General features: G+C 39.0%; 2 long non-coding RNA genes across 2 annotated transcripts; one reads left to right on the forward strand and one right to left on the reverse strand.

Annotated features, from left to right (window-relative positions):
- Positions 1–7,006: 7,006 nt before the first annotated feature.
- LOC105379151 (uncharacterized) lies at positions 7,007–28,830 on the forward strand. The gene is made up of 3 exons (XR_948719.3): positions 7,007–7,101; positions 24,532–24,728; positions 28,374–28,830. It is a non-coding gene; the product is annotated as an uncharacterized LOC105379151 (long non-coding RNA).
- A 14,375-nt stretch (positions 28,831–43,205) lies between these two features.
- On the reverse strand, positions 43,206–46,307 carry LOC101927357 (uncharacterized). Its single transcript, NR_134281.1, has 2 exons — positions 44,148–46,307; positions 43,206–43,636 (listed from the first exon to the last, which is right to left on the reverse strand). It is a non-coding gene; the product is annotated as an uncharacterized LOC101927357 (long non-coding RNA).
- Positions 46,308–72,089: the final 25,782 nt, after the last annotated feature.

Genomic DNA, 72,089 nt, shown 5'->3' on the forward strand with positions numbered 1-72,089 from the left:
TTGCATATTAAATGCTGTCCTATTAAAGACATATCAAATACTGTGTAACCTATAACTCCATATCTAAATTATAGTACATTGTAATCTGATATCACTAAAGATTAACCTTTTGTTTAGGGATATTTATTTTAAAAGGCATGCTTTTAAAATAAGTGATCAGTTTTCACAGTGGTCCACAGTAGTCTTATAGAATATTCTTTTGGGCCGGGCGTGGTGGCTCACGCCTGTAATCCCAACACTTTGGGAGACCGAGGCGGACAGCGATCATGAGGACAGTAGTTCAAGACCAGCCTGGCCAACATCGCGAAACCCCGTCTCTACTAAAAATACAAAACTTTAGCTGGGCATGGTGGTGGACACCTGTAATCCCAGCTACTTGGGAGGCTGAGGCAGGAGAATCGCTTGAAACCAGGAGACAGAGGTTGCAGTGAGCAGAGATCGTGCCATTGCACTCCAGCATGTGTGACAAGAGCAAGACTCCGTTTCAAAAAAAAAAGAAGAATATTCTTTTGTTAGACGTGGCCCTCACGACAGATACCATGTGGTATCCTCAGCCCTAAGAGCAGAGGACTAATGAATATAAAATAATGCCATAATTCCTGCCATAAAAATAAGCTTTCGGAACACACTTCTGGTTAAAAGTAAGGCAAAGGGATTAAAAGTTGGGTCACTGTGAAACAGCCCCTTCTGTAAGCAGGGACTTTCTATAAGAACCCAGTGCAAACCCCCCATGACCCCTTGGGGCTCTCTTCCACCATTGCCCATTAGCTACTGGGCTTGGGAGAGTAAGTGTCTCCTGGGTGTGGCTGAGTAAGGTTCGAAGTATCTGGGTCTCCAGACTTGGTGTGTGTCACCAGGCAAGCTAGAAACTTGACTGTCATGTTTGGTAGAGATGCCTCTACTGCCAAAATGAGCATCCGACGCCTTCCTACTCACCAGATCACCAGCCTTCTGTCTGTCTGCCACTGTTCTGACAGTTCATGCCCCACTCTTGCCATCTCAGGGAAGGAACAGACCTTCAACTTGGGCTCCATATAGTGTCATTTCCCATACAGTAAAATTTCCTTTCTAAAAATACCAGCTATTCTCTAGGTTTAGTAACATCACAGGTTCTATCTGTCCATGTAGACAATATGGATCAAGTTCACATCCCTCCAAACACCTGAAGGAATGCTCTCCTTGGGTGCCTTCCTAGTAGCATTCTATGTTATGTGGATAATACGACCAACTCCAACTTCAAAGAACAGTGAGTTTCTAACTGCCTACATATTCTTACATAATATTATTTAAGTTAAAATAATTTTAGAGTTTTATAAACCTTAAGTTTTAGAAGACTTTTAAAAGCATTTAATCCAGGTCATTTCAAACAAAGATTTATGGCTCAGTCATGCATTAAATAGATAAAGATCCATACATCTTGTAGAACTTTTTCTGGATATTCTGAACATAAGAGACATTTTTGTGTAAAAAATCAGATCTCTAGATTCTCTAGATCCCCTAGAAGATCTGGAAATGCTGAATATGTATTCCATTGTGGTAAATGTCAGCTGAACCTGAGTGATAGCGGCTCCCTGCAAGGTGCTCCACTGTTCCTCAGAGTCTCCCCCAAAGAGAAGATGAGTGTTGATTTGTACTTTATCATGTTATGAATTGACCTGTTCACTCACTTCTGTAATCTGCCTTGCCCCTATAGGCATTTGAGTTTGCAACCTTTGGCTGCAATCTATTGCATATCCAGATGGGACCAAACCTCATAAGGTCAGTTCAGGAAAGGGGTTGCTTTCCTGGCTTTGTCTACACACAGAATAGAACTGTTGGTGCCCATCACAAGGTATCATCTGCTTAATTTCATATATCAACATGGCAAAACATAGAAGAATCTTTGAATTCAAGACTTTATGAAAATTCAGATGATAAAATATGTGCTGAGATTGACTTATTGAGTTGACTAACCCGTTCTGCATAAGAGCAATGTACTTAGCTATACGTGCATAAGTATTATGCATGTATTGACTATTGCAATAGTCAGTCTTCTTTTGGGGTTCTGGACACATTTGAGCATCCTTTCCCTATAAAAAATGTACATTTACACAATAACATCAAGAAATTTTAAAACAGTTTCAAAAGATTCCTGGTCCTCCTGAGGTCATCCAAGAAACCCCAGGGTTCACAAGTCTCAAGGGTGGACCCCATGCTCTAAAAAAAAACACAGAAGTGCTGCTGTCAGATTCCTTTCTCTCCCCACTAATGAACCTGCAGATTAACTTTTACCTAATGTGATGAAATTGATAGTTCTGGGTTAGTCTGGTTCATCTTGTATCTCTCCTATATGTCCTCCAAAGTTTGTTCTCCCTATTTTCTGTCTCTTACTCGTCATCTTGCTGTGTACTTAGTCAAAACATCATCTCAGCTCCTCCACAGAAGGCTAGGATTCCTTCCAACATGCACTGCCAATGTGGCTGAGTTGTGCTGCCGCCGATCTCCAGCCTTCCCATCTGCAAGGCTGTGCCCACCACCTCTCACTGTAGCATAACATTTCCTCCACAGGCCAGGGTGAAGAGAGATTTTATAACTCTGCTGAGGGGGACAAACTCTGCTTGAAGCAGATGCTAGGGATAGACACCACTGTGACACCACTGCACTTCCTGCATAATGCTGCAAAACATTGTCTTGGTAGCAAGAGCTCAAATGTGGCTGCTGAATTACTCTCTACTCAATGTTCATCTGGGTTGTACACAGATAACTTTCTGTAAGTCCTTGCTGTAATAATAGCTGAGAATAACAGCGAATAACCTATTGGCTTTGTGAGATGCAGTGACACTGGGTTGGTTTGAGGCTTTGAAATACTATGATGGGTCCAGTCATGCTGTATTGAATCCTATGTCCACACCTTTCCTGCTAACCAATTCCCCAGCGCCTTCTCATTCTAGTATTTTTGAAGTTTAGCAGTGTAGCTAGGCAGATAGGCTATGAGATCTCAGATAATATAACACAAATAAATAATCCTTTAAATTTTCAGCAACATACTTTTCCCTTAAGCTTTTTCTCCTTCACAAAACTGCTGCCAAACAATTCTGTATAAAATGGGTTGCAGACAACAACAATGAAAAGAGCCCAGTAAAAACAAATGAAATGTACTCTCTTTTTTTAATGTGGACCCTATTTCCCCTGCAACATTAAGTCTTCAGTCTTTGGCATTATAACCTCTTGTCACGTGAGACAGTTGAGTTGACATAGCTTCAGTTGATGAAGATGCATTTTGAAGGGTCATGCCAATTCATGTTTCTTTAAGGGCTCAAGATTGCTTGTGCTTTTTGATGTTTTACTTCACACAGGTCTGATAAGCAGATAGATTCCCATGATAAATGAATATAGTGGGAAAGTGATAAGAACTCAGGAGTTTGGCATGAGTTATGTCCTCACTCATACAGAAGTAAAGAGTCTCTTATCTTTACTCTTTAATTTCTTAATTACAAAAAAAAATATCCTGTCTATATTGAGGGAGTTCACAAAACATTTTGTGACTATTGCCTGAGACCAAAATATCTTGCCCTAAGACCTTTTTCTTGTTCATGATTTTTTTGTTACTTTGTTCACTTTGTTTCTGTTGATAGCATTTTTAATAAAAGATAACATTCCTTATTAAATATTGAAGTTGTTTTCCTTTAATAGAAACACTTTGTTACTGAAATAGCAAATAAGCAAAAATTGTCATTTAACTTGAGCATCAGTAATCTACGTTGCATATGTAGAGATTCCAGACTTCCCCCTTCCCCCTCCCTGCAACTCAGCCCTGTCACATAAGATGATCATTGCCTCTTGCCTCACTGCCAAAGTCCTCAGCTTGCACGCAAATGTGGATTCTAACTCAAACCTACCCCTCAGACTCCTGGCCTCCTGCTCCAGCTTTTGCAGAAGGAAAGGGTTCAAATCCACCTTCACTCACCATTATTCACAGCAAATGCTTCTCTGGCACAGGAGCCTTGACAAAGGATAATGAGAAATAGGAGTGTGGTGCCTCTGAGTGCTACGTCATTCCCTCCTTCCTTCCTTCTTCCGCCTGCTGACTTATGCTTTCCTCTCTTTTGTGAAAGGTTGTCCCTTCTTTTTGGTTGAAACTAATCATTTCCTTCTCTGTTCTCTGCAGCATCGTGCTTTAGCAGTTGGATGATATTAGAGCATGGATACTGGGGTCTTCAGATCCAGTTAAAATTCTGGCTGTGCCACTTATTAGCTATATGATCTTCAGCATATTACTTAACCTCTCTAAAGTCCTATTCTCTCATCTGTAAAATAGGGATAGAAACAATTCTTTATAGGACCACCACGCTGGTTGCATCAGATAAAACACATCAAAGTTTCAGAAGTGTGTGAACCAGAGCAACTCCATCTTGAATAGGAGCTGGGTAAAATGAGGCTGAGACCTACTGGGCTGCATTCCCAGATGGTTAAGGCATTCTAAGTCACAGAATGAGATAGGAGGTCAGCACAAGATACAGGTCATAAAGACCTTGCTGTTAAAACAGTTTGCAGTAAAGAAGCTGGCCAAGACCCATCAAAACCAAGATGGCGTTGAGAGTGTCCTCTGGTCTTCCTCACTGCTACACTCACACAAGCACCATGACAATTTACAAATGCCATGGCAACTTCAGAAAGTTACCCTATATGATCTGAAAAGGGGATGCATGAATAATCCATCCCTTGTTTAGCATATCATCAAAAAAAACCATAAAAATGGGCAACCAGAAGCTCTCAGGGCTGCTCTGTCTATGGAGTAGCTACTCTTTATTCCTTTACTTTCCTAATAAACTTATTTCCACTTTACTCTACGGACTTGCCCTGAATTCTTTCTTGTTCAAGATCCAAGAACCCCCTCTGGGGGTCTGGATCAGGACCGCTTTCCTATAACAAAAATATCCATGACAATGCTTGGCACATAAGTAGTATTTGATCAATGTTAGATTCCCCTTCTCCCTGCACAAACATTGTATTGGCAGATATATCTTCCTGCAACAAATTCCCACAAGGAGAAATATCAAGGGTATGATGTGTATATTAAGTTGACCACTTATGTTGTAAAATATAAGAAAACAATGGGTCTGTTTGTTACTTGTCTGTATAAATTACACACTTTTTCCTTTTGAGATAGAAAAATAAAGGCAAGCACTTTTATAACTCAACTAACTGTGTCATTTGAATTGCATCACCTCAGCCTAGATGTGTTACTCCCCAATATTTATATGTTAATTTTTTGGCCTTCACAGTTAAGATGCACTAATGAAGATAAATTTTATGTCCAAATAATCTATCTCACAGATATTTATTTAACTATACATAGGCCCCATGTGGTTATTCCCTGTTTTGTTTGACTTGACACCGTGGCTGGTCATTCACACATCCATCTCAGTCACTAGACTGTAAGCTCCTAGAGGTCATGCCATGATCTCTCTTTTCCCCCAAAGCTCCTAGCACAGTGATTTGTATACAGTGATTAATTGCTTGATTACTCCTCTAAAAGAGAAGACTCAAAGCAAGTGTGTTACTTGCCCAAGTCCAAGAAAGGAAGCGACTTTTATAACCATAAATTTTGCTACAACATTTTCAAGTTTTCTCTTTATTTGAATGCGCTTCTCTCGTTTGTGTCATTTTTATTCCCTCCTATAAGTAGGTCTAGAGTCTAGAGTCAGTCCATCTGGTTTTGTAGAACCCAAGTCTTCATCCCAGCTCTCTTTTCTCATATGACCTTAAGAAAGTCCCTTATGCTGTCTAAGCACAGTGTCTCTGTTATACCCCAGTCTCATATTTTAGAGATGGTTTCTAAGACCCCTTCATTTCAACACTTTTTGACAAGCATGAAAATCTACCTTATGCATTTGAGCGATGCCGCTAAGCTTGGCTTGACAAGGCACCCTTACCTGAAACTCCTAGAATATTACATCAGACACTTCTGTGGTGGGCAGCCAGTGAAGGCTGTGATTTCCACAGACCACCAAGGGCCTTAGAGACTTTCTCCTTCTTAAGCAAGCAAGAGTAAGAAAAGCTGTGCATCTACTAATTTTCACCCCACTATTGTTGACAAGGCCACCGAGTTTGTCTCTGGCATCACATAATAGCTCAGATTCAGAATCTTCTCTCTGTAGCCACAGAGAGAAATCACAGAGAAAGCAAACTTGCTCTGAGTTTGGAGAAAGAAAACAATTAAAAGACTTTGCTGGTCAGGCCTGGTGGCTCACACCTATAATCCCAACACTTTGGAAGGCAAAGGCGGGCAGATCACTTGAGGTCAGGAGTTTGAGACCAGCCTGGCCAACATGGTGAAACACTGTCTCTACTAAAAATACAAAAAAAAATTAGCCAGGTGTTGTGTATGCCTGTAATCCCAACTACTCGGGAGGCTGAGGCAGGAGAATCACTTAAACCCGGAAGGCAGAGGTTGCAGCAAGTGGAGGTTGCAGCGAGCCCAGATTGCACCACTGCACTCCAGCTTGGGTGACAGAGAAAGACCCCTCTCAAAAAGAAAAAAAAAAAAAAAAAAAATATATATATATATATATATATATATATATAAAAATAAAATAAAGACTTTAATTATAATCACCCTGGTTTAATATGTTTTCTAACATGAAAATGATATTCTGTGATTTTTCAATAAAAACACAAAGAAATTTAATGAAACCAATTTCCCTGGATTCCCTGCTCCCTCCTAAATGAGAAGTAACATACTCAGAACTCAGCACAATTTTTGGCACAAAGAAGTCCCATTAAAAAGTTCTGATGTTGAGACAAAAATACATTCTTAACATTGTTCTCATCACCTAAAAGCTTATGTGCTTCAAAGTCTATGTGCTTCAAAGTATGTGGCTAGAGGTTTTCTTTCCATTTTAAAATACTATCTCTTATTATCCTTATAAAAGCTATTTATCAACATACTCTTTTTCAGTATACAATGCTGCTGGGTTTTTTCCTTTAAAAAGTCTTTATCTTTCACTTGTATATTGAACAGGTCCTGAACTGTGTGAATAAAAATATTGCATGCAATTCTGAACCCTGACTTGAAAATAGGACACATCTTCAAAGACAGTAAGGAAAAGAAATATAGAGGTAAGAGTGGAGAAGAAGAAACCTGAATATAAATGGTATCTTTAGAAATGCAAAAAGAGCATTTTATACAAATAATTATTCGAATTTCTTTAGTCTCCTTTCAAACCAAGATTTGTTTACCAGAGGCATTACAATTTAGTGAGACAAATTAGACTAAACTTTTTTATCTCGGGTGGTTTGCACATGCACTGATTGAACTAGTATTTCTTCCAAAGATTGCCTGGGAAGATAAATGAACAGGAGGAGCAATTAGGGTAAGGAAAAACTAAAGATTGGCTGACATGATTTAAGTTTACCACTAAGGCAGTTTGTCATTTTGTCTCTATAATCTCCATCAGAATTGACTAAAAGAGTAAACATAAATCATTATACTAATTTATTTCACTACACTGTGGTCTGGGAAAAGAAAATTTCATTTTTTTCTGAGAGACTTTGGGGATTTAGGCAGCTGCTTTGAACTTATTTTCATTATATACTGGGAGGAAAAGAAACAAGAGAAAGATGAGTACCTCGGGTTCTTCAAAAACAATATTTTTGGTGGCAAGCCAACTAATTTTTATCACACTATGCTAAAATAACTATGGGTTGTGCATTAAAAGCAACTCAACATCGATTATATATTTTTTTAAAAAGCAAAACTTAATTCCTAAGATAGAGATGTAATCAAATCTACTGCTGAAAGTGATTTTTCACATAGTAGTTAGTAAGCTTTAAGTTTCTTCTCTGAAGAAACCTCAGTGACCACAGAGAGTCAGAATGCCATAAATTGTCCGGGAGTTCTTTATGGACTATCAACACCCTTGAAAATTAGGACTGCAACTATGCCCTCAGAATATAGAATGCGGCATTGCTGACTCACCAAAACAGCAGGACCATCAACATGCCCTTGGATATATGGCCCAACTGGCTACTTGAACAAAAAGGAGCCACTTATTAACCTGTGGAGGTCACACACACTCACAGACACACACACACACACACACACACACACACACCTATATTTCCAGCCATAATAAATATGAAATTAAATAATTATTAGAAGTATGATATCACAATTTTCTTTAGTCTTTCAAGGGATCTCAAAGCTATAAGTGATATACACAAATTTATCATGCAAAATGTTTTATTGATCATCCTCTCCTTGAAGCCTTTTGTATAAACAGCCAAGTGAGGTTTAAAATTTAAAACTTCTTGTACTAAGGTAAATTACAACATAGGATTGAAAGAGGTAAAAATGGATGACTATATATATGGCAGACTGTGTATGAGGCGCAATCTAAAGTGTCTTTGGGCTAGTTATTAACAGGCAACTGGAGGCAGGGTGCTACCAATAAGGTAGCAGCCAAGGTGGGTCTCAAAGAATGGGTATGGTTTCAACAGGTGCCAATAGCTCTTTCAAGGCAAAGGCAACAGTAAAAGTAAAGGCACAGAGAGTGAGAAGTTTGAGACACTTCCAGGAAGTGAAGGGGGCATTGACTATGCCAAGGCTCAAAGGATCTGTCACTCTTGGGAGTTACCAAGAGCATGAGGGTAAGATTGGTCGTGATTAGACAAGGATTCCTACCCTAGTTTAGCCAGTTAAAATTTACTTCTTATTCTTTTATATATTGGGGGAGGAGTTGTTCCCTTAATATTTAGCTTGGAAAAAGTAGGACCACTGCTTAAAAACAAAACACAGACACACACACACACACACGCACACACACGTACAAACACACATTTGCTAACCACTGAGTGAGATATTACAGAATATTAACTCTGAAAACTCTGCTGAACTTCACTTGTCAAAAGTCTTGAATATCAATCTAAAAAGCAGTTCTGAACTTTACTTAAGAGAGCATAGAGAGCAACTGAAGATTTTTAAATAAAGAAGTGATGGTTTCAAACTGTGCTTTAAGAACATTCATCTTGGCAACTGGGCTTGAAATTAACTTAGATAGATATCTGCTTCCAGTAGCCTTGGAAAAAGGTAATAAAGTTCTAAACGGGGATGCTAATTATAGAAAGTTTAATAGTAGATGAATGCAAGACACATGCGGGTATTGCATCAGGACCAAATTACACTTCAGAAAAATGCTGTCATAATTACTAGAAACACAACTTCAGATAAACACAAAAATTGAGGGGAAGATAATACATTTACTTTGGAACACTGAACTTAGACATTGTTAGAGTATCAGCAGAGAGTAAGAAGTAGTCCAGCTAAGAGTAACAAACACTGTGTAGAAATACAGTGTATGAACTATAAGGCTGGACTTTTTTGTGTTCATTGAATTGAATTTGTGTTACTGAATTATTGTGTTTATTTAAGTTCTACCTCTTCCTATAAGGAGAAAGAGAAAAAGAAATGAATATTGTGAGCTCCAATTCAGTGCCTACATCCTGCTGAACACTTTGCACATCGCATTTAATTGTAACAACCACCTACCAACTTATTATTGGCCACACTCTATAGTGAGAGCATTACGCAATGGCACAGGTAGGATCTGTCTGGATCCAAAACTGTTTCTAAGACAACTTGCTACCTCTGGAAAGATATGAAATCGTTGCATAGAAAGAAATTTTTTTAGGTCATCTATTAAAACAGTAAAAATGGAAGCAGATGAAGATGTTCAGGGGAAAAGTGTAGACAAAGAATTGCCAGAGGTCGGCTGGGTGAAGTGGCTCATGCCTGTAATCCCAGCACATTGGGAGCCAAGGTGAGTGGATTGATCACTCAAGGCCAGGAGTTCAAGACCAACACGGCCAGGATGGTAAAGCCATCTCTACTAAAAATACAAAAATTAGCTGGGCGTAGTGACACATGCCTGTAATCCCAGCTACTCAGGTGGCTGAGGCATGAGAATCGCTTGAACCTGGGAGGTGGAGGCTGCAGTGAGCTGAGATTGCACCACTGCACTCCAGCCTGGGTGACAGAGGGAGACTCTTGTCAAAAAAAAAAAAAAAAATCACCAAAGGTTAAGTAGAAAAAAACTTGGGGTAAGACATATTAAAATAGTGATGAGTCATAAGCAAGAAGGGATGGCCAACACCTTGATGTACTACAAAGAAGATAAGGAAGATGTAAACTAAAAATAACCATTGTATTTGGTCTATAAGGATTTATTAATGATTTTTGAGGGGAAAGTTTGCTTATAATAGTAAGAACAGAAGTCAGATTGTAAACAGCATGATGAGATGGGAAGAAAAGATTAGACTTACCTACTGGGTAATATTCTTCAAAAAGTTTAACACTAAAGAGAAATAAGGACCCATTATCATTTAAGAGAGTCGCAGTGTTAAGGAAAGGACTTTCTGTTTGTTTTCTCTTATCAAATGGAGGCCTTAGCATGTCTTCATTCAGAATAGAGAGCAGCAGAAAAGGAAAACTCAAAGATGGGGTGGGAGGAGTAATTGATAGAGCAAAATCCCGGAACAACAGGAAGAATTAGATTTAGAAGTAACTGAAGAGGGTCACCCTTACAAAGTAAAAGCTCTTCTTCCTCTGAAAATAAAAAATAATAATTTTTTTTAAAAAAGCAAGGACCTCTGAAGGTAGAGAATAATGATGACATAAAGAGCAGGAAAGCCATCAGGGCATTCAGAAGGAGCACTCTCTGACCTAGAAAAGCAGAGGGGAAGGTTTTACCTTAATGTAACCTCTCTGTTCCAAAGATGGGTAAACAAAGAGAAAAAAATAAGCAAAACCGCTAGATTCAAAAACAATATTAATAACTCCATGGATCAGAAACACAGCATTTAGCAGGACTGACATTGCAGGTCTGCTGATGGCCAAATTTAAAATCAAACAGAGATGGCTAAGAGTACAGCTTCTATGAGGTACCAGGAACTAAAAGTTTTCAATGTGATTAACACTTGGTTTACCCCCCTTGAAATCAGGGGTTATGATGGGGATCTCCTGAAGAGCCAAAGCGACTGAAATGTCCCTTTGGAGCTGCAATTATCAAGGTAGGATGACAAAGACCAAGTCCAAGAAACAGGAATTGCTGGATGAGTGGCAACATCTTTGATACTTTCAATGTTACCACAGAAAAGAAATCCTGAAATACTATGTATTTCTAAACTCCAAAGAGCCAGGAATAAGCAAACATAAATCTAATGAGTATAGGAAGGAATATTTAACAGGGAAAGACAGAGAGAGAGACCCCATTCAAAAGTAGACTGTAACAAAAGCAAAAATAGGCAAGCGGGACTATATCAAACTAAAAACTTCTGCTCTGCAAAAGAAACAATCAACAAACTGAAAGAAACTACAGAATTGGAGAAAATATTTTCAAACCATACATCTGAGAAGGCATTGATATATACAGAACTCAAACAATTCAATAACAAAAAAACAAATAACCGAATTTTTTAAATGAGCAAAGGACTTGAAAATATGTTTCTGCAAGGAAGACATACAAATGGACAACAGATATATGAATAGATGCTCAATATCACAAATCATCAGGGAAGTACAAATCAAAACCACAATGTGGTATCCTCTTACATCTGTTAAGATGACTATTATTCAAATGAAGTAAAATAAAAGAAAAAAGAAAACAAAGTAACAACTGCTGGCGAGGATGTGGAAAAATTGGAATCCTTGTACATTGTTGGTGGGAATGCAAAATGGAAAAGAGTATAGATGTTTCTCACAAAATTAAAAATGGAATTACCATATGATCCAGCAATCCCACTTTTGAATATTCATCCAAAAGAATTGAAACGAAGATCTTGAAGAGATACATGCATTCTTATGTTCATTGCAACATTATTCACAATAGACAAAATATGGAAACAACCTAAGTGTCAACAGATAAATGAACAAAGAAAATTTGGTATATACATACAATGGAATATTATTCAGCCGTAAAAAAGAAATGCTGCTATATAAGACAGCATGGATTAACCTTGAGAACATTATGCTAAGTGAAATAAGCCAATCACAGAAGTACATATACTGCATGATTCCACTTGTGTTTATAGATAACAATACCATACTGTATACTTTGAATTTTGTTAAGAAGGTAGATCTCAAAAAAACAAACAAAAAATAATATAAAAATTTAAAAATAAAAAAAAGAATAAAAAATAAGGTAGATCTCATGTTATTTGTTCTTACCACAAATTTTAAAAGTAGAATGCAATATTAGAATTGAACAATAATCAGGTACTACATATCAAAATCTGTGAGATGCAGCTAATATAGCACTCAGTTGTAAATTTATAGCCTTAAGTGCATTAATTAAAGAATATAGTTCTGGAAAAGGATGATTAATGGCAAAACTATCATTGTCAAATACATTTATTAACTTGCATAACACCTAAGAAAATAAATTGATAAAATTTAGAACCCACAGAGTTTATCAAGATGGCTAGATATAGTAACAGTATAAAAAAATCTTTCCTATAACTCAGTAATAATCCATTAGATAATTCGATGGAAAAAAATTACATTCACTGTGTCAACAACAGAAAATAAAATAGCTGATAGCAAACCTATAAAAACCTTAAAAAACCTAGTAAACTTCACTGAAGTCCTTAAAATAAGACCTAAAAAATGGAATAATAAACCATAATCCAGGGATATTATGTTAAGTGAAATAAGCCAGGCACAGAAAGACAAATACCACATGATTTCATTTATATATATAATCTAAAAATATTGAACTCAGCAATAGAGAGTAGAATTGTGGTTCCAGGGCTGGGAAGGTGGGAAAGTAGATTGGAATAATGTTGGTCAAAGGATATAAAATTTAAATTAGATAGGAAGAATAAGTTTCAGAGCTCTATTGTACAACATGGTGAAAAAACAGTAGTTAATAACAATGTATTGTATTTTGCGTGGTGGCATGCACCTGTAGTCCCAGCTACTAGGGAGGCTGAGGTGGGAGAATCACTTGAACCCAGGAGGCAGAGGTTGCAGTGAGCCAAGATTGCACCACTGCACTGCAGCCTGGGTAACAAAACGAGACTTCATCCCAAAAAAAAAAAAAAAATTATCGTATTTTGAAAAAGGCTGAGAGTAAAATTTTAAATGTTCTCACCACAAAATAAATGCAGATGTTAATTAGCTCAGTTGAGCCATTCCATAATGTGTACATATTTCAAAACATCACATGGTACACAATTTTTACTTGTCAACTAAAAATAAAGTAAAATAAAAACATGTTCCAGAATAGGAAGATTAAATATTGTAAAGGTATTAATGTCACTAAGGAACTGATCCTTAATCAACAAAGTAATCACATCAAAATATCAAAGCATTTGTAAAAGGAGAGAGAAAGAAAGAAAGAAAGAGAAAGAAAGAAAGAAAGAAGAGAAAGGAAGAAGAGAAAGAAAGAAAGAAAGAAACCAAACTATACCTCTTTAGCTACATATATACAGATATACAGGTACATTAAAAAATCATAAAGGTCATAAACTAAATGAGCAACAATAGCTACTTCTTGGAATCTGGATGGAGAGAGAGAGTGAAAGAGGGACATTAGATTTATCTGTAGTCTTTTATGTAAGTGAATGTATTTATATATTACTTATACAGTTAAAGATACATTTATTTTAATTTTTAAAATAATAAAATGTTGTCAACACTCCTGTGGTGGGCAGAATAATGACCCCCAAAACTGTGCATGTCCTAATCCCTGTAACCATGAATGTGACCTAACCTGGCAAAAGGGACTTTGTAGATGTGATTAAATTAAGGACATTGAAATGGATGATTACCCTGGATTTTCCAGCTGAGCTCAGTGTAATCACATGGACCTTTAAAAGTGAAAGAGGAAGGCAAGAGAGCCAGAGTCAAAAACATGAAGATGCTGAGATGCTGGGCTGCTGTCTTTGAAGATGGAGGAAGGGGCCACGAACCAAGAAACCAAGAGTTCTCTAGAAGTGGGGAAAGCCGAGGAAACAGATTCCACCCTAAAGCATCCCAAGGGAACAGCAACACTGCCTGCACGTTGATTTTAGTCAAGTGAGCCCCATTTTGGACCTCTGCCTTCCAGAATTGTAAAATAATAAAATTGTGTTGTTTTAAGCCACCAAACTTATGGTAATCTGTTGCAGCAGCAATAAAAAATGAACAGAACTCCTTCACTGCTCAGCACTTTTGAACTTCTAATTAACCAGGTTCACCATGACAGATTTTGTACTAAAAATGCTAATATCACCTGAGGATTTATTCCCAGTCTGTGAGGTTACTATAAGGTAGAAATGAAAAAATAATTATAAGCCCCAAATATTTTGAGTCAACCTGGGTTAAAATTGTGTGTACAACCATATTCCCAAGCCACCCCAGTATTTAATGAACAACCATGAGAGACCTAAATACTTTATGCCAAAACACTGGGCTAGTTATTAACTATTTTGTAAATATAAGATCAAAGATTGGTGATCATTTAAAAGCACAAAGATTAAAGAATGTTAGCCACATGAGAAGATTATGTTTCTGGTTAGATCTAAACATATTTTATATTTTATCACCAAATGAACCTCAAATTTGGTCTTCAATTAACTTGTTTGCTGAGAAAGGTGACAAGCTCTCTTGTATTTTCTGCCTTTTCTTTAAAAAAAAAGAGTTAATCTCCTATGAAAACTATCCTTAAACTCAGACCTTATTTTATCCTGTGAGGCAAGAAATTGTATTTATGTACAATTTGATTTGTAGAAAATTGTATTTGTTTTAACATGCTTCTAACAGGCAGCTGAGTTTAGTTATCTGATCTATAATAGACCCATTAGCCACCATGATTATTATTTCACTAATTATTAATAATTTTATTCTATAAATCCACTAGTATAATCAGGCATACCTTGTTTTATTGTGCTTCACTTTATTGTCTGTTGCAGATAAAGTGTTTTTTTTTTTTTTACAAACTGAAGGTCTGTGACAACTAATCTCTGCATGAAGCAAGGCTTCAGCACAATTTTTCCAATGCCATGTGCTCACTTTGTGTCTTTGTTTAATAATTTTGATAATTCTCACAGTATTTCAAACTTTTTCATTATTATATATGTGTTATAGTGATCTCTTATCAATGATTTTTTTTTTTTTTTTTTGAGACAGAGTCTTGCTCTGTCACCCAGGCTGGAGTGCAGTGGTGCCATCTTAGTTCACTGCAACCTCCGCCTTCTGGGTTCAAGCGATTCTCATGCCTCAGCCTCCCAAGTAGCTGGGATTACAGGCATGCACCATCATGCCTGGCTAATTTTTGTATTTTTTGTAGAGATGGGGTTTCACCATGTTGGCCAGGCTGGTCTCGAACTCTTGACTTCAAGTGATCCGCCTGCCTCAGCCTCCTAAGGTGGTAGGATTACAGGTGTGAGCCACTGCACCCAGCCTCTTATCAATGATTTTTGATGTTGCTATTGTAATTGTTTTGGGGCACCACAAACTGTGCCATTTAAGACTGTGAATGGAGGGATGTGTTGTGTGCTCTGACTGCTCCACTGACCAGCTGTTCTCCCATACCTGTTCCTCTCCTCAGGCCTCCCTATTCCCTGACATACAACAATATTGAAATTAGGCCAATTAATAACCCTACAATGACCTCTAAATGCTCAAGTGAAAGGAAGAGAAGCACACACATGCTCTTACTTTAAATCAAAAGCTAGAAATGATTAAGCTTGGTTAGAGGCATGTCAAACCCCCAGATAGGCTGAAAACTAGGCCTCTTGCACTAGTCAACTTGTGACTACAAAGGAAAAGTTATTGAAGAAAGTTTAAAGTACCATTCCAGTGAACACATGAATGATAAGAAGGCAAAACAGCCTTATTGCCGATATGGAGAAAATTTTAGCGGTTTGTATAAAAGATGAAACAAGGCACAACATTCCCTTAAGCCAAAGCCTAATCCAGAGCAAGGCCCTAACTCTCTTCAATTCTTTGAAGGCTGAAAGAGGTGAAGAAGTGGAGGAAAATTGGAAGCTGGCAGAAGTTGGTTTATTATGTTTAAGGAAAGAAGCTGTTTCCATAACCTAAAAGTAAAAGGTGAAGCAGCAAGTGCTGACTGAGGTAGAAGTTGCAGCAAGTTATTCAAAAGATCCAGCTAAGATCATGGATGAAGGCAGCTACATGAAAGAACAGATTTTCAATGTAGATAAAATAGCCTTCAGTTCAAAGAAGACACTATCTAGAACTTTCATAACCAGAGAGAAGGAGTCAACACCTGGCTTCAAAAGCTTAAAAGAACATGCTGACTCTCTTGTTAGGGGCTAATGTAGCTAGTGACTTTAAGTTGAAACCAATGCTCATTTACCATTCTGAAAATCCTAGGACCCTTAAAAATTATGCTAAATCTACTCTGCCTGTGTTCTATCAGTGAAATAACAAAGCCTAGAGGGCAGCATATCTGTTTACAGCATGGTTCATGGAATATTTTTAAGCCCACTATTGAGACCTACTACTCAGCAAAAAAGATTCCTTTTAAAGTATTACTGCTCATCGACAATGCACCTGGTCACCCAAGAGCTCTAATGGAGATTTACAAGGAGATTAATGTTTTCATGCCTGCTAGCACATCAGTGCTGTGGCCTATGGATCAAGGAGTAATTACCACTTTCAAGTCTTATTATTTAAGAAATACATTCTGTAAGGCTATAGCTGCCACAGATAGTGATTTTTCTGATGAATCTGGGCAAAGTAAATTGAAAACCTTCTGGAAAGAATTCACCATCCTAGGTGCCATTAAGAACATGCATGATTCATGGGAGGAGGTCATAATATCAGTATTAACAAGAGTTTGGAAGAAGTTGGTTCCAACCCTCATGGATGACTTTGAGAGGTTCAAGACTTCAGTAGAGGAAGTTACCGCAGATGTAGTAGAAATAGTAAAAGAACTCTAATTAGAAGTGGAGCCTGAACATGTGACTGAATTGCTGCAATCTCATACTAAAACTTTAACAGATGAGGAGTTGCTTCTTATGGATGGGCAAAGAAAGTGGTTTCTTGAGATTGAATCTACTCCTGGTGACCTGGTGAAGATACTGTGAACAGTGCTGAAATGACAACAAAGGATTCAGAAAATTACATAAACTTAGTTGATAAAGCAGCAGCAGGGTTTGAAAGGATTGACTCCAATTTTGAAAGAAGTTCTACTATGGGTAAAATGCTATCAAACAGCATTGCATACTACAGAGAAATCTTTCACAAAAGAGTCAGTCTATGCAGCAAACTTCACTGTTGTTTTATTTTAAGAAATTGCCAGAGCCACCCCAATCTTTAGCAACCACCACCCTGATCAGTCCACAGCCATCCACATCAAAGAAGACATTCCATCAGCAAAAATATTACAACTCATTGAAGGCCCAGATGATTGTAAGTATTTTTTAGAAATAAAAGTATTTTTAAATTAAAGTATATACATTTTTAGACATAATGTTATTGCACACTTAATAGGCTATAGCAAAGTGTGAACATAATGTTTATATGCACTAGGAAACCAAAAAGTTTGTGTGACTTACTTTATTGTAGTGGTCTGGAACTGAACCTGCAATATTTCCAAGGTATGCCTGTAAGTGGGACAAATTCATTTTGTCTTTATCTTTTTATTACAGTCCCTTAAAAAACCACACAAAATCTTGTGATTCAGATAAACTCATTTTTGAAACATAGCACAAAACCTGTTTCTTTAACAATACTCAGCACCTTATTTCCACGTAAATATTGAAAACCTACTGTGTAGCTCTGTGAAATGAAAACCAGGACAACTCTCACCTGGGATAGGAATAACTAAAGCCAGAAGCAAATGTATCATCAACATTTCATTAGGCTGAAGAGAAAAGGGTTTTCTTTTCTTTCGGTTTAAGAGACAGAATCTTGCTCTGTCACCCATGCTGGAGTGCAGTTACTATTCATAGGTGTGATCACAGTGCACTGCAGCCTCAAACTCCTGTGCTCAAACCATCTTCCCACCTCAGCCTCCCAAGTGCCTGGGACTGCAGGTGCATGCCACCATACCTGGCTATTTTCTTTACTATTGTTTGTTTAAAATTTGAGAAATTTTAAAAAATTAGTTTTCTTATTGCTCTGCATTTATTTACCATCTGTAGCTCTTGAATATGCTTGTTAAAAATACGCCAGATGAGTTTGATAAATGAAGCACACGTTTGGCTAAATACCATTTTTCAATCTTATCTTTATGGTAAATAATGAACAAATACCTAATAAATGCTAGAATCAAAACTATAAAATTATATTCAGAAAAAAATTAGAATCAAAAGATTGACTTTAATTTTAATGAAAGATGATCATTTAGAAAATTATAAATTCATATATTATAATTTTTATAGCTATACAACTCACACACAGACAATACCTACACACACACACTCACACACACACACACACACACACACACGTGCTATTTTTCCCTTCTTTTTTCTAAGTCTCATTTTCCTTGATGGGTCTCAGCCTTTCTTCATTTTCCTAGAAGGTCTACTTTTCATTCCCTAAAGAAGGAAGCCCTACAAAGCAAGGGAAGCTGGGACACTTGAGATTCCTATGAGTTGGAAATAGAAGACTTGGTTGGGAAAGCTGATTTCGTGCTGAATTAATAGTGTCAGAATGCCCTACAAATTGTTGTATGGAGGTGTTGGCCCCACATCATCAGCCATAAGATGACTTTCTTTGTTGTGAACTGTAATGCATCAATCTCTCTGTAACCCCTCATGAGCCTGAACATGACTACCAAGAGTTTGAGTAACCAGCACAATAACCAAGATGTGGAACTGTAGTTTCAATTCTGTCCCTGTCCCAGGGTGTAATTAGATCACCAATACTTACTGACCAAGTCACACTTATTCCTATCTAATTAATCTTCCTATACCTAAGACCAACACAGGTTAGAGATCTGAGTCTGTTGATCAAAGACATAGTCGATCCATATTCTAGGCCTAATTTCTATAGCATGGAAGTTTCTTATTCCATCAGCAAGGCAGGTGCTGCAAATGCAGAACAATATAAACACAGTGACTCTTCACTTAGAGAAACATTAGTCCTAGGATGTGGTACATAAATTACAGACCAATGTAAGCTTTTGGATTTTTGAGTTCCAAATGATTTTGAATGAGACTCTGAAACAGATAATAATTTCATGGGTTTCTGAGTCTTAATTTTCACAATATCTACTATATTCATCCGTTTTCATGCTGCTGATAAAGACATACCCGAGACTGGCCAATTTACAATAGAAAGAGTTTTACTGGACTTACAGTTCCATGTGGCTGGGGAAGCCTCACAACCTTGGAAGGTGAAAGGCATGTCTCACAGGGTGGCAGACAAGAGAAGAGAGCTTGTGCAGGGAAACTCCCCCTTGAAATAGCCATCAGGTCTTGTGAGACTCATTCACTGTTACAAGAACAATGCAGGAAAGACCCACCTCCATAATTCAATCACCTCCCACCAGATTCTGCTCACAACACACGGGAATTGTGGGAATCACAATTCAAGATGAGATTTGGGTGGGGACACAGAGCCAGACCATATCATCTACCCAGATGCAATAAGGGTGCTTGCAAATCCTGATATAAATAAATCCTGTATGTTTTAAGAAGAAATTTCAGGTATTAGCTAATAATGGATGGAAGTTCACTCTATCACCATGCCAAAAATGCTAAATATTGTCATGAACTGAAACTTAACAAACTATGTGAAACCCTTATATATGGCCAATTTTTAGTCACTGTCACCAACTAATCTCTCCACTTTACTCTGAATCTTAAAATTTCTGGAACTAATTCTCACTAATTAATTTCTTGTTTTGGCTTAACAAAATTGTTACCAAGGACTTCCTCTTCAGTTCTATTCTCTAGGTCTGTGCTGTGCTTTCTTCTTTATACAATAAACATCTTCCTCTGAGCTAAGCCTGTAAATTTTAATTATATTTGTCTTATTCTTATCTTACCAACCCTGTGGCTATATACAAATTTCTAAATTGGCCAGTAAAACAATACATCTTAATTAATCTTTTGGAAGTTACAAACACTTGCAAGAATCTGATGGAAGCCAAGAAACCTAGTCCTAGGAAACACACACACAGACACACACACACACACACACACACGCACACACTCACTTCTGTACTTACTACAGTCATATAACAAAACAGTTCAGAGCTTAGGTTTGGAGGTTCAGATTTCAAGCTGTGTCCCTTACAAGCTTTAATATCCTCATTTGCTAAATCAGGGTATTAAATTTATAGAAAACTCTTTGGGCCTATGAGTTGGTTACATTTTTTAAAAGTAAAAGTGTTTGCATTTTGCCCCCAATAAGAGTATGTTGTGGAGTAAAAAGAAAAAAAAAATCCTCATAAATAAGACCTAATCCTAGAGTGAAAAAAAAGAGGTATTTTTACTTGTAAGCTGGTTGTGTTTACTAAGTAATTTCTTCATGATCTTTCTACAATTCCAGTATAATTTATTCTGTACAATTCTAGCCAAAATTTTAGAAACATCTATCAATCTAGTTTCTAGACACTGATTATCTCTAATGAGGGAAGAAATTATCAAATGCTTAATTGAACGCAATCCCTGAACATTATGAAGATTGTCATCCATCCTTGGCTGGAAAAGTTAGCAATTATGTCATCTATGTGACATTAGTAAGTTTTGAAAATGTGTTTATGCTGTAGAGTTTTCTTTGACTTGCTGCGGGACTTCCCTTGTGTGCTCTGTCTGTATATGCAATATACAGCTATAAAACTCCATATTTTAAAGTTTGGATAAATGTTAATTTTTGGTAATTATCTTTTCAAACATAGTTTAGATCACAGTAAAATAAGTATGGTTCCAAGAACTCACTAAAACATTTCCAAGTCACAGTCAATGGCTGAGTTGAAGTGATTTCATTATTAAAATTTTTAATCTGTACCTAAATAGTATTTTTTATGGCAGTGATTTTCAATTATTTTTAACTCAACACAGCTGAGGGGTATGCTACATGCTCAAAATCACAACAATTGTCATCTGGCTAGAAGATAACAGAGAACAGAAGGGATATCGTGGTTGAGAATCACTACTCTGTAGCAAAATTATACTTCCCTGTGGTCTGTATGTTTTAAGAAGAAACTTCAAGTATTAGCTAATAATGGATGGAAGTTCACTCTATCACCATGCCAAAAAAACTGAGTCAGAATATTTCTTCAATTAGGATTGAAAAGTAATATATATGTCAGAGAAAAAAAGTTTCCTTTAAAAAAACTGTGGTTTGCATATTAGAAAGCTTAGTTGATTGTACTTAACCTAAGAATACACTATATCTTTATAATTATTATTAAGTGATTTTTTGGTGTCAGTACATAGGGCTCTACAGTTTCCAAGGAGGGCACACCTTACAGAGTTTGGAAGTTAGCCTAAGAAATAAACACTCTGAATTGAAATAAAGATTAACTCATACATATATAGAAGTGCCATTCCTGGGAAATAATATGTAGATCTTTGGTGGAAAAATTAGGTTGTCTTCCAATACAATGTAATCTCTGAAACCAGGATATGACTTAATTACCCAGTTATTTGGTAACATGTCAGGCAGGAGGAGATGATGAATGGGAACTGGAGAAGAAAAATTGATCAGTTTCTCTTTCCATCCCAGCTACCAGAAAGCTCAGACTCAAATTTATGACCAACCTCTGTCAAACAGACAGGATCTCACAGACCTGTATTTTCTATGCAGACATGAAATTATTTTCCCCTTTTTTCTTCTTGGATCCCATTTTTGAATTTAAATTTTTAAATATCTCATCATAGTTTATTGTATGTATTATTACATATAATTTTAAATCACTCATTAAAATTACACACATCTTTACTGATCTAGCACCATACAGGGGAAAAGAGTTTCTGAAGAGCAAACGTGAGTACTTCTGTGAGGTGAATTTCCAAGTACCTGATGTAATTTACATCCATAGAGGAACTGAACACTCCACACTCTCAAAACTTTATTCTAACAGTATTAAGATCATATAACTACCTACCTGCAGTCTATATTTCTAAGCAGCCTTTTGGCATTGATTCACATTTCTCAACAGGAGAGATTGTGTTGACCAATAGACATGAGCATTCTGGCACGACTGGCCTAATTTTATTTATAAATTACAAAGTTGGCACTCTAGTCCGCTAATTAGTCTCTTCTGAGTTTGATTTGTTTGAGTCTACTGTCTAAACCTTTCTGATTTAGCAATTCGATAGAATTTCATTGCTGATCCTGATGAACAGCCCTGGAAGCTTTATGCTGCACCCAAAGCCCTGCACCATGTGGGGCTCCAGGAGCAGCCAGAAAACAACCTTGGGTCCCACTCCATTTGAAGGAAAAAAAAATTTCCTGATGCCTTTTGCATTCACTATTAGTACATTTTATCACACTATTACAACTGAATGTTTCTTAGTACCAAATCTACTGCTATGGTGAGGGAAATGATAAGACTTTCTCCAGATACCAAAAATACAAGGTGGGCATGTATAGGCCTGAGATATTAAAATGTAGCACAATCTCTAGCATTTTTATTTCTTTGCAAAAACCATACGTATTTTAGGGTGTTCTTAAATAATTGACCAGATGCCTTTGGGTAGCAGGTTTGTTTATTATCCCTTTAACTAACAATCACTTATTGAGCATCTACGGTGTGTTAAATGCTGTACTGGGTGTTAGATCCTGCCTTATGGAATAAAGTCTAGTGAGGGACACAGGTATTTTTAAAGTATATAAGTAAATGTTTTCTTATACATTGTGATAATAGACATGAGAACCAATACTTGGATGCTAAAGTAGAAAAAAATAACCAGGGAAGTACCAGTGATAGACTGCAGAGCCAGAGCACATCCCACACCCCCAACAAAAGATGCCTTCTAACTAGAGGAACATATGTGCTTGTTTGGTTGGGACAGTCCCAGTTAATGCCAGTTGTTCCAGCATAATTATTAATAGATGCTCCTTTCCCACGAAACATATCCTGATTAAAATAATAAATTATGTGGTCATGCTAATTTTAAACAAAGTGGAAACTCAGTAAAGTGCTAGGTCCTAGAAGGGATAATGACTTCTAAGTACTTTGGAAAGCATCCTGAGGTGAAGATAAGCATTAGTAGTGTAATGGGCTGAGATTAACTTCATTCCTGGCTTGATTCCAGGGGAAAAAAAATCACAGCTTCAAACATAATGTATTTAAGGGAACGGAATCGATACTGAGTAAAGAAAAAGGAAGGGAACCTCAGTAAATAAAACTTGAATCATTTTCCTCATTGTGAAGACAGAATTAGCAGAAAATGAAAATTCCAGTTCTTCAGCACCATGGAAGCCTAGAAACTTTTTTTAATATGAAAGCAGATAGCAGAATGTAGTCATAAAACATGTAAACTGAAGGAACCTTGGAAATCCCCTCATACAGATCTCCCTTCTTAGAGGAAATATAATGCCAGAGGACATAAAAGTGAACCATATACTTGGAGGTGAGAACCGCTGTATTATATAAACATTAATTGCAAAAAGCAGTGGATTTGGACTCAGGCCACCCATGTTATAGTGCCAGTTCCTTAAGAACCTCTTATTTTTCCCAAACCTTGGTTTCCTCAAATAGAATCCTGGAATCAAAATACCTTTCTCACTATCTCCGAGGGTTGTTTTGAAGACAAAATAAAATCATATAAGCTATAAAGGGCTTTGCCAATTTAGTTTTTGTTAGCAACACATTCATTAGCCTAGCCCATGTTCTAAGCAAAAAAGAGTCTACATCTATCATGAAGTTGTGATAAGAAGTTTCCATGCCCTTTACAACTGAATAAAGGGGATTCTGATTTGAGTTTTGTAGCTCTCACATTTCTTCTTTCTCATGCCTCAAAATTCACCAAATCAAATACAAGTAAAAGATGGTGATTAGGCAACTGACAAGAATCAGGGCTATAGACATTCTCTGGGTTTGGCTGAGGAGGCCATATCTAGAAAAGATAATATGCATGGTTACATTAATGTCTATCCTTTTAGGATTGAATTACCACAAACCTAAACAGGTTCAGCAATTGAAAGCATTGAAAAAAATTCCAAATGAGGAAGCAAAAGCTGAACATGAAATCTGAGCTTCTAAAGTGAGCACAGTTGTGCAGAAGCGAAGTTCAGGGCTGCGAATAGCATTACTGAAATGGCAAGAAATGGAGTCTTAAAAAGTCCTCCCACGCAGATGGGCCAGTGTTTTATTCAACTGGACAAAAGATTCTTAAGTAAATACAAGCAATCTGGTAAAACTTTTATAAGGAGTTAAGTGAATCTGTCAACGTATTGAGTGAATCAGTGTAAATAGGCCGAAGAAACAACAATGTGTAAGGACAAACATAGTAGAAGTTTCTTTCTTGCTCATGGAAGAAGGTACGGAGGTTCTCCTGGTTGGTGGAGGTTTTCCTGCACGCGGTGATTCTGCCTTCTTCTAGGGACTTACCATTGGTCTCCTCCTGCTTTTCATCCAGTGAGAAGAGAGAAAGACTGGAAGAGGATAGGTTCTTCTTAAGCCATGACCCGGAAACAGGACAGCATGCACTCCAACGTGGCTGGCTGGAACTCAAACTCAGCCACACCCAACTCCAAACAAATCTGGGAAAGAGGTTCTAGCTGAGAAGAAAAGAAAGCATGAATTCTAATTAACAGCTTGCATTCTCTGCTACAGGTAAGATTTCTAGTTATATAAATTCTACACCAGGACCAGCAGCAGAGTAGAAGTCTGACAGAAGGGAAAAGGGCTAGGCATTGGCCCACCTGCCATTTGCAGGAAACCTGCCCTGCCTGATGCTCAACAATGTCCCCAGTTTCTCACAAAGCTGACAAAGTACAAACAAGGGACCAAGAATTACTTCTCAGTGGCCAATCCCTTATGTCTAATGCTTCTAATTAGTGAAAGGGATCAGTTGAAGGCATACTGGCATTGTGATAGCGTTAGAGAAAAATCTTTGGCCAGAATATGACAGATCCATTCCCTGTAACCTATAAGGTACCCTGGAAGCCATTGGCTTCCTAGAATTTTCCATTTGAAAACCCTTATACACCTTGGCAGTGATTTGCAATGAGCAAGATTTTCAACCACAGAGAGTTTTAAGAACTCTAGACATTGGGGCCTTTGGGCCCAAAACCAATGTAAGTTGTACTCCTACTTTTTTCATCATTCTGTAAGGTGATTCCTGACTTAGCCGCAAACTACTTTGAAAGTAGAGAAACCATTGGGAAAGGAGAAAGTAAGGCTTGGCTGCTGGGCTTGGTGTTTAACTGAAAGGCAATACTTCAGGAAATTGTGAAACCACCCGTCGTTAAGTAGATGGTGTGAAGATGGAGAATATTATCTAAAAATACTATACTGAAAGAAAAAGTCACTCTTCAGCTACTGTTTGTGTCTCCAATTGTTTGTGTGCCTATTTCTCTTTTTCTCAAAATGAGGGAGAAACTGGATCCGTAGATTTAATCTTTCCTTAGCTGAATAATAACAGATTTATCATTTCAATCAAATTATATTTTTAATGCAAGGGTCATGGTATTTTCAAGAGCATTTTTATGCAAGGAATATAATGATATACCATGGATTTCAAGCAGAACCAGAGGGGAAGGGAAGTCTGAAAGGGTTTTAGGATAGCAGGAATATGGCAGGAGGGGAGAGGGATGTCAACAGGCTGGCTGTTTTTGTTGGCGTCCCACAGGAGGGACCAGACCCAGAAATAGACCTCAAACATCAGAAAAATTTCTGATAAAGCTGGATTGGGAAACGAGGCTTGGATCTACAGCCACAGTGAGGTTGCTTCAAACTCTGCACACTGATTTGGACTGACTCGCCCAACCACCTGCAAAGTAGGCTGATCTGAGAGGGGGTTCCCAAGAGCACCCTGGAAGGAGTTAGAAGAGAGGAGAAAAGGGGGTATGGATTGATGGAGAAGAAGAGCGAGGATGAGACGGGTTGAGAGTTTGGGAAATGACAAATGACATGAGAGGCTTGCAGTCAGCAGTGGGAACAAGGATCAGAGGCAGAATAGATTAGGTCCTCATGCTGTAGGGGACTTTCTCAGGCCTGAGAGTATCCAGCTAGGGGCAAGAGGGAGGCACATTAACCCAAGCTGGTTTTAAGTGCCACAGTGAAAAGGTTAATTAGTTAACAGTGGGGAGCAATTAATCAGGAGCTATGTGATTCTCACCAGAGGGAGGACGTGGAATCTGCAGCAGCTTCTGGCCAGGCTGGGTTGCATTTCTCCATGGTTAGCAGAACCATCCTTCACAGTCTCAGAATGCGGGAACACTGAAACATGAAAATCCCTGCCTCCTCCAGCTGTGGAGATTGTCTGTAGCTATCTCTCAGTATGAATTTGCCTTCAAATTCATTCTTCAAAATATTTGAGGCTGTCGATATATATAAAATGGAGTTAGGTTGACTCATACAAAATTGCCAGTTTTGAAGTTAAAAATCTGTTAAAATTGGCATTTCATATGACTCAGTATTGAAGTAAAGAATAGGTTCCTTGGGCACTTTGCATTTTCATAGTTTCACAGTAAATATTTCATGTTTGGGGAACCGCCGCGTGCTCCTAAAGGCCCTAGGGGTCAGTCTGTCCTCAGAGGATCCAAGGATAACCCTGACATAATGGTCACTGAAGTCCTCAATAATTCTGCTACCATGAGTGACAGAACACTTTCCTGGTGTGACTAGTTCAGTGACCTAGTCATATTTTTAAACCCTTAAATAAAAACTCAAACTCCATTTCCTCACTCTTAATAAGTGACTTTGCCAACTACATCTCAGAAAATAGAAGCTATTAAGTAAGAATGTATTCAAACTCCCACCCAGACACTATATGCTTGCCTGCAGCTGAATTCAGACAGATTATCCGGATGTCTTCAGGCACATTGGTGTAGAATGAACTTGGAAACATTCATTCTGATTATATTATATTGAGCCACCATACAAATGTACAGCAACTCACAGCTATATAATTGTTCGTTTCTGTACCAGAGATCGACATCACCAACCCATCCTCCACCAAGGGGATGTTACCAAAATGCAAATCTGAATGTGTCAGTTTTGTAATTTAAAGATGTCAAGCCCGTTAGCTCGGGTCAGGAATCCTGCTGCTTGAAGATCACGCTGTTCCCTCTTTCTCCAGTTTCACCCCAACATGCAACCTTTCCTTCACGTGCTCAATTACTCGGCTTCCTGGAATGCATCGTGCATTTCTTGCTTCTAGGTTTTCCACATGCTGATTCTTCAGATTGTAAGTTTTCTTCCTGTCAAGACTTTACTGGGTTTAAACTTTATCTCCTCAAAGAAATATTTGAGTAAGATGCCCCGTCTCGCTGCTGCCATATCTTCTTACACATACCTTGATCCTTGCTTTTATCCCACAATGTATTTAGTCTTGCTTTGCTAACCTGTCTCACTTGTGGGGCATTATAAGAGGTGACCACAATAAACTTCTGAGCAGGAACTACGTGAAATAACATGTACTCAAAATATGAGTTGAATGAAGAATGAATTTACAATCATAAATTAACAATTTAGCTTCTTAGATCCTAACAATGTAAGAGAATTTTTAAATAGCAATACATTCATGTACTGAGAAATTTCACAATTTAACTTAATATTTTGCTGTTTTTGTGTGTTGATATAATCTTTCTAAATAGCTGCGATAATAGCTAGCAATTACCAAGTACCTACTATGAGCCAGGAATCATGCTAACTGCTTATATACATCTAGTTTTATCCTTAAAACTACATTTGGAGTTCTCATTTTAAAAATGAGAAAAAAGAGAAGGTTTTCTTCGATTGATTTGTCTGATAAATATGGATTTTACAAATCCAGTGTTTTCTCAATAGTTTTCACCTGAATTCCAACTGAAGAACTAAAATTTAATATATGAAACATATCACATCTTTGAATAAACATATAAATATCCTGACCATCTATCAGAAGTTCAAGACCAGCCTGGCCAACATGGTGAAACCCCATCTCTACTAAAAATACAAAAATTAGCCAGGCATGGTGGGACGTGCCTGTAGTTCCAGCTACTAAGGAGGCTGAGGCAAAAGAATTGCTTGAACCTGGGAAGCGGAGGTTGCAGTGAGCCAAGATCACGCCACTGCGCTCCAGCCTGGGAGACAGAGCGAGACTCTGTCTCAAATAAATAAATAAATAAATATCCTGACCATCGAGTAATTCAAAAAGTAAAGTAACTTCTGTCTACTTTTTCTGCTCTAACTCCTGCTTCTGTTTTCTCCAATAACTGTCTGGTGACAAATCTCCTAATTCTAGTCCCTCTTTGGATCTTCTTTTTCCTTCAGCTTAAGTTTCTCAGTGCTTAGAAGCACTGATCAGGAATTGGATCCATGGTGCTACCCAGATCCCTCAGAAGGCATATCCCTGCCTGGTGGATTTTCGATTGGAATAAAATAAGATGACATGAATGTACAGAGACGATGGATGGCTTGAGCTGATGGGCAGCATTTGGAATTGGGTTTTGTTTTCTTCAAGAACTGTGGTGTCATTTTTCTTCGTCTTTCCCTGTCTCTGCTGATTCTGTCTAGGGGATGTCTTTTAATGTGAAAAATTGAGTAATAGCTTCATAAGAAGTCCTGAGAAAACAACTCCTGGATTCCAACTTATCTTCAGTGCACATAACCTTCTCCCACAGAGTGAAGGGCTTATTTTTATTCAATTAAGCCTCAATTATGTTCCAAGAAATCAGTCTCCAGACTAAATGTGAGCAAGTAGCAGGTAATAAACAAACAAGACACATCATGCTTTTGCCTTGGGCTTCTTTGAATCACTTATGTCTGCTTTAAAGAGTTTTGGTGAGGTAAGTTTTAAATTTTCAGAATGTTCACTTAAGCTATAAATCAGAGGCTTCCAGTATCTTTTTGCTAGGACTGGAAATGAGACATGAGTGAGGTTATGGCGTGCACACACATACCATCCAAGGGCTAAAGGAAACTAAGACCAACAAAAATAATTCTTAAAACCCAATAAAATTCACATGTTAAAATAATTATTTTGCAGACATTAAATGGTAGTATGCATAAAGTAAAATTACAAAATAAACACTAAAACACCAAGCTCCTTCTCACTCTCTTGCCACCACACTTCTTTTCTGACACAGTGACCAAGGCATAATCTCCAAGTATCTTCATTCAAATGGGGCTAGCTGGTGCAACCTGGCTGGTCATCAGAGTTATGTATGGAACTATATAAATATTAGTATTCATCCATACAGATTCTGATCTTTGTCTAGAAAAATATATACTTGTGAAAATCTTCACATATAAGTCACCTCGTCAGCAAAATACAGAAAAAAATCCTGCAGCGAGTCCTCCCTTCCACTGACCCCTACTCTCTGCATCAAAAAAGGCAAGAAGGTAGAACCCATGCTGCAGGTTGGGGAAACCTGTTTTATTCAATTCACTATCCAAAGTGAGCACTGGAAAGTCAGAGGATTACTGTGAATCCTCAGTGTTCTCTAACTTCTTGCTCCTCAAAAGAGCCCTGGCATCCCCAGCATCACTGGTAGCTTGTTAGGAATAGAAAATCTTGGGCCCTACCTGCTACTGAATCAGAATCTGCATTTTAACAAGATTCCCACAATATTTGTATGCACATTAAAATCTGAAGGGCTCTGCCCTATCTCACCATTTTTGACAGCCTCCAATTTTATGTTGACAAGTGAATCCTAGCCATGTTCCTCTGGGCTAGATAGTTTTGGCCTAAAAATCTGTCGATCAAGTCCTACCCAATTCTTCCACCAGAGAAAGAGTGAAGGCTTGGCCCTAAAGCTGAGCTGTTGGGTCCTGCTGCCTGCCTGCAAAAATCTTTAATGCCAACATGGGCCTGCTCCAAATTTTGTCTCTAACGAGATAATTTCTAGTTGGGTTTTGCTGGCCTTGCAGCAGGAACATGCTATTATATTTGCGGAAGATTTCCGAGAACAGCAATTTCTCTAAAATTCTCTTAGCTGTTCTCTCCTTTATGAAATGGGAGACATGATTTCAAGTCATTCAGGAAAAGCATGAAAACTGTTAACAACTTTGTTATTGTGCTTCACAGTTTATAGTCCAATTTTAACCAATAGCCAGTCTATCCATAGCGATAAGATGCGGAGAAGCATAGTACCAAAAATTATTAATGTTGACACTAAATCAAAATTCCAAATGAGTAACATGTTTGATTTATAAGCAGGTTTCTATGAGAAATTACTCAAATAATATGATCTAATAATCTATGGAGGAGTGAAGTACAGGTCCTTGAAATACTTGGAATACTGGCAGAGAGGGTAAATATAAAGAAATTAAAACTTGGCATGTTCAAAATTGTCAGTTGTATGTTTCTGTGATTACATGGTCAGCTCAGTTCCAAGTTTAACAAAAAGTATTATCTGCCTGTCAATCAAATGTTAATTAAGAATTCACTATGTTCTGGGTGCTAGAGCCATGGGAAATGACCATTTTTCATTCAGTGTTTGCCGAAAACCTCCTATGTGCTAGATATTATATACTCAAGATATAAAGAAGGGGAAGACATTGTCTGTGCCATCAAAGAGTTTACAACCTGCAAGAGCAAGATATGAAAATAAAAGAAAATAGGCTACAGGAATGCTCCCAAGGAGGAAGATCAGTTCTGTCTTGGGAAGGCTGCAGCTGCATAGAGGCGATACTTACAGGTTTTTTCAGGCAGAGGAAGAATAACCCGAAAAGAATGGAGGCATGAAACAGCATGACACATTCACAGACATGTGGAAGTTTAACATGCTTAAGGTTTCATTTTGTGAAGGGAGGCAGATGGCACTGGAAAAGTAGGCAGGGGCTAGATCATGCATGATAATGTTTTTGGATTTCTTTTTCATGAGTGAATGGGAAATCATCAAATATTTTTTGAGTAGGAAAAGTTCAATTCCTGGATTAAAGCTATTACATAAACTAATTCACTTGATTCACAAAACAATTCCACAGGGTAAGTATTATCCCAATTTTCAGATGAGGAAATCAGTTTAATGTTTCACAACTGACAAGTAGCAGAGTATGGAGTCAAAGAGATATCTGTTTGACTCTATAGTCTGTGCTTTTACATAAAAGTATAAAATATGATCCCTGAAGTCAATAAATTAGCAAACTACTGGAGATTTAGGGCTACCATAGAAAACACTAATGGAAAGTAACCAAGCTCTGCACTATACACATTGACTATGAGAGAAAGAGGAGTTGGAGGTGGTAGGTGGTGGGGGGAATCTGTAGAGTTTGGAGCAACCAGAAAGGTTTAAATGGCAGGTGTGGGACAGAAGTTGGAAAGTGAGAACAACTCAATGAAACTAAATGTCATGACAGCTAAATCCCTCCAGTTGACCATCCTGCCCCTCCCAGTTGAATTTGTGTATTTGCTCCCTCTTCCTCCACCATTATACTCTCTTATCTCACATGACTCCCCCTCTCCTGGCCAAAGCATGGAGAGTGAAACTCTACTCTCTTTTCAAATGTTCCCTTTCTCCAACAGGTTATCTAATGAGAGACAGAAAGGCAGACAAAGAGAAGTGTTTCCTTGTCTTCTCCTGGGAGAAGAATATGACCATAGAACATTTCTAGCTATCTTGGGAGGCAGATCTTCTCTAAACATGAGAGAACTTCATGAGCTGGATTCTCCTCATTGTTGATATGCTAAAGGGGAAACAACAGAATCTGTAAAATACCATCCCAAGCCTTGTTTATATGATTATTCTTCGTGCTGTAAAATTCTAGTGTGCATGTCAGGAGCTGAAGAGTATGTTCTACTGGCTTTCTTTCTGTAACCAAATCCTAATTTTCTTCTAGGCAGATGGATTCCTCAGGTGAATTAGGGCAAAGTTAATGTGCTCACAGAGACAACAGGGAAAAGAAATCAATAATAAAATATTGACCACAATACATATCATGTGTGGGTATCCCTAAGAAATATTTCAAGGCCATGGAAAAATGTGGAGACTCCAGAATGAATGATGTAAATTTACTTACAAGTGTGATTTTTATTCAAATTCTAGTTACTCCTTGGCTGAAATAGAGTGAAAATTTAGAAATATTTGCAAATGGGGTGTCTTCCCATTACAATGAAAACATCTCCACAGTCACCATATAATCAGGCACCCTGCAGCTATCTCACTTAAGACATGATACTGCCCAGTCACCTAAGCCTCAATTTCATATATAATCTTATTCTGCATATAAACCAATATTCTTACAAGAGCTTTTTGTTTGGTGATATTTTTTTGGTTCGGTTTTTGTTTGTCTCATCAAGTCTCCATCTAACTCTGTCTAAATTTATCAAAAATATTTTAAGATAAAGACTCATTGTCTTTATTTGATGTTAAGATGTATTAATTATGAGCAATTCTAATGTGGTTAGCAAGTTTGAGCTTTAAAATAGCTTTTTATGTCTCATTGATGGATTTGAATAACTTTCACTCATAAACTGCCCATTAAAATTTCTGTTCCGTTTATTTGTAAGACTTTCTACTTAACTGGTCCTTTTTGCCAAATCAGTACCTATTTAATCTATTTAGGAGCAAGAGTCTATACATTCATGTCTATGTTAGGAATCTGAGCACTTACTAACTCCTGTTCTGCTGCCAAAGTTAGCCTCGCAGAGTTTTTTAAAATGTGAATCTCCACATAGTGACAACACAAAGGCACAACATGACAAAGAGAGAAGGGTTGTGCTTCTCCTAGACCGTGGCTAAAACTGTCAGCTCAAAGGGAGTCCTGACTGAGCTTTACGATGGCCCATGGGGATTCTGCATACACATGTGTACAAGGTAAGTGCAAAAAGTATAAAACTAGGAAGTGCACATTGAAATCAGGGGAAAAAATACACCCAACAAAGTGTGCTGTTGTTAGGAGATGCGCCATAGCTTTCACCCTCCATGCTGTCTGCCGCAGCGCCTCACACCGTAGGTAAATGGAGCCCAGCACTGTGAAGCATTAGGTTTTTAGAAGTGAAGTTAAACTGATAAATTAGACCTCATTTATTGAACAGCAGTTAGAGCCGATTGCCTAGGGAGTCGTTTGACACCTTTGAAGACCCTGCTAACTTAATTGGTGATAGTTTGGGGGCTGAAGGAAACATTTAAGCCAAGAGCAGCAGGACACCGTGCCGCATGAAAATGGAGGAGACAAGCATTCTCTCTGACAAGGGGAGTCATATATAGATTTTTGTGTCCATTGTTTTCGCTTATTTGTGTGTGTGCTTTACTCAGTCAATCAAATATAATTGACACCACTGGGTTCTGTTGTTTTGTAGATGACAGGAGCTAATGCAAGGGAAAAAAGCTGGAAGTAAACTTCCCCCTGAAAGGCTGTGAAAAGGTTTTTCCACCGGGCCTGTGACATTTTTTGCTCAATTGTATTAATTGATGTAGTGACAAGGCACTTGGAAAGATGATGGATACTGATCACTACACCCTTTTTAAGGTTGGGCTATATCTTGCTATTAGCATAAGCACTTGTTTGTGCAAGGAGAGAACAGCAACCCAGGTAGAACAAAAGGAGAGGAAAGAAGGAAGCAGGCTACCTGCACTATGCACCTGACAGAAGAAGAGATTGGGTTTTCTGGGCCAGGGTGCCAAGGCAGTGCTGGGGATGGGCCTTGAGTCAAAGACAAGCTCCTGACTTTAATCTTAACATTGACTCCCCTTGAACTGTGGTCCTTGAGGAGGTTCTGCCCCAGTTTTTTAATCATTTGCTCAGAGCAACAAATGACTCTAAGAGTTCTCGTAAAGTCCTAAGTATTTAATTGCCAGAGCAGAAAACTGAGGAAAACCTACCAGCATTGGAGCACCCTGGGTCTAGAACTGCCAAATTATTCAGGCTAAGGGAGCTATAGGTTTTAGAATGCTCATTTTTCAGAGTCAGTGACAGTGGCAATGATGCGTTACAGTAGGCCACATGGCTTAACAAGACAGTGCCAGGGCTGAAATGACTTTGACTATTCACTGTAGATCTATTCAAAGAAGACCTTGAATACTTAAAATGAGAGTATGCAGAGTAAAGAGTCCATTTTTTTCTGCCTAAGTCTGCCTGAAGGTTGCCAGAATATAATCTGTGGTTCATTTGAGTTACCTGGAGTCATGCGAAATCAACTGTAGTCTTCTTTGGATCATCTCCGGTGTTGAAATCACTTTGTGATATCTGAACTTAACATCCTAAATTCACAGTGCAAATGTGTTTTCAATCACACTAGAAAAACTCCTCTAACTAAAACAATGTTCGTTTATGGAGTTCATTCTTCCTTTTTCTAACATCAAGTACTTTCTGTAATTTCCATTGTTTGGCATTTAGATTTTGAGGTGCATCATTCATTATTATGAAATTTAGAGGGAGGGCTGGAAGAAAAATTAAAGGAAAATTTCCATTATCCAAATCCTTAAGGGAAAAATCAGTAGTTAATTGTACAGTTTAAGGAAGATGAAAGCCCAAACTGCAATTTTGTTCCACAAGTATTTCAAGAAAGCATTTGGTAAACCTCATCACAGAGGAATTTCCACGATATCTGCTGAGCAAAAAACGGAATCTACAAATTTCCGTAAATCCAGATACCCTTATCATTTTTCAGGCATCAGTAGATAGTCTTGGCAAGTACTGTATACAGGAGAAATCTCTGAAGATCCAGCCAAAGTGGGTATTCCATGTCCTTTCTCAGAGAAAAATCCTAGGATTCACTCATTCATTCATTCATTCAACATCTATTTATTGAGCACGGGCTCTGTGCCAGGCGCTGTGGATGTAACAAGGAATAAAAAAAAAAAAAAGACATCTTTGCCCTCATGGATCATTCAGTCTAATATGAAAGAGAGGCATTAATCAGATGATAAACCCAAATAAATTGAAATTTGAAAATTGGGTAAGTGCTCCAAATGAGAGGTAACTGGTACTATGAGAGCTAATCATTGGGAAATTTTACCCCTAACTGAGAATTTAAGGGAGACTTAACTAAAGAAGTAATAACTAAGCTAAGACCTGGAAAAAATAATTACTGACACATGAAATGTAGGAAGGACAGTGAGAGAAGGGAGAATATTTCAGTCATACACACATGGCAAGAGGGACTAGTGCAGTTCTAGGAATTCAAATAAGCCAGAGTGGTTGAAACACAAACAGTAACTGGGAGTGCAATAAAAGCTGAGCTATAGGTTGAGTAGACAGGGCTTAGACCAAACTGGGACAAATAGCTTTAACATACAGACACCATGTAAGTATTTTGTCCTCCTCCACAAAACTCACCTCCTTATTAACCCTTCGCTATTTTTGTTTTTGAGATTGCAGAGTAGTGGTAATAGGTAATTAAAATAATGGAAAAAGTCTGGAGGCGGCCTTTCCCACAGGTTCCTTAAAAAACACCTGCTGTAGCAAGAGGCCGATCAAGGGCTGGAAGCAGTGGCTCATGCCCATAATCCCAGCATTTTGGGAGGCCAGGGTGGGAGGATCACTTGAGCCCAGGACTTTGAGGGCAGCTGGGGCAAGATAGTGGGACTCCCCTATCTACAAAAAATAAAAAATAAAAATTAGCCAGGCATGCTGGCACACGTCTCTAGTTCCAGCTACTCTGGAGGCTTAGGCAGGAGATCACTTGAGCACAAGAGGTTTAGGCTGCAGTGGGCTGTGATTGCCCCACTGCACTCCAGCCTGGGTGACAGAATGAGACCCTGTCTCAAAAAAATATATTTTAAAAAACAACAACAAAAGAGGCAGAGCAAGAAGAAAAAAGGGGGGTAAAAGGAATGCTGTAGGCCATTTCTGGCTAGAAGAATTCTAGATTGCAATTCTATCAGCTCACACTGTTTACATTTAGAGCAAAATGAATCCTCACTATTGGAAAATGTTGGCTCCTTTCATTAATGTTGCTTCAAAAAAGATTCAAGTTAGACAATGAAGAAATCTTTCAGAGCGATGGAATGATACAGTAGTGATAGAGAGCCATCTTGGATTGTGCTCTTAATACCACTAGAGAGCAAAACACTTTTTGTGTTTGAGAAATAATGTAAGGAGTTATACTTTTCTGGGATCCTTGCTACCAAGACGCTACTAGAGAAGATCCATTAGTAGAGGAAAAAGCCTTGGCCATAACTGATTGCTGGCACTTTGGCCATGGCAACAACAGTTACAGAGAGGAAGAACAGATGCAGTAGGAAGTCCCAATACCTTGTAGAGAAGCTGCTTGTTAGCACCAGCAGCTCTTTGCCCACCTCTGTCTGAATTCTTAGAGAAAATCAAAATGGAAAAGTATGAATGTCATCTGTGACTTACAATCAGTTCCTTAAAAAAAAAAATGAGCATGAATGTAGTTTTCCTGGCAGAGATGCTTCTGGCACACAGAGCCATGGCTACTTTGGAGAGTAGAAGATGCTGCTTTGAGCCTGGGCTCTGACACGACACTAGGAAAATACAGCCAAATGGGAAATACAGAACTGACCATTCACAAGTGCTCTTGATAAAACATTGCAGGAGATGGAATTCTCAGAAAACATTGTCAACAGAGATTAGATCTATAATACACTTGTGGCAACAAGCCACATGGTTTTATATATGATTAGGTAAGGCTCAGTTGTTCCCCTTCACACACACACACACACACACACACACACACACACTCTCTCTCTCTCTCTCTCTCTCTCTCTCTCTCCCTCTCTCCCCCCCCCCGCCCTTGCAGGCCACTATGGTATTCTCCTAGCCACCCATTCCAGGGAATCCTATCTTGTCACTGTCCACTCCCTCACTGTGTTCTCATTCCCTTCTGCACATTTACAGGTATTATTCCTCTGCCTGGAATGGCTTCCACACACCCACACAGCCTCCTGTCTAGTTATGTTACAGGAAAGGAGTCCCAATCCAGACCCAAGTTAGAGTCTGCATGACCATTCAGATCCACCCCAAATCCTTCTCTCCTTTGTGTATCGTTTTACTACCTGAGCCCACTCTAATTGTTTTCTTCTTTCTGGTCAAAATTATATTTTTGTGTGTTCATATGATTTACCCACCACAACTGTAAGGTTAACAAGGAGCACACATGAATAGTGCTTCATCAGTTGTCTATTGCTGTGTTAAAAAAAAAAATATTTGGTGGCTTAAACAACCACCATTTAACGTTGCACAAGTCTACAGGTCAGGTGTGTGGTTCTGCTGATCTGTGCCAGGTTTGGTTGATCTCAACTGGACTCATAAGAGTCAGCTGTGGGTTAGGAAGATAGACCTAGTGATGTTGGCTGGGGTCTCTTGCATGTCTGTGTCCTTGCTTGGGACAACTGGCTGATTGGACTCTGGTTCCTGTGGGCTCTCAACCTCTATCAGGGCTGGTGGGCTTGCTCACGTGGTGGAGGCAGAGGTCCTGAGGGAACAAGGCCTCTTGAGGCCTAGACTAAAGTTCGACATGCCACTTTACTTCATTCTATTGGCCATGTACATGCACACATACATACACAAAATGTTCATGAATAATAAATAGACATACAAACAGAGTAATTATGTCAATTCCAAACTTTCCCCACATATAGCTGAGGGAAAGGCTATGTCCCCTTCTGTCACTAACCTTTGTCCAGATCATCTACCATCTTTTTTTTTAAATGCCTCTCGAGTCATAAATCCACCATCTATTTTTATGGTTCAGGCTAGTCCATGACATGCTGATTTATATGAAGCCACATTAAAGTGGTCACTTCCTTATAATGACTGGGAATTTTATATCTCTCTGCTTATAATTAATAAAAGTGCAGTCTCTGTTATGAGTTCTTCAACTAATTAGCTATGACAACTTCTCACTACTGTCATAGAAAGCTGTGCTAATGCAAAAAGAAATCAAAACAGAAGCATGGTTCTCAGGTTCAGTACATAAGCCTGCCCCAGGTCCCTGCACATGCAAAAACCATCCACTTATCTATTTCCTCACCAGTTGGAAGCAAATGTTTGTAGATCATACCCTATCTTTTAACAAAAAAGGAAATATTTCTGGCCTGGAAGCTTCCCAGAAGCTGTCTCCTCAGCAGCAATCAGTTCTTTCCTTAATGCATACTTTCTGCTTGTCCTTCAAACATCCCTCTCTGTGTCCCTCTTTCCAGCACCGTGGCTAAAATTGCCTACTTGCTGTTTCATTGAGGTTTTGCTGCATAACTCCTGTGTATGTTCTGGCAGAAAATGTGTTTTATATATTCCTTTGTCCAGTGCTGTGAAATAGTTTGAATTACCAAAAACTATGTGATTCATTTACAACCAAATATAAATCTTTGGTAAAGAAACAAAGTAGAAATCTCCTCCAAGCCAGGGAGGACCAGCTAGTTGGAAGTCAATATTGCGTGACAAATTTTGTAGAAGAAGGGGCTAATACTCATAAGAATCACCTCACATCACCCTGCTGGTCAAAGCTGCATATCACCCAACAATACGATACCAGGTGGCCTCACCCCAGGAGGGGATTGGGTCCAGGTGGACTTGTAAAACAAGAGTAGGCTTGTCCTACCCTGATCTCCCAGAGACCAGCACTCTGACCAGGGGGCTTTCTGCCTAAGCCAGCTTTGGGACACAGGAATTTGGTTCCAAGAGTCTGGGGTGAGGAGTCTTTTCCCAGAGCTCATACCATTAATCCAGCCAAAATATGCTTTTTCCAGAAAGATGAGAGTTTTCCTGAGCACAAAGGAAATGCTCCTACAGAAAGGCAATACAACCAGGTTTCAACTGACTTCTGGGTTTCAACTGACTTCTATTTTCCCAGATAAACCAGCATGTTCAGATAAGCCACAGTGCCTCACATCTCTAGTATCTTTGTTACTACTCAAGGCATAGATTGCGAGCTCCAGTTATTTTCCTTTTGTATACCCTCACCCCACTGCTGCTCTGTGCTGCTTTTCTTTTGTCCTTCCTACATGCACTGATCCAGTCTTTCTAATGAGCCTAGAAACCTCCATCCCATGGTTAATAAAGAGCTCCTATATCTTTAATCACTTCCCTAACTGTCCTGTTCCCAGCTGGTCAGAGCAAGAAGCCTGGCTTTCTTCTAAACTCATGGCTCCGGGGAAAGGACACTTATTTCCTCATTCCTTGCATCTCAGGGTCAGGAGGTGGGAGAGCATCCTCCTCACTTCTCAGGATTATTTCCTCTCTCATAAAAAACCCCTGCATCTTTGACATAGCAATGTGGTTATACCACCCTTCTAACCGCTGTTCCGTACTAGCCTACCAATCACTTGTTTCATTTGCTGTAGATTTTGGTGTCTGGCTTAGCCTCTCCCTCTCCACTCCAAGCTCAATCACCACTCTAGGTACCTTTAGTGTCCATGAAAAATAGACCATCCCACTTCTTAGCCTTGGGGCTACTTCACTTCTTCATCTCCAATGACCTTACCTCCAATGGGCCAGTCTATTCTGCCATCTGCTTGGAATGTATCCAGCCACAACCTGGAATGTATCATCACCTAGAACTTCTCCACCTCTGAAATCAAACATTCACACATTTTTTCCTGATCTCAATCTCCTTTTCTAACAGTTCTCTCATCAGTTGCTCCTATACCACCCATTCTTCAACTCCAGCCTACTGAACCTCTGCTTTTACCTTCTTTTTTATTTTAATTAATTTATTTATTTATTTTGAGACAGAGTCTCACTCTGTCACCCAGGCTGAAGTGCAGTGGCACAGTCTTGGCTCACTGTAACCTCTGCCTCCTGGTTTCAAGTGATTCTCCTGCCTCAGCCTCCCGAGTAGCTGGGATTATAGGCACCTGCCACCATGCCCGGCTAAGTTTTGTACTTTTAGTAGAGACGGGGTTTTACCATGTTGGTCCAGGCTGGTCTCAAACTCCTGACCTCAAGTGATCCACCTGCCTCAGCCTCCCAAACTGCTGGCATTACAGGTGCGAGTCACCGTGCCCGGACTGCTTTTACCTTCAAATACTTACTCTGTCACTTCAAACACACTCTTGGCGATAGCATCTAGCATCGACCCCCTCACCCTTTTGTCCTATTACTTGTTCTGGAAAACCACAGACATTGTATCTACTTAAGTGACAGCCTTGTTGGTACCTCCTAAGGCCACTGATCACACAGCAATGAAAAATGGTTTCTCTTTATATCCAATGTTTCCACTCGTAACCACGTCTAAGGACTGCCTGGCATTTCTGCTGTTTCCTTGTCAGTTCTCTCTCCCAGAGGTTGGGAGTCCAATTTCCACCCATTTTTTTTTCAGGCCCTGTTGTTGACAGTGGAAATGCAATCTTATACAAGACGTTGTTCCCTACCCATCAGAAGCTTATTCTGATGAAGGGAAACAGATACACTCAAAAAATCAATGAAAAATTCTATGATGAAAATCAAACTGGATGATGTGGTGGGCACTAACTAGAGGCTCTTTTAGGTTGTGTGTCAGAAAAGGCTCCACTCGGGATATAACAAGCAATCTGAGACCCGAGTGACAGAGCCAGCTATGCAAAAAGCTGTGAAAAGCCCACCTCACAAAGTAAAAACGACTCCTTGCAAAGGCACTACTGCGATACTACTTCAGAGTGCTTGGGGAACAGCAAGAAAGGCAGGGACTGCAAAATCACTGTGAGCAAGGGAGAGAATGTGATAGGAAATGAGAGGATAGGAGCAGGCAGGGGATAGATCTTTCAGGCCAGGGAAAGGAGTCCGGATTCATACTCCACATGCAAATGAAAGCTATTGGAGGATGTTTTGTTTTGTTTTATTTTACTTTGAAGAGTAACATGATTTGATTTGGAATTTTCAGAAGATCACTCACATCAAAGTGTTTTCTCTCCCCATGCCTTCAACCGCTTTCTCTCTCCTGGTTCATTTCCATCTCTATCTGACTATACTCAGTTCACTCCCGTCTCTTGAGCAAACACTACCCTGACATCACCGTCTTCTCTGCCAGGGTCTCTCTTTTCTTTGCACAGTCCCCCTTCCTGTCTTCCCACTTCCTCAGCCACTGGCCCCAGAATCCTGTGCTCGCCATCCACCCAGTTCTCATGGAAGCCTCTGGGTGCTGCAGCTGCTTAGTTAATGGCGCCTCTTCAGCCCCTTCTTACCTGACCTCCCTCCAGAGTTCTTGTGATTTCCTCACACTTCTCTGACTTCTCCCTTTGATTTCTTGGGCAAGGTCCACTTCTGCTTGGTCCTTCAATGTTCCACACACTGCCCCAGAATGGCTTATCTCCACACTCCACACCACCCAACACACACACACACACACACACACACACACACACACACACCCTCCATTTCCATCTACATTTTGATGTCTCACAAATTCAAATCTGCTATATCTCTCTACCAGGCTCCAGATTTGCTTGATTGTCCCATAAGCCCCTAAATCACATGAAATCACAAATTAAACTCATTATATTTTCCCAAAATTCTGCCTCTTCTTGTGTTTTCAATCTCATTTGCCAAACGTGAAACCTATATCCCCTCTTCTCCTTACCCCCACCCCATAACCAAAATTGTCAACACTACCTCCCAATACTGAAACTTGTATCCCCAGTTACAGACATATCTGACCATCATCTCTCACCTGGATTATGGCAACAGTCCACACCAGACCATTCTGCCTCCATTATTGCCCTAATCAATCCTTTCCCTCATCACAAATACAGTGGGTTTTCGAAACCCAGAGGCTTCCTTACTTCTCCATTGCCCTCAGAATAAAGTACGTTTGCTTGTTTTTGAGGCAGGGTTTCACTCTGTTGCCCAGGATGGAGTGCTATGGCACAATCACAACTCAGTGCAGCCCAACCTCCCCCACTTGAGCGATCCTCCCACCTCAGCCTCCTGAGTAGCTGGGACTACAGGCATGGGCCACCAGTCCCAGCTATTTTTTTTTTTTTAATTTTTTGTAGAGACAGGTTCTCAATATGCTGCCCAAATCCTGGGCTCAAGCAGCTCTCCCACCTTGGCCTCCCAAAGTGCTGGGATTAGAGGCCAGTACAAACTGTTTAATACAGCTTTCCTAGGTCTTTCCCCTGAACATCTTACTCCACCATACATACTCCAGCCACAATAATTATTTTTGCTTTCATGAACATGAACTCCCGCCTGTGGACATTTGTACATGATGCTTCCTCTACTTGAAAATCTCTTCTGTCTACTGCTTCACCCCTGCAACTCTTCGTTCTTCAGATCTAAGACCTCTAAGGAGGTGTTTCCTGGATACCACCTGTCTCCAGTTAGTACCTCCTCTGTTTCCCCATAGCTTCCTTCAAGATCACGTATCAAACTGAATTATAGTTTCCTATTTGTTTTTATTTCCCATTAGACTTTAAGTTCTATAAAGGCACACCCTATTTGTTTCCATCTATCACCAACAATTAGCAGAATTTAGCACACAGATGGTTCTCAAATGTTTGTTAAATATTTTGACTAAGAATGTAATGCCCAAACAAAATAGTTCATTCTTTTTGCAAAAAAAAAAAAAAAAAAAAAAATTGATTGTTGCATAAATAGGCCTTCTAGTTATCATATCTACAATCCTCCTTCTTCTCTGATATGGGATCTGGGGGAATAACTCACAACTTGGGGGAAAGGAACCGAAGAGTTTGACCTTCCCTCTTTTCTTTTCTCTTCCTCCCCCTCTTCGGCTTCCCTAAACCTCCTTTAACGCTTCCTTTGATTTTTCAATGGAAAAAAAATCATTTGGTTTAGAGTATCCTCTTGAGAGGTAAAGTTGCTTTTCCAAGTAGAAAACTGAAAATTAGAGTGCAAGAAAGTGTGTAAAGAAATTTTTGTTTTAATCCATGCTCCAATTTGACAAAACCTGGATAGTACAAAACTAAATATTATGTGTGTAACATCAAAGAGATCCTCACCTGACCATTTTGTATGTTTTACTGTGAGGCCTTCTCTACCTTCCTTCCCTCCCTCTCTGATAATCACAAACAGCAGGGTATCTCTGAGTCCTGAGAGTTCTGCATCACCCACACAAGGCTAAGAGAAGGCCTTGAAGACAGAGCCAGGAACCTCTTCATTTGCCACCCTTAACCCACATCCCATGCCCAGCATAGGCTATTTCTTTTTATAAAACTATGCATTATAAAATTGAGGCGGGGGAGAAGGAGAGAAAATAGCACAATGGCAGCTGCAGCAGGCCGGGTAATCCAGGAAGCAAATCCAAGACAAAATTAGAAATACAAGAGATTTATGAGATTTATTGGGGAAATGTCTGTGAAACATAGAGAGGAGAGGAAGCAGGTGAAGGCTGTGAGATCCCCAGGCCATGATGTAAGTCTGACACCTGGGAAAAAAAGAGGAAGAGGGAAGGAGGAATGGGTACAAAGAGCCTCAGATGACAGTACAGTTCTGAGAATGTTTTAGCCAAGCCAGAGAGGAGAGCCATTCGATGGGTCCCATGTTGGCAGAAATGTCCCACCTCCAGTCTCCCTGCTGTGCAGAGTTATTGGCTAGAAGCAGCCTGGGGAAGGCGTAGCCTCAGAATGACTGCTGTGGTAGCTGGAGCTCCTCCCAGCAGCTTCTGTCTGGAAGGAGAGTTGAGCCGTGTACCTCCGTGGCTGGCGCAGTGGCTTCTGAACTTCTTTGTGAGTTACTCAAACACCAGTCTGCTGTTAAGAGGGAAACTTAAAGTGAATGTCATGTATTACTTTACCTCATCGGTTCTCAATCAAAAATCAAAAGTCAATTTTGCCCCGAGGGGATATTTGGCAATGTCTTCACATTTACAATAGTCACCTCTGGCAGGGGGGTGGCTGGGGGAGGTTTGGGGGAGGCATCTAGTGAGTAGCAGCCAGATATGCTGCTAAATGCCTTACAATGCATGGCACAGCCCACCGCCACAAAGAATTTAAAAATTATCTGGCTTAAAATGTCAGTGATGCTCAGGTTGAGGAAGCCTGCTTTACATCAAATAGAAAAATCTGAATTCCATTTCAAGGAAAGTAGTTCTTTCTGTATCAAAGAATGCAAGGTGGCAGGGCAGGTGAGCGAGGGGACATGGATAACACATGTGGCATGTCACTGTACATCTGGAGAGCACTGTAGACCCAAAATTCTACTTTCAAACCTTCCTCATTTCTTATTTCAGTGTGTATAGCCTATGAAATAAATCACACGCACATTGAGAATAATATGAAGGCAGAATGCCACATCTACTCCGGAGTCCTGCGTCGTCTACCAGCTGTTGATATGGGTGTCCCATACAGAGTTCTCATCACCTGCAGGACTGAGGAAAGACTAACTTTTTGTCAGAAAAGAAGAAAATGACCTAAAACTCTACCTTTCTGTGCAACACATACCATGTTCTTTACAGAGTTAACATTCTAATATAAAACATAATTGTTTAACGAGTTTTAGTTATAGGTGGGGGATAATAAAACTCCCATTTTCCTTTCCTACCACAGTGCCCAAACACTGTCTTCTTTATTCCATTACTCCAGGGTGAAACTGTAGTGGTGAAAAGGTACCCTGACCAGTCTGCTGACAGATCACTCTCATGGCCAAGAGTGGAATTTCTTAAAGTAGATATAATAATAAGAGTTTTGGAAATAATGTATTTGAAAATATGAAAGTTGCCCAGAAACATGAGATTATTCCCGGCAGCCTAAAAAAAAGAAACAGAATTGGCCTTTGTGTTACCACTGTGCAAAACCATGGTCAGCCGCCAAAGAACTCAGCTGAAGATGGTAAGAAGAAATCGACAAAGAAAATTTTAATAAGGGATTTTAAAAAAAAGGAAGAAAAGAAAAATAAAAACCTGTTCAATCTCCTGCCTTCCACCTGCACTGATCCCCACAAGAGAAGGAGTAGATGATACTGAAACAAAGTGATTTCACTGCCAGTTCATAGTTCTGGGGAAAGATGAGTTAGAAAGGATCACCTGAATTGGAGGTAGAGTCATCTGTAGATTTCAAATATCTGCTTCACTTTTGTTCCATGTTACTGTAAATAATTATCAAGTGACAGTAAAGATTTATAAAAGCATTTAAAACAATGAATAAGGAGAGTTGGTGGAGTTATAAGGTGGTTTTCTTGGTTCATGAACTTGTTTGCAAAAGACGCATGGCCTTATACTTAAACATGATATAAAGGTCCAACAAAGCTATTACAATCTAATAATAAAATTATACAATGTTTCTTTCCTCTATAGCTAATGCAGGCTTTACTTAAAAAAAAACAAACAAACAAACAAACAAAAACAGTATCAGTTTCCAAAAGGAACTTACCTTCCATTCTTGTCAGACATTCAGGAACCAAGCTTCTCATTTTGAGCTTCTTATATTATGTAAAGAAATGCATGACTAGGCACAGTGGCTCAAGCCTGTAATCCCAGCACTTTAGGAGGCCAAGGTGGGCAGATCACTTGAAGCCAGGAGTTGGAGATCAGCCTGGGCAACATAGTGAAACCCCATCTCTACAAAAATACAAAAATTATCTGGGATTGGTGGCACATGCCTGTAATCCCAGCTACTTGGGAGGCTAAGGCACGAGAATCACTTGAACCCAGGAGGCAGAGGTTACAGTGAGCTGAGATCACACCACTGCACTCCAGTATGAGCAACAGAGCAAGACTGTCAAAAAAAAAAAAAAAGAAGAAAGAAAAAAGAAGGAAAGAAGAAAGAAAGAAAGAAAGAAAGAAAGAAAGAAAGAAAGAAAGAAAGAAAGAAAGAAAGAAAGAGAAAGAAAGAAAAAGAAATTCACAGCCAAACTGGTATGCATTGAGTCTCTGGAGGCTGAAGACAAAAAAGTTTTTAATCTTATTTGTGCCATTTAAATATTTATAAGATTTAAGAAAAGGATTTTCCTTTTCTTTTTTAATCCGTGACTGTAAGGGACCAATTTGGAAGTCAGAAAATTTAGAGAAAATTGTGCTATTGACGTGCTGACTTTGGCAAATGAGCCTTAGATTCCTCTTTGTATACCTGCCTTCTTGCTTCAGTTAATTGGAAGTACATGCAATGACAGAAATAAAATCTCTGGCTCTTTGAAAAGTAGGATGCCATGGGAGAAAGACTTTTTAATAATTTTCTCTATTATGAAGGGCTTAGGTCTGGAGGATAGAGGCAAAAACTGCAAATCCCCCTTGTTGTGCATTCACTCACATTCACTACCAAGGCTCCCATTTTGATCATTCCCCTTGACCAGAAAATGGAGAGTGCAAATGTGTGTTCTTAGATGCAGGAAAAATAAACATCCACCAGCTTCAGCTTCAGAAACACGCATGAGGAGCCTTCAGTTTGCAAAGCAACAGCCTCACGTAATAGACGACGATGTGTACATGATTCACTGCAGCTTTTGACACTTCACAAATCAAGTCTGATTGGGTTTCTCATTGAAGCGATCTGACAGCATAACCAGAAAGCCTCCTGGGGCTGTTCTTTTTTTCTCCTTAGCAATGGATAAAAACAACCCAGAAACAGTCATTTTGGAAGTGGTAGTATCCAAACTTAGTTTTCTATTTTATTTATTGTCATGTAATTGCTTCTCTAACCCACTGTATTGATCTTGAGTGGGAAGGGAAGGGGGTTGGATGGAAGAAGAGCATTGCTCCGAGTCAGACATCTGTGTTTAGTCCTGAGGGAAAGAAATAAATAGTCCCAGCCTAGAAGAAGAGGGAGGGGAGAGGAGGTGGAAAAAAAAAAAAAAACCCAGAAGATGGACTGGTTTGCAAGGGATCCCAGTGGATTCCTGCTTACACCAGAGCATCATTTAAGCCTATGTTCTTCCATCTACCTTGTTTGCAGTAAATAGCTGCCCATTATGTCAGGTCAGGCAAGTGCCGGGGCGTCACAGCTCAGTGGCCGTGATCAGCTCACAGAGCAGCAAGAAAAGGCCCCCAGAGAGCAAACGCATGTGTCAAGTTCTGGAGCCGTCAAGGTTCTAAGCGACAGCTTATCTTGAAGGTTTAAAACATGCAAGCTGTCCCTACTTGCTTCTCTCTCCTCCTCCGCACCTTTCACTCTCCCTCCTCTTCTCCCCCACTCCACTTATTCCCCCTCCCCTAGTCTTTTTGCCTCTTGACAATCTGCTTGAAAGAAGACAGATGCTGGAGCAGTTTTCCTTAAGTTGGCTCTAATTCCATAAGGTGCAATCCACCAAACACAACTCTGTCCATCTTATGAAAAGGCTAAGATCCTGAGGCAGCCCCATTTATTATTTGTCTTGACACTAACACAAGTATTTTCAGATGGGTTGGAGGCTGTCACTTTACTATCTTATGTTCTTTGCCCTCAATAAATAAGACACATTAAAGTTCTTAAAGGCAAACAAAGAACTGTATCCTGGGTACCATTTGTCCTGCAGTTGCCATGTTTAATTGAACATTTTATAGCACTCTAATGCCATGTCAGGTTCTTAATGTGACATGTGTTCCTCTCTTACATTATCAAGGGCTAAGAGCATCACAGAATCTTCCTTGGATTCGTGCGTATGAGGAATAAGATTTATCCTGTGAGCTTCACTGAATCATTTATGAGTTGCCTTATCTTACCCAGGCAATTTTATAACTCATAAATGGCCCCTGTGGTCTGCTGTCTGGATTTTGTTTACTATAAAATCCCAAAATAGTATGACTATTTTCAAGATAGCAAGCTAAATTTTGCCGCAGTATAGAAGTACTCCGTATCTGTCCTTTATTTTGCCATTTGCTGGTCCCAGTTACAAGCATGGAACCAATCTGGGGAAAGGACGAGGCTCACGGATGGCACTTTAGAATCTCTAGTCCTACTATAGGGCAAAGGTAAGAGCCAGTGACTGCCAAAGTTTATAAAGTAATTATGGTGTTTGGCACTTATCTTTAGAGAATGCTGTCCTGGACAGAGCTAGACAGCAGTGGAACCCCTAGCTGCTTATGTTCCAGCAGAAATTAGCCATGTCTCAGCAAGATACACACTCAAACCAATACTGAAAAAGTGCAGGATGTTGGCCAAATCGGGAAGAGATTAACTATGTTTAATTAAGAGGAAAAGAAACGTGAATGTTAGGTGCGTAATGAAAGGGGGATTGTGGGAAGTTGTGTTTTTGTCATGTCATTTTCAATGGGAAAACTTCATGAAATAGATGGATGTACAGGGTGTCCTGAAATGAGAGACAGCCAGCTCCCTGGGCTTACTAAGTCCCTGTCGCATGCAAAATCCTCAGCTCCATACAGAGTGCTGTGAGTGCTTACCCAGACAACACAATTTCTTTCCAGCTCAGTCATGGGCTAAATAATTTAAACATTTCATAATTTAAATATTTCAGGAATGTCTTAGGCAGACAATGTGGTTTTTCAACCAGCACATGACCACAGTGTCCTATTTTCCCCTGAGTATTCTGAGTTTTTCTATGTATTTCTGGTAATAAATACAACTTAGTATTCATTTCTGATGTCTATTTATTTCAGGGTGACTGAGTATTCAAATACTTCCTGTAATACATAAAATGTATGAGATACTTTTTGCTTTGAATCAAAATTATATTTAATTTTTCAAATATTTCCCTTAAAATTCAATCACCAGCCAGGCATGGTGGCTCATGCCTGTAACCCCAGCACTTTGGGAGGCTGAGGCAGGAGGATCACGAGGTCAAGAGATCGAGACCATCCTGGCCAACATGGTGAAACCGTGTCTCTACTGAAAATACAAAAATTAGCTGGGCGTGGTAGCACACACCTGTAGTCCCAGCTACTTGGGAGGCTGAAGCAGGAGAATTGCTTGAACCCGGGAGGTGGAGGTTGCAGTGAGCCGAGATCATGCCACTGCACTCCAGCCTGGTGACAGAGCAAGACTCATTCAAAAGAAAAAAAAAATTCAGTCACCAACCAAACACTGGAAGGGATTTTTTCACATTTTTGCATAAGAGGCAGTACAGCCCAGTTCATGGTATCTTTATTTCACAGCTGCTCTGTCATTTTTCTCTTGAGTCTCAGTTTACTCATCTGTAAAATGGAAATACTGACACCTGACTTGTAAGCCTGTTATAAATATTAAATATGAAGTGTCTAATCCAGTACCTAGAACATTCATTGGCATGAAATAAATGCCCACTGTTGTTGTTTTCATTATTATCAGATATGTGTAAATTTCATATGTGAAACTCTAGAAAAGATTGTGTGTAAAATTTTGCAGACATTTTGGCACTTTAACTTTCCATCATAGATTATGGTAGTGACAGGATAAGGATGGGGAAATTGGCTACATTCATCATTTATTCTTTCCACAAATATTTATTGAGTGCCCTACCCTACATAAGCATTATGAAAAATGACAAGAGAGATGGCAAATACTTCAGCAAAATAGTCATGAGGGTTAGAGTCAAAACTAAAAACTTCAGTCACTGAGTCTATGCAAAACCTCTTGATGGGTTTTCAAGGAGAGGTTCTAGATTCTGTTCCTCTGTAATGTACCCTTCATGGGAAATCAAGTAAATCTAATGATTCAGACTCTTGGATCCAAGGGCTCACTCCATTCCTGCAGATTTCTTCAAATTTCTACCAATATCCTCTTTACAGAAAGCCAATGTTGTGCCTTTTCTTACTTGAATTTGTCATAAGAGAAGGCTGACAAACCTATTCTTATCTTCTTATCCTTCCTAGTCATTGTAGAAACCTCTGTTATTAAAATATTTTTTACAGATGAGCAATTCATACCATGCCTATAATAAATTTTTCCATTTTCCCCAGGATGCAAATGTGAGAAACATCAAAGAAATTCAATTATAAAAACCTATTTTCATTCAGTTAAGGACGGGAAAATTTATTATGGGTTGCTATTTGCCATGTTTCACATGGGCATAAATGAATTCAATTTCAATCAAAGTATTAAGTTTTTCCTAATAGGTTTTGACTGGACTGAACACAAGCATCTTGACATGTGTACTGAGAAGATACAGCTCTGCAAACATGCCTAAGGAATGAAGATTTTGTAAAAAAGAATTTAGCTACCTAGAAACATTTAGAGATCTGGTTCTGGACATATTTATTTAAGCAGGGTATATGTGAGGTAGGACAATTAAGATTTTGATGTGTGACTTTAAGTTGTCCCACTTTGAATACCTGGTTTTATCTGAGAAAGAAGCATGAGATCCCCGCCACAACTCCACTGGACACCCATTTGTTTTTCAATGAATTCTGTGTGGTTTCTCTACTTCATGCCACTGTGGGAGAGATTCTGGGTGTTCTCAAGCATCCAGATAACTAGGGGTTTTGCCTTCTTTATAAATATTAGATTATGTATGACCAGTGGTGTATTCTTTCTCTGTAAAAGGCTTTTTCCCTCTACTCGCTTATTACAGGAGGAAGCACAATATAGAAGTTTTACTTGTCCTTTTAGCCACAGAATCTGAGTAAAATGTAAAAGTAAAATTATTCCAAATGAGGGGCAAGGCAGATGACCACAGCACCTTCGTGTTCCAGGTGGCAAAGCAGGCCTCCAGCTGGGGAGGGTATATTGGTAGAATCTCTCACAAACTAATTTGGCATTGCTTTCTATCATTCAAATCTGAATGACTCAGAAATTTTACTCCCAGGTATATACCATAGAGAGATTGTTGCCCATGTGCACCAAAAGAACTGTACAAGAATCATTTTAGCAGCACTGTTTGTGATAACAAAAACTGAAAATGTTTCCAGTGTATACTAAAAGGAGAGTGAATAAATAAATTGTGGAACTTTTACACAATGAATTATTATAAAGCAGTGAAAATAAATATTATCTTCATGCAATAATAATATTGAAACATAATGAAACATGAAAAAACAAGTCAGAAAAACATATACACACATCCATCCATACATGGATACATATATACATATAATAATACTATTTATATAAAGCTCAAAATTATACAAAAATAAAATGTAAGAGTGTTTACCTCCAGGAGTTGGTGCAGTGCAGGGGGATGTGAATGGAAGCATCACCTAAGTTTTAATAACAGTATTAGTAATTTTTGTGGTCTTCAGTTGAGTAGTAGCTGTGCTAGTGTTGATTTTATTACCATGCCTCATGGTATACATATATCATCTTGTATGTATGAAATATCACATGCTAAAAAACAAAACTCAATTTCAAACAAAATCTTACCTAAAACAAAAGATTAGTGGACTTCAAACCAATTCACATATATATGGGCCTAATCCTAATAGATAATTTCTGAGTGCCCAGCAGTGGAGAGATGCAATTTAGAGACAACACACAGGACTATTTCAGAGTTTATCTGCAAGTCTTGCTTTAAATTTTCCAATGTTATTTGCCTTTTTCACATCTATCATAGCTTATGAATGAACTTCTGAGGGTAACATTTACTTGATGAAGCTTCCAGGAATTATTTAAAATTGTCATGCTTAAGATATCAACTTAAATTGTACATATCCACGTTTGAGATCTCCACAGCATATTCTTTACCTTTCTAAGGGATTTCACAGAGCTTTGCAGGCAAACTTACAGACTAAGGAGACAGACACACTAACAATCCTACAGTTTGTGTGCTGCTAAAATACCCACGGTAGCCCTATTTTAAAAAATATTTGTTATTCCCTTCTACTTCAGAAGAAGTTCACTATATATACCCTATCTTAATTTCTCAGTAAGATGGGAAACTTTAGAGGTTATCTGTGCTCTGGTCTTTGAACCCTGGTGAAAGTCACTCTTCAAAGTCATGAGGAACTGTAATAATGAATACATCTCCATTCACCATATTTGTAGTTGAAAATACATAAACATTAAAAAGTAAGAAATACGGGAAAGTAAATGTGTATTGGCAATATTTAATTATTTTGCAGCTGATATATTGAAAAATGTTTTATCTGTTTAGTCTGAAACATCAGGAATTGTTTTCATTACATAATTTTTTAAATGCCAAAATGGAAAAAAAAATGTTAAGGTCAAAGTTCTGGAAAAGATCTTAAAAGATCCTGATGGAACCCTATTATTGCAACTGAAGTTTTTTCACCCAATGATTAGAAAATGCCATTCTAAGAGAAATTATTGGTGGTAAAACCACGACGTTACATGTTGACCTAATGGCTATTCCTCAAAGGTAAGTCAAAACATTCCATGAGCTTCTCTTATTGATTGTTGTTCCCCAGTGCACCTCTGGGAGAACAACAGCAAAGAAATGTTTTGATCGGAGAAAGAGTGACCTTTACATTGGAAGTGTTTTAATGCTGTGATATGCTGAAATAACTAACTGAAAAGATAGCAAAGCAGGGAAAAATCTTATTATTTTGTAACCCATGGGGAAATGGGCATTTTTAAACTTTTCTACAAAATCAGAAATCTGATAAAATTATTGAGGCTAGATCTGAAATGCTGTGTTCCTGATTGGAGTAAGGCTTAATATCCTTACATAAGCAATGAAGAAGCACACACCAACACTCAAAGGCCTACATAAATGCCTTTCTATTGATGCGCAGAAGAAGAGAAGTGCTCACGTGGTGGCAACCAGAGCTGCCAGCTAAGATGTGCCTGCCAGCATGCTCTGCACGTGCGCCCATCTTTTCACAGTCTGTACACTAACATTCTAAGGCGGCCGTTGTTATACTCATTTTATAACAGAGGAGTCTAAGGGCCAGACCATTTAAGTAACTTGTCTCAGGTCATACAGTGAGTATGTGGCAGGGTCTGATTCTATGCCATAAGCAGGGTTCTCACCAATGAGAATTACAGGTTGGTGATCAGAGCACCTGTAGCTTGCCAAATTTGAAGTGCACCTGATATGAATAATTATTGAGTAGTTCCTTAAAACAGTAAGAACCAGTTTTCTACGTTAAACCATTTGCAATGGTAAAAACAGAAGTAAAGACACAGACTCAAGGTTTTTCTATCAGGATTTCTTTTTAGCATGTTGGTTCAAATCTGACTTGCTTTTTCCTTGTTTAGGGATTTTATCTTCTCTTATGATCAGAAGCATTTATTGATGTCAGTGGCTTGCTCTATTTCTCAACAATTTCACCCAACAGATCTCCATATTTGGATCAATCCAATGGAAAGACACAAATATCACAAACAGCTCTGGGAAAAAGAAAATTTAATTTATAATTAAAGAACCTGAGTCTCTGTGAGCCTGCTGTCTTCAAAAGCAATTTGACTTGATCATTCTGCTATAAAGACACATGCACATGTATGTTTATTGTGACACTATTCACAATAGCACAGACTTGGAACCAACCCAAATGTCCATCAATGATAGACTGGATTAAGAAAATGTGGCACATATACACCACTTGCATGTATATTTGACATTAGCAGCCAGCATGAATCATGGAGAGAGCACACAATGAAGGCCACGCTGTTCTAATGTTCACTATTAGAGCAAATGTTCTTCCCATGGTCAATGTCTACTTCCTGTATAGGGAGGTAGAGGCAGTCTCCCAGTTCTGGCTTCCTAGGTGCATTCCTAGAAGCTGCTGGGGCATTGGAATATGTCCTGGAACATTACCTTCTTTGGCTGTAGTCCTCAGATGGTAGATCACAATGCCCACTCTCTGTAACACAGCCCCACCCAAGCCATTTTCTTTTCCTTCTTTCTACTGCTCCACTACTGCCAGATGCTGAACGTATGAGCCCACCTTTGCCATTTCCCACCTCTTCCCCGTGCCTCCCATGGAAGGGTACACAGTGGTCATTACACAGCCCTTCACTCTCCAGCACCCAGTTGGCAAGTCATTCTCAGTTCTTTGGCTCACAATGCAAAGGAAGAAAAATATGCTGTTATCAGATCCTTCAAACTAAGGTGTGGGTGGCACTCCTCACTAGAACTGCAGCACACCTACTCTGTGTCATTAAAGGGGACAAATGTTGTGAATGCTATTGTGCCTAAAAAACTGGTTTTTGTGTCCTGAATAAGGAGGTGATGCTTTTCAATTGAGCTTCAAAAGAAAACATAGCTAGCAGTGAGAAGGGGACATTAGCAACCTTAGCAGCCCGTGATGAAAATGAAACTAGTAATAACCAAAGCTATTTGAGCACTTAAACAGGACCACACACAATTATATATATGTAATATACCTATAATATATGACCCATAATATATATAATATACATATATTATAGGTATATTATATACCTATAATTATATACCCATTATATATAATATACATGTATTATAGGTATATTATATTATATATAATTGCATTGAATACTGAAAACAAACCCATGAAGTAAGTACTATTGCTCCTATTTTATAAACAAGGAAGGAAACCAAGGATAAGAGATATTAAGTAAGTTGTCCAAGGTCACACAGCTTTTTTTTTTTATATACTTTAAGTTCTAGGGTACATGTGCACAACGTGCAGGTTTGTTACATATATATATACATGTGCCATGTTGGTGTGCTGCACCCATTAACTCGTCATTTACTTTAGGTATATCTCCGAATGCTATCCCTCCCCTCTCCCCCCACCCCGTGACAGGCCCCAGTGTGTGATGTTCCCCTTCCTGTGTCCAAGTGTTCTCATTGTTCAGTTCCCACCTATGAGTGAGAACATGCAGTGTTTGGTTTTTTGTCCTTGCCATAGTTTGCTGAGAATGGTTTCCAGCTTCATCCATGTCCCTACAAAGGACATGAACTCATCATTTTTTATGGCTGCATAGTATTCCATGGTGTATATGTGCCACATTTTCTTAATCCAGTCTATCATTGATGTACATTTGGGTTGGTTCCAAGTCTTTGCTATTGTGAGTAGTGCCACAATAAACATACATGTGCATGTGTCTTTATAGCAGCATGATTTATATTCCTTTGGGTATATACCCAGTAATGGGATGGCTGGGTCAAATGGTATTTCTAGTTCTAGATCCCTGAGGAGCCGCCACACTGACTTCCACAATGGTTGAACTAGTTTACAGTCCCACCAACAGTGTAAAAGTGTTCGTATTTCTCCACATCCTCTCCAGCACCTGTTTTTTCCTGACTTTTTAATGACCGCCATTCTAACTGGTGTGAGATGGTATCTCATTGTGGTTTTGATTTGCATTTCTCTGATGGCCAGTGATGGTGAGCATTTTTTCATGTGTCTGTTGGCTACATAAATGTCTTCTTTTGAGAAGTGTCTGTTCATATCCTTCACCCACTTTTTGGTGGGGTTGTTTGCTTTTTTCTTGTAAATTTGTTTGCGTTCTTTGTAGATTCTGGATATTAGCCCTTTGTCAGATGAGTAGATTGCGAAAATTTTCTCCCACTCTGTAGGTTGCCTGTTCACTCTGATGGTAGTTTCTTTTGCTGTGCAGAAGCTCTTTCGTTTAATTAGATCCCATTTGTCAATTTTGTCTTTTGTTGCCATTGCTTTTGGTGTTTTAGACATGAAGTCCTTGCCCATGCCTCAGTCCTGAATGGTATTGCCTAGGTTTTCTTCTAGGGTTTTTATGGTTTTAGGTCTAACGTTTTAAGTCTTTAATCCATCTTGAATTAATTTTTGTATAAGGTGTAAAGAAGAGATCCAGTTTCAGCTTTCTACATATGGCTAGCCAGTTTTCCCAGCACCATTTATTAAATAGGGAATCCTTTCCCCATTTCTTGTTTTTGTCAGGTTTGTCAAAGATCAGATGGTTGTAGATGTGTGGTACTATTTCTGAGGGCTCCGTTCTGTTCCATTGGTCTATATCTCTGTTTTGGTACCAGTACCATGTTGTTTTGGTTACTGTAGCCTTGTAGTGTAGTTTGAAGTCAGGTAGTGTGATACCTCCAGCTTTGTTCTTTTGGCTTAGGATTGACTTGGCAATGCGGGCTCTTTTTTGGTTCCATATGAACTTTAAAGTAGTTTTTTCTAATTCTGTGAAGAAAGTCATTGGTAGATTGATGGGGATGGCATTGAATCTATAAATTACCTTGGGCAGGATGGACATTTTCACAATATTGATTTTTCCTATCCATGAGCATGAAGTGTTCTTTCATTTGTTTGTGTTTTCTTATTTCATTGAGCAGTGGTTTGTAGTTCTCCTTGAAGAGGTCATTCACAAACCTTGTAAGTTGGATTCCTAGGTATTTTATTCTCTTTGAAGCAATTGTGAATGGGAGTTCACTCATGATTTGGCTCTCTTCCTTAGTGTGTAAGAATGCTTGTGATTTTTGCACATTGATTTTGTATCCTGAGACTTTGCTGAAGTTGCTTATCAGCTTAAGGAGATTTTGGGCTGAGACAATGGGGTTTTCTGGATATACAATCATGTCATCTGCAAAGACGGACAATTTGACTTCCTCTTTTCCTAATTGAATACACTTTATTTCTTTCTCCTGCCAAATTGCCCTGGCCAGAACTTCCAACACTATGTTGAATAGGAGTGGTGAGAGAGGGCATCCCTGTCTTGTGCCAGTTTTCAAAAGGAATGCTTCCAGTTTTTCCCCATTCAGTATGATATTGGCTGTGGGTTTGTCATAAATAGCTCTTATTATTTTGAAATATGTTCCATCAATACCTAATTTATTGAGAGTTTTTAGCATGAAGGGCTGTTGAATTTTGTCAAAGGCCTTTTCTGCATCTACTGAGATAATCATGTGGGTTTTGTCTTTGGTTCTGTTTATATGCTGGATTACATTTATTGATTTGCATATGTTGAACCAGCCTTGCATCCCAAGGATGAAGCCCACATGATCATGGTCGATAAGCTTTTTGATGTGCTGCTGGATTCGGTTTGCCAGTATTTTATTGAGGATTTTTGCATCAATGTTCATCAGAGATATTGGTCTAAAATTCTCTTTTCTTGTTGTGTCTCTGTCGGGCTTTGGTATCAGGATGATGCTGGCCTCATAAAATGAGTTAGGGAGGAGTCCCTCTTTTTCTATTGATTGGAATAGTTTCAGAAGGAATGGTACCAGCGCCTCCTTGTACCTCTGGTAGAATTCGTCTGTGAATCTGTCTGGTCCTGGACTTTTTTTGGTTGGTAGGCTATTAATTATTGCCTCAATTTCAGAGCCTGTTATTGGTCTATTCAGAGATTCAATTTCTTCCTTCTTTAGTCTTGGGAGGGTGTATGTGTCCAGGAATTTATCCATTTCTTCTAGATTTTCTAGTTTATTTGTGTAGAGGTATTTATAGTAATCTCTGATGGTAGTTTGTATTTCTGTGGGAACGGTGGCGATATCCCCTTTATCATTTTTTATTGCGTCTATTTGATTCTTCTCTCTTTTCTTCTTTATTAGTCTTGCTAGCGGTCTATCAATTTTGTTGATCTTTTCAAAACAACCAGCTCCTGGATTCATTGATTTTTTGAAGGGTTTTTTGTGTCTCTATCTCCTTCAGTTCTGCTCTGATCTTAGTTATTTCTTGCCTTCTGCTAGCTTTTCAATGTGTTTGCTCTTGCTTTTCTAGTTCTTTTAATTGTGATGTTAGGGTATTAATTTTAGATCCTTCCTGCTTTCTCTTGTGGGCATTTAGTGCTATAAATTTCCCTCTCCACACTGCTTTAAATGTGTCCCAGAGATTCTGGTATGCTGTGTCTTTGTTCTCATTGGTTTCAAAAAACATCTTTATCTCTGCCTTCATTTCGTTATGTATCCAGTAGTCATTCAGGAGCAGGTTGTTCAGTTTCCATGTAGTTGAGTGGTTTTGAGTGAGTTTCTTAATCCTGAGTTCTAGTTTGATTGCACTGTGGTCTGAGAGACAGTTTGTTATAATTTCTGTTCTTTTACATTTGCTGAGGAGTGCTTTACTTCCAACTATGTGGTCAGTTTTGGAATAAGTGCGATGTGGTGCTGAGAAGAATGTATATTCTGTTGATTTGGGGTGGAGAGTTCTGTAGATGTCTATTAGATCTGCTTGGTGCAGAGCTGAGTTCAATTCCTGGATATCCTTTTTAACTTTCTGTCTCGTTGGTCTGTCTAATGTTGACAGTGGGGTGTTAAAGTCTACCACTATTATTGTGTGGGAGTCTAAGTCTCTTTGTAAGTCTCTAAGGACTTGCTTTATGAATCTGGGTGCTCCTGTATTGGGTGCATATATATTTAGGATAGTTAGCTCTTCTTGTTGAATTGATCCCTTTACCATTATGTAATGGCCTTCTTTGTCTCTTTCGATCTTTGTTGGTTTAAACTCTGATTTATCAGAGACTAGGATTGCAACCCCTGCCTTTTTTTGTTTTCCATTTGCTTGGTTGATCTTCCTCCATTCCTTTATTTTGAGCCTATATGTGTCTCTGCACATGAGATGGGTCTCCTGAATACAGCACATTGATGGGTCTTGACTCTTTATCCAATTTGCCAGTCTGTGTCTTTTAATTGGAGCATTTAGCCTATTTACCTTTAAGATTAATATTGTTATGTGTGAATTTGATCCTGTCATTATGATTTTAGGTGGATATTTTGCTCGTTAGTTGATGCAGTTTCTTCCTAGCATCAATGGTCTTTACAATTTGGCATGTTTTTGCAGTGACTGGTACCAATTGTTCCTTTCCATGTTTAGTGCTTCCTTCAGGAGCTCCTTTAGGGCAGGCCTGGTGGTGACAAAATCTCTCAGCATTTGCTTGTCTGTAAAGTATTTTATTTCTCCTTCACTTATGAAGCTTAGTTTGGCTGGATATGAAATTCTGGGTTGAAAATTCTTTTCTTTAAGAATGTTGAATATTGATCCCCACTCTCTTCTGGCTTGTAGAGTTTCTGCCGAGAGATCATCTCTTAGTCTGATGGGCTTCCCTTCATGGGTAACCCAACCTTTCTCTCTGGCTGCCCTTAACATTTTTTCTTTCATTTCAACTTTGGTGAATCTAACAGTTATGTGTCTTTGAGTTGCTCTTCTCAAGGCGTATCTTTGTGGTGTTCTCTGTATTTCCTGAATTTGAATGTTGGCCTGCCTTGCTAGGTTGGGGAAGTTCTCCTGGATAATATCCTGAAGAGTGTTTTCCAACTTGGTTCCATTGTCCCCATCACTTTCAGGTGCACCAATCAGATGCAGATTTGGTCTTTTCACATAGTCCCATATTTCTTGGAGGCTTTGTTCATTTCTTTTTACTATTTTTTCTCTAAACTTCTCTTCTCGCTTCATTTCATTCATTTGATCTTCAATCACTGATATCCTTTCTTCTCCTTGATCAAGTCGGCTACTTCAGTGCATTCATCACGTAGTTCTCGTGCCATGGTTTTCAGCTCCATCAGGTCCTTTAAGGACTTCTCTGCATTGGTTATTCTAGTTAGCCATTTGTCTAATCTTATTTCAAGGTTTTTAGCTTCTTTGCAATGGGTTCAAACTTCCTCCTTTAGCTTGGAGAAGTTTGATCATCTGAAGCCTTCTCTCAACTCATCAAAGTCATTCTCTGTCCAGCTTTGTTCCATTGCTGGCAAGGAGCTGCGTTCCTTTGGAGGGGGAGAGGTGCTCTGATATTTAGAATTTTCACCTTTTCTGCTTTGTTTTTTCCCCATCTTTGTTGTTTTATCCACCTTTGGTCTTCGATGATGGTGACGTACAGATGGGGTTTTGGTGTGGATGTCCTTTCTGTTTGTTAGTTTTCCTTCTAATAGTCAGGACCCTCTGCTGCAGGTCTGTTGGAGTTTGCTGGAGGTCCACTTCATACCCTGTTTGCCTGGGTATCAGCAGCGGAGGCTGCAGAACAGTGAATATTGCTGAACAGCAAATGTTGCTGCCTGATCGTTCCTCTGGAAGCTTCACCTCAGAGGGGTACCCAGCCGTGTGAGGTGTTAGTCTGCCCCTACTGGGGGATTCCTCCCATTTAGGTTAGTCAGGGGTGAGGGACCCACTTGAGGAGGCAGGCTGTCCATTCTCAGATCTCAAAGACCATGCTGGGAGAACCACTACTCTCTTCAAAGCTGTTAGACAGGGACATTTAAGTCTGCAGAGGTTTCTGCTGCCTTTTGTTTGGCCATGCCCTGCCCCCAGAGGTGGAGTCTACTGAGGCAGGCAGGCCTCCTTGAGCTGCAGTGGGTTCCACCCAGTTCGAGCTTCCTGGCCACTTTTTTACCTACTCAAGCCTCAGCAATGGCAGGTGCCCCTCCCCTAGCCTCACTGCTGCCTTGTAGTTCAATCTCAGACTGCTGTGCTAGCAATGAGCAAGGCTCTGTGGGCATGGGACCCTCTGAGCCAGGTGCGGGATATAATCTCCTGGTGTGTCGTTTGCTAAGACCATTGGAAAAGCACAGTATTAGGGTGGGAGTGACCTGATTTTCCAGGTGCCATCTGTCACAGCTTCCCTTGGCTAGGAAAGGGAATTCCCTGACCCCTTGCACTTCCCAGATGAGGCGATGCTTTGCCCTGCTTCAGCTCACGCTCAGTGGGCTGCACCCACTGTCCTGCACCCACTGTCCAACAAGCCCCAGTGAGATGAACCCGGTACCTCAGTTGGAAATGCAGAAATCACCCGTCTTCTGCGTCGCTCACAGTGGGAGCTGTAGACTGGAGCTGTTCCTATTCAGCCATCTTCGGTGACACAGCTTTTATCAAAAAGAGTCAAGGGCCAATCCCAGCAGTCTGTCCTCAATAACTATGTCCTCAGCCATTCCAATTCCTTTTAAAATTACCTAGCACCATCTTTAGGAAATAACATTGAATGCTTTGTAGAAATAGAAAACCTGGAGGAAATACAACAGAAATATAATATTTTTGACTATGAACTATGTCTTATTCAACTTTGTATCATCCTTCCCTATTGTAGTGCTTGTTATTACCCATACACTATATTTAAAGCACACTAAAAATGCTTGTCCCAAAGACAGTCAAAGATGACTTTCTAGAGGAAGCAATGCCCAAACTAAGCCTTAAGAGAGATTTAAGATTCAGTCAGGCAAAGTTTTTACAAATTTAAACTGTAGTATTCAGGATTAGTGAAAAATAGCATTTCTTTGCAAGATGAAAACTTAGAAAGTGAAAGAAATGAGGCTATAGAACTTCACAATAACAAGAATCACTCTGCTGAACACAGTGGGTCTCAAGGGGGCAATCTTCATTGTAAATATGGCTAATGGAGCCTTACTGTTTTCTGGGCAAGTGAACTTAAGTTCACACTTAAAAAAAAAAAAAACACCAGGTGCAGTGACTCACACCTGTAATCTTAGCACTTTGGGAGGCCAAACTGGACAGATTGCTTGAGCACAGAGTTCAAGACCAGTCTGGGCAACATAGGGAAACCTTGTCTCTACAAAAAATACATTTAAAAAAATCTAGCCAGGCGTGGTGACACGTGACTACAGTTCTGGCTGCTTGGGAGGCTGAGGTGGGAGGATATATTTGTCCATTCTCACACTGTTATAAAGAAACTACCCAGGACTGGGTAATTTATAAAGGAAAGAGGTTTTATTGACTCACAGTTCCACTTGGCTAAGGAGGCCTCAGGAAACTTATAATCATGGCAGAAGGGGAAGCAGACACATCTTACATGGCAGCAGGTGAGAGAGAGAGTGAAAAGCCCAGGGAAACTGCTATTTATAAAACCATCAGATCTCGTGAGAACTCCCTCACTATCATGAGAACAGCATGGAGGAAATCACCCCCATGATCCAATCACCTCCCATCAGATCTCTCCCTCAACACCTGGGGATTACAATTCAAAATGAGATTTGGGTGGGGACACAGAGCCTTACCACATCATTCTGCCCCTGGCCCCTCACAAATCTCATGTCCCTTTCACATTTCAAAACCAATCATGCCTTCCCAACAGTCCCTCAAAGTATTAATTCATTCCAGAATTAACCCAAAAGTCCAAATTCGACGTCTCATCTGAGACAAGGCAAGTCGCTTCTGCCTATGAGCCTGTAAAATCAAAAGCAAGTTAGTTACTTCCAAGATACAATGGAGGTACAGGCATTGGATAAGTGCTCCCATTTATAATAGGATACATTGGCCAAAATAAAGGGGCTATAGGCCCCATGCAAGTCTGAAATCCAGCTCATGTGTCATTAAATCCTAAAGCTCCTAAACAATCTCCTTTGACTCCATATCTCACATCCAGGGAATGATGATGCAAGGGGTGGACTCCCATGTCCTTGGGCAGCTCCACCTATATTAGTCTGTTTTCATGCTTCTGATAAAGACATGCCCAAGACCAGGTAATTTATAAAGAAAAAGAGGTTTAATGGTCTTACAGTTCCACTTGGCTGAGGAGGCCTCACAATCATGGTGAAAGGTAAAAGGCGCATCTTACATGGCAGCAGGTAAGAGAGAATGAGAGCCAAGTGGAAGGGGTTTCCCTTATAAAACCATCAGATCTCATATGATTTATTCACTATCACAGAATAGTATGAGGTAAATCACTCTCACTATTCAATTATCTCCCACTAGGTCCCTCCCACAACATGTGGGAATTATAGGAGCTACAGTTCAAGATAAGATTTGGGTGAGAACACAGCCAAACCATATCCACACCCCTGTGGCTTTGCAGGATAAAGCCCCTCCTGGCCGCTTTCACAGCTGGCATTGAATGTCGGTGGCTTTTCCAAGAGCATGGTGAAAGTTGTCAGTGGATCTGCCATTCTGGGGTCTGGAGGATGGTAGCCCTCTTCTCATAGCTGCACTAGGCAGTGTCCCAGTGGGGACCCTTTGTGGGGGCTCTGACCCCATATTTCCCTTCTGCACTGCCCTAGCAGAGGTTCTCCATGAGGGCTCTGGCCATGCAGTAAACTTCTTCTTGAACATCCAGGCATTTCCAGACATCCTCTGACTACAGGCAGAGGTTCCGAAACCTCAGTTCTTGAATGCTGTGCACTTGCAGGCCCAACGTCATGTGGAATACACCAAGGCTTGGGACTTGCACCTCTGAATTGATGGGCCAAGCTGTATCTTGACCCCTTTAAGCCATGACTGAAGCTGGAGTATCTGGGAAAGAAAGCATCAAGTCCCAAGGCTGCACAGAGCAGGGGGATCCTGGGCCCAGCCTATGAAACCATTTTTCCCTCCTCAGCCTCCAGGCCTGTGATGGAAAGGGCTGCTGCCAAGATCTCTGACATACCCTGGAGACATTTTTCTCATTGTCCTGGTTATTAACACTTGACTCTCTGTTACTTATGCAAATTTCTGCAACTGGCTTGAATTTCTCCCCAGAAAATGTTTTTTTTTCCTATCACATCATCAGGCTGCAAATTTTCCAAACTGTTATGCTATGCTTCCCTTCTAAACATAAGTTCCAGTTTCAGATTATCTCTCTCAAGTTCTGAGTTCCACAGATCTTTAGGGCAGGGGCAAAATGCCAACAGTCTCTTTACTAAAGCCTTAAAAAAGTGACCTTTACTCCAGTTCCCAATAAGTTCTTCTTCTCCATCTGATACCACCTCAGCCTGGACTTCATTGTCCATATCACTATCAGCATTTTGGTCAGAACCATTCAACAAGTCTCTAGGAAATTCCAAACTTTCCCACATCTCCCTGTCGTCTTCTGAGCCCTCAAACTGTTCCAACCTCTGCCTGTTACCAAGTTCGAAGTCACTTCTATATTTTCAAGTATCTTTATAGCAGCACCCCACTATCTCAGTATCAATTTACTCTATTAGTCCTTTCTTATGCTGCTATGAAGAAATACCCGAGACTAGGTAATTTATAAAGGAAAGAGGTTTTTTTGATTCACCATTCCTCATGGCTGGGGAGGCCTCAGGAAACTTACAACATGGCAGAAGGGGAAGCAGGCACATCTTACATGGCAGCAGGCAAGAGAGAGAGTGAAATGCTCAGGGGAAACTGCCATTTATAAAACCATCAGATCTCGTGAGAACTCCCTAACTATCATGAAAACAGTCTGGGGGAAACTGTCCCCATGATCCAATCACCTCCCACCAAGTCTCTCTCTCAACACCTGGGAATTATAATTCAAGATGGGATTTGGGCAGGAACACAAATCCTAACCATATCAGAGGATCACCTGAGTCTGGGGAAGTCAAGTCTGCAGCATCATGATCACACCACTGCACTCCAGCCTGGGCAAGAGAGTGAGATCTTGCCTCAAAAAAGTTTTAAAAAATTAAAAAAAATAAATAAATAAGCAAGTGATAGGAAATGTTTGTCAGTCTCACAGTCTTGAAAGGTCTAGTCCTTGTTGGTTCTTGATTAAACAAAATCTGTTCTTTCCAGAGCCACATTCATTTTGGCCCTACAGTGACACAATGATAAAATCAAGTCCTGCTAGACAGAAGGTCACTTTTTCTAAGTCTTAGCACATATTAATGTAATAAATCTGGCTACCTGAGCACATAAGATTGCATACAGGCAAGATTCTTTTTTGCTGTAGTTATAATTATTATTATTTACCACAAAATGGCATAATTGTTTTTAAAAGTTTCCTTTGGTAGATATGTAAAAAGGATATATGTATTTGTATACTTTTTTTAAAAAATGTACTTCTTCTCTGTCCTCAAGGAAACACTTGTGTACTATATTGATGCTAGATATTTTCTAAAACATGCACACACCACATCAGTCTTTTGGTTGTTGCAATGCTTTAAAGAAGTTCATAGCATCTAGATTTCTTAGCCAGCCACTTACACAAAGTCTGTGGGGAAGCAAACTGAAAACTTATGAAAGTCTATGAGTTGTATTTTGAAGTGCCAAAACCAAGGTGCCAAAAATACTTACTAAAACAAATACTGTGCCAAAAATACACACAAATTAAATTTAAGTTATAGAGAGTAACTCAGCAAGACACTTAAAGTTTCCAGTGGCTCATGGGTCTCAAATTACAGGCAGGCAGTAATGTGAGATTAGACATATTTTCTTTTCTAGTTTTCTGTTCAACATTGCTGTTTTATGAGCCAAGTAATATGTACTGGGGACTATAAAAATTTTGGTGATAATGAAATGAGAAAATAAAGTATGTGGGAACTACATTGGCTTGTCTTATACAAAGATGGTCTACGAGGCCAACATTGATAGAAGACATGAAATATCCCTCAGGACCTCCCTGTTAATAAGCTATCATGACTGTTATTGCCACCTTAGCCACCCAACTATGACAGAAGACCAGCCTTCACTTGAGCATCTATGTCCAGAGTTTATGGCCTTGCCTTGGAAGTCCTCAACCTGGCTCAAGTCTACTCTGACTGCTGTGTACCTGAAGTAGAAAGAAGAAAGCCACTCAGTTTATATCTAATATCAATACCTCTAAAGTTGATATCAGTTAACAAAAATCTCCCAAACATAAAGCCCTGCCACTATTCTCAGCTCTAGCCTGCAAGGAGACTTCTGGTGAACTGTGAAAGTTCCTAGAAGAACTTTGAAATTTAGTTCTTTTGAGCTTGGTTGCCAACTAAAGACTTTAACCTCCAGTTTGTTGAGTGATTTTAGAGTAACCATCTTTTAGGTGGAGTTTATGGTCCTGGGAAATCAATGGATGGCTGTAAGTGGGTCTATGAACTCCTGAAAATATAAGCAACATGGGCGGGCCTGCATGTGCACTCATGCACATGCAATTTTCTGGGAATTCTCAAAGGAATCTATGTTCAAGAAATTTGTAAGACCTGTGGCTCTCTAGACTCTAGCATAATTCATCTTGTTCAAGAATCCTAGACGGTCATTGAGTATTGAGTAATCATCTAGCACATTACGCATTGGGGAGTAATTGCATTCAGATAGTTCTCAGAAGTTAAGGATGATGGCCAGATCAACACCAAAACTAGTGTCAAGAGCTATACCTAAAATACAATAGCATACCAGGAATTACTAGGCTAATTTCTGCGGTACTTCCACTGATATTAGAAATGAGGTAGAGAGTAAACAAATTTGTTGAATTTCTCATCTGGTTTCCACCTACTTATGTTGTGTAAAACATTAATGGACAGTGGCCACCTCCCAAACTCTTCTTCACAAAGGATGTAAATAATCATCATCCTAAAACATAGATCCGACAGAATGATATACCCCTCTTGAAAATGTGCAATCATGGATTACTGATGTCTGCAATGAGAAGCCGAGCCCATGGCTCAAGGTGCTTCACGGTCTGTTTCTGCCGTTTCTTCAGCCAGATCTCTCATCACTTCCAATCTGACACCCAGTTATGCCAGACCAAAATATTTAATGCATTTATAGTACCATGCCCTGTGATTCTGTACATAGCACAGCCCTCCTTGAAAGGCCCTTCACCTCATAAACTTCCACTCATTCTTTAAGACACAACATAGGAAGGTTTACTTGAATTTTCTCATACAGTGACCCTTCCCTTGTACCTCAACTTCTATCTGCCCCTATATGCTCTCATCATACTGCACTGTATAGACACCTGCCTCCCTATTAAATTGTGAGCTCCTTGAATTCAAAAACTGTTATTCATCCATTGGTCCCCATTGTCTGGTACACGAGTGGGGACCATTCAATATTTGGTGAATTGAATATTCTGTGGGTCTAGGCAAACAAGGGAGGGAGGCCAAAGGGCCAAGTAGCATGAGAATGAACAAGTCGTTTAAGTGGGTGACACAGACCAGTATTTCAGTCTCTGATTCTGGGACAGAGGTTGTTTATAATCCTCCCTAACTATATGATTTCCTAATATGGGATGATGAGCATAGGATGGAAAAATGGCAGGACACTTGGGTGGGTGTTTGCATCTATGAAGTACTGGTATCGTCCAGGTGAACTCCAGGTACAAAAACTGGATATCTGAAAACTTCTTTTAGTATACGTGTTAAGGACAGCATCCTTTTCTTATTTTCAAACCTACACTTTCACCTCCCTTTCCCATCTTAGTAAGCATTATTTTGGACCCCAACATAGTTTGAGTACCGGAAGGAGGGAGAGTAAAAAGGGGAGCATAGAAGTTCTTTCTTGACTGTCCCATTTGTAAGGTGGCTTCATAGTCTCTGAAGATCTGCCCCGTGCATATTTAAAGATGACCTCTACTCTCTTGGGCATTTCATGTCTTCTCTTGCAGTCCCATCTGGGAGCTCATTACTGTACTGCTGGGCTGCAGGGGATGCATCTCCCTCTGGTTGCTGCTCAGCCTCCGTCCCTATTTTTTCAGCATTTCATCCCACACAGACTACTGTGATCCCATGGCCTTTCCAGACAGTATTTTTTTATTTTATTTTTTAACTGATAAAAACTGTACGTATTAATGATGTACAACATGATGTTTTGATATATTTATGCCTTGTGGAATGGCTCAATCAAACTATTTTTGTGGGGAGAACATTTAAAATCTACTCTCTTATCAGTTTTCAAGTATACAATACAGTGTTCTTGACTGTGGTCAACACGCTGTTTACTAGCTCTTCTAAATTTATTTCTCCTGTCTAACTGAGGTTTTTATATCTTTGACCAGCATCTCTCCAGTGCTCACCCCTGACCCCATCCCCACCCAGCCCTTGGTATCCAGCATTCTACTCTCCCAGGCAGAACTCTTTTTTTTTTTCAAGACAGAGTCTTGCTCTGTCACCAGGCTGGAGTGCAGTGACACGATCTCGGCTTACTGCAACCTCTGCCTCCCGGGTTCAAGCGATTCTCCTGAACCTCAGCCTCAGCCTCTCGAGTAGCTGGGACTACAGGTGTGCGCCACCACACCTGGCTAATTTTTGTATTTTTAGTAGAGACGGGGTTTCACCACGTTGGCTAGGATGGTCTCGATCTCTTGACATCGTGATCCGCCCGCCTTGGCCTCCCAAAGTGTTGGGATTACAGGCGTGAGCCACCACACCCAGCCAGAACTGTTAAACAAGATATAAAAGAGCCTCAGTCCAGCTCTCTCTACCTGCCCCACATCAGGTTTGTAAGAAAGCTCAGGGCTTCCTGCTGCCCACCATTGTGAGAGTGTGGCTAGTTCCTTTCCTTCTGCCACCTCTCGCCTTAGTCACAGATTTTTGACCTTAAGCTCCTCATGCTATGTCAAATGAGGAATTGTTAACTCCACTGTGGCAACATTCAACTCTATGTCCTCCTAACCACTAGGGACGTGTAGTAAGACCTTCAGGGGCTTCCTTAAGCCCCTCTCACCCATCCAGAGGTGAGGGACAGAAAATCTCCATGCTTCCTCCTTGAAGCGGGACCAGGCATCATAGCATTTGGCTCCCTCCAAAGAAATCTGCCTTCACAATTCCCTCTCTTCTTTCCCTCATATTTGCTCCTCTGAAACGCAACACCTATTGTAATATCTCAGTATTTCGGTTACAGGTTTCAATGTAACATCTTACTATAATGTAACATTATAGTAAGAACCTAAGTGTTGCTGTGAGAAATTGGTAACAGAATCCAGTAAAGCACTTAGCACAGTGTTTACAAAGCCCTTTAGGAGTAACAACGTCATTATCACTCCTGATATAAACACTGTTACTTTGAAATAGGCTACCACTTTTAAAATCTGTGTAGGCATCTCCTTTTTAGATTTCTTACAGATTTTTCTTTCCTTTAGGGAAGTATATTGTAGTCTCTGGTATACTTGAAAGAACATTTGCCAACTTAAAAGGAACAAGGCTTTATTTCAAACTTTCAGCTGTCGATTTAGATAAGTGTTGACATGAAGGATGCTTTTGGTAGGACTAAGCATTTTAAAGGAGGTGGCATTGGCTTCATTTATATGTATAATGAAACTTCTTTCAGTCTGACCTCAAAACTTCCTAATTTAGCTTAAACTAATATTTGCATACAAGACAATATGTTTTATTGAAGGTGAGGGGCATTTGCAGCAATATAGCAAGAACGCTTCCCACTAAAAGAACATAGAAATTCTGCGTAGAGTAGAACAGAAAGCATTTTTTTCCATAAATAACTGAGGTTGAATAAAAATGGAAATCACAGTGTACTAGAAAATAAAAAGGCAATACAGTGATTTTAACTGACATTGTAGAGGCTCAGGGAGGGTATCAGACTGGAAGAGGACTCTGGTGGAGCCTGTGGCTTAGGGAACCTGGAAGGAGGCTAGAGGTTTCATAACCACAAAAAGCCTGTGGGAATGTCACACAGTCTATGTAAAGCAGATAGCTGGTAATGAGATCTCTGCTTTTTGTAAACATACATGGGACATTAACTAATATTGACCGTATGCTAGGCTGGCCATCAAGCAACTCTCAATGAATTTCAAAGTATTTAAATTTTACAGAATACGTTCTCTGAATACAGCAGAATTAGGCTAGAAATTTATCACACACACACACACACACACACACACACACACACACACACTGCTATGGAATCCTCATATTTTTTCAGTAATAAGAAAAAAAAAGCTTCTAAATCATCAGTGGGTCAAAGATGAAATCACAAGAGAAATTGGACAATATTTTTAAATGAATGGTAATAAAATGCTACATATCAAGTCTTGCAGCTAAAATATTGCTTAGAGAGAAATGTATAGCCCCAAGTTTAGAATATTAAATATTTAAAATATTAGAAAACAAGAAAAGTGAAACAACAATTAGCTAATTATCCCTTAGGAGATAGCTGGAAAATGAATAGGAAATTAAACCCAAAGACAGAAAAGAAAGGAAATAATAAAGACAGTTTTTATACAACAATGACTAATTCAGCTTGTATTAAAACAAATGTTAACAATACACAATACCATAGGATGAACCAGGTAAACAAATAAAATATAAAACAAACATATAATAGAATTAGCAAAGCCAAAAGTCAGTTCTTTGACTGACTTTTTATTTGACTAATAAAATTGAAAAATTCCTGTCAAAACTACCAAGAAAAAAATGAGAAAAATAACACATCACCAACATCAAGAATGAAAAGAAGAGGATATTATTATAGATCCTGCAAATATTTTAAAAATTAAAACTGGACAACATGTTCCCTTGATATGATGTGATGAGAATGGCATTTAGCCTCTCTGGTCTTCCTCTTAAAAACAAGTAACTTCAGTCCAACCATGAGAAAAACATTAGAAAATCCAAATTAAGTAATATTCTGCAAAAGGCCTGACCAGTACTCTTCAAAACTGTCAAGGTCATCGAAAACAAGGAAAGTCTAAGAAAGCAGAGATTTGGCAACTAAATGTAATGTAATACTCGATGAAATCTTTAAACAGAAAAAAAGGCGTTAGTCATACAATACATTAACAACACTGTGTTGTATACTTAAAATTTTGTTAAGAGAGTAGCTCTGATGTTAAATGTTCTTACTACCAGAAAACAAAAGAAAAGAAAGGGAGAAAACTTTTAGGAGTGATGGCCTTGTCTATGGCCTTGTTTACGGTAAGGGTTACACAGGTGTATACTTGTCTTTGAACACATTAGTAAGTATACATTTAATATGCACACATTTTTATATGCCAAGTCATACCTCAATTTTTAAAAATGCACTAGGGGCAGAGCACAGTGACTCACACCTGTAATCCCAACATTTTGAAAGGCCAAAGCGGAAGGATAACTTGAGCCCAGGAGTTTGAGACCAGCCTGGGTAATATAGTGAGACCATGTCTCTACAGAAAAAATTAAAAATTAACCAAGCATGATCGTGCATGCCTGTATTCCCAGCTACTCTGGAGGATGAGGTGGGAGGATTTTTTGAGCCTGGGAGGTAGAGGCTTCAGTGAGCCAACACTGTGCCACAGCCCTCTGGCTGGGGTGACAGAGCAAGACCCCATCTGAAACACACACACACACACACACACACACACACACACACACACACACAAAAAAAAAACTAATGAAATTTAAATATAGTATGGAGTTTAGTTAATGAAAATGTGTCAATATTGGCTAATTGGGGATGACAAATGTACCATAATAACATAAATTTTTAGCGATGGGGGAAGTGAGGATGAAGTATTATGGGAAATCTCTGTACTAGCTTTTCAACTTTTTTGTCAATCTAAACTATTTTAAAATAATAGCTTTATTTAGTAAAATATTATAAGTGGATATTATTAACATTATATTATGAATATAATGTCAATAAATTATAAATTTAAATAAGCTGGACAAATTCCTATAAAAGCATAAATTACAGAAATTGACATAAGGAGAAATAGAATGTATGAATAGTCATATAACATAACTATTTTAAATATTAAATTTATCATTTAAAACCTTCCTACTAAAACCTTTGGCCCAGAGAACTTCATTGGTGAATTGTAACAAATACTAAAGAAAGAATGCCAGTGTTGCACAAACTGTTCCAGAGAATTTAAATGGAGAGAATAGTTTTTAACTCTTTTTCATTCTACATAATTTGACGTGAACATTACAAAAAGGATAACTGTAGGCCCACTTCACTAATAATAGACACAATAATCTTATATGTTAGCAAACTGAACTCAGAAATATAGAAAAAGGTTGATGCAATATAACACAACCAAGCTGAGTTTATTTCAAGAATGAAAAGTTGGTTTAAAATTTGAAAATCATTCTGTATAACTCTTCACATTAACAGGATAAAGAAGACAAAACTGCAAACATCTCAATAAATTCAGAAAATCTCCTGTTTATATTAATAATAAAAATTATTAGCAAATAGGAATAGAGGGGAGTTTCCTTAATCTGATAGCATAATTATATATATATAAATTAAGACATCTATATATAAAATATTAGAATTAATAAGTTTGCAAGGTCAGTGGATACAAGATCAATATGCAATTATATTTTTGTGGGACAAGAACAAGCAATTAGAAAATTAAAAAAATTAAAGATACTATATTTAATATAGTCAAAATTCCTAAATACGTTAAAACAGACATAGTGAAAGATATAATAAATGTCCTGTGCACAGAAGTTTTACAATATTATTGAAGGAAATTAAAGAAAACTCCTTGAATCCATCTGGGATCAATTTTGGCATAAAATGTGAGGTAAAGATTTAATTTAATTTTGTCCAATTAGTGAAAAAAACTGTTTTAGCATAAACTGGATATTCCTTTGCTGATTTGAAATGTCACATTTCACATGCCCTAAGATTTTGTTTATTCTTGAGGCTGTTTCTGGGCTTTTTCCACTGGTTAGTCTAATATTATAAATACTCAAAACTAGTATAGATTTTAGTATAGCTAACAACTAGTATAGATGTTAGAAAACAAAATTTCAAGCAATTTAGTTTAATGATCTAATTGACTTTCATTAGTGATTCATGAATTGGTCAACATTCCATCTTAAAAAAAGAAAAAGGTTCATTGAGCATGGCAAAATAATTGGTTTTTGTAAGGTGGCTTCAACAGGAACAAGGAAACAGCATAATACAAAAAAGTGGATGAGTTAACATCAGGTTACTTCAGATTACTTTTCTTCTAGGGA

The sequence above is a fragment of the Homo sapiens genome, chromosome 5 (genome assembly GCF_000001405.40).
Source record: "Homo sapiens chromosome 5, GRCh38.p14 Primary Assembly".
Classification (NCBI taxonomy): Eukaryota; Metazoa; Chordata; class Mammalia; order Primates; family Hominidae; genus Homo; species Homo sapiens.